Below are 72,089 nucleotides of genomic sequence, written 5' to 3'. Positions count from 1 at the left end.
GTGTGTGTGTGTTAGATTTTAGTTATGCCTCTTTATTAATAAGGTGTTACCTGAGGGACTACATATATACCTATCATAAAGTAGACTCTACTTTATGTTAAGTAACTTTTACTACTTCCCAAATAATACATGAAATTTACAATAGTTTAACTCCACTTAGTCCCTTCAACCTTTATGTTTATTGTATAATTTATTTGTAACATGGGTTTCAAATCTAATTAGACATTATCATTGAGTTTCAAATGGATTTCCACTTCAAAACGTATTCATATTTTCTGGTGCTCTTCATTCATTTTTATAGTACCTTGTTCACTTAGGACTATTTTTCTTCATACTGAATTTTTTTTGAAATGTAGATGTGCATGTGATGAATAAATTCAGCTTTAAAATATGCAAATTACTTTATTTCATCCTTGTTGAATATTTTACTAATTTTAAAATCATTTTTAATATTTTTTGAGCTCACTATCCTATTCATTACTTGCTGATTTTTGAATCTACAGGTTGGATGTTTTTATTTTTTCTTCAAGTTTACAAATCTTTGTTCCATCTGATGTTATAACAATCTAATAAGTTATGAGATTTAGATATTGTATTTTGAAGTTAATGTCTATTTGATACATTTTATAGAGTCTGATTTTCTGTTGAAATGCTACATCTCTTTTGATTATATCCACCTTTTCTTATATTTTCATTATCATGTTAATTATAGTTATTTTGAGGTCCTTCTAGCTTTAATATTTGGGTCATATCTGGGCCTTCTTTTATAGAGAATTGTACTTATTTATTATTTGTGTGTACATTTAAAATTTGTATTGGAGTATAGCTGCTTTAAAATACTGTGTTTCTCTTGTACAGAAAAATGAATCAAGTGTACATTTATATATATATTCCTTCTCTTTTGAAAGTCCTCTCCATTTAGGTCACCAGAGACACTGAGTAGAGTTCTCTGTACTCTACAGTAGGTTCTCATTGGTTTTCCATTGGCCAGAATACTGGAGCGGGTAGCCTTTCCTTTCTCCAGTGATCTTCCGAACCCAGAGATCGAACTCAGGTCACCTGCACTTCAGGCGGATTCTTTAACAGCTGAGCCACAGGGGAAGCAGTAGAATATTACTCAGCCATTAAAAGGAATAAAATTGTGTCGTTTGCAAAGGCGTGGATGGACCTAGAGACTGTCAGAATAGAGTAAGTCAGAGAGAGAAAAAAAAATCATATATTAATTCATATATGTGGAATCTACAAAAATAGTTGAGATACACCTATTTGCAAAACAGAAATAAAAATATAGATGTAGAGAAGTGGTGTATGGACACTAAGGTAGAAATACACTACAGTGTACTACTGTGTACTGTTAACATATATACACTACAAGACCTCTTAGAACTAACCCCCAAAAAAGGTGTCCTTTTCATTATAGGGGACTGGAATGCAAAAGTAGGAAGTCAAGAAACTTCTGGGGTAACAGGCAAATTTATCCTTGGAATATGGAATGAAGCAGGTCAAAGGCTAATAGAGTTTTGCCAGGAGAATGCACTGGTCATAGCAAATACTCTCTTCCAACAAAACAAGAGAAGACCCTACACATGGACATCACCAGATGGTCAACACTGAAATCAGACTGATTATATTCTTTGCAGCCAAAGATGGAGAAGCTCTATAAGGTCAGCAAAAACAAGACCAGGAGCTGACTGTGGATCAGATCATGAACTCCTTATTGCCAAATTCAGATTTAAATTGAAGAAAGTAGGAAAACCACTAAACCATTCAGATATGACCTAAATCAAATTCCTTATGATTATGCAATTGAAGTGACAAACAGATTTAAGGGACTAGATTTGATAAATAGAGTGCCTGATGAACTATGGACAAAGGTTTGTGATATTGTATAGGAGACAGGGATCAAGACAATCCCCATGGAAAAGAAATGCAAAAAAGCAAAATGGCTGTCTGGGGAGGCCTTACAAATAGCTGTGAAAAGAAGAGAGGCAAAAAGCAAAGGAGAAAAGGAAAGATATAAGCATCTGAATGCACAGTTCCAAACAATAGCAAGAGGAGATAAGAAAGCTTTCCTCAGTGATCAATGCAAAGAAATAGAGGAAAACAACAGAATGGGAAAGAGTAGAGATCTCTTCAAGAAAATGAGAGATACCAAGGGAATATTTCATGCAATGATGGGCTCGATAAAGGACAGAAATGGTATGGACCTAGCAGAAGCAGAAGATATTAAGAAGAGGTGGCAAGAATACACAGAAGAACTGTACAAAAAAGATCTTCACGACCCAGATAATCACGATGGTGTGATCAGTCATCTAGAGCCAGACATCCTGGAATATGAAATCAAGTGGGCCTTAGCAAGCATCACTACGAACAAAGCTAGTGGAGGTGATGGAATTCCAGTGGAGCTATTTCAAATCCTGAAAGATTATGCTGTGAAAGTGTTGCACTCAATATGCCAGCAAACTTGGAAAACTCAGCAGTGGCCACAGGACTAGAAAAGGTCAGTTTTCATTCCAATCCCAAAGAAAGGAAATGCCAAAAATGCTCAAACTACTGCACAATTGCACTCATCTCACATGCTAATAAAGTAATGCTCAAAATTCTCCAAGCCAGGCTTCAGCAATATGTAACCATGAACTTCCAGATGTTCAAGCTGGTTTTGAAAAAGGCAGAGAAACCAGAGATCAAATTGCCAACATCTGCTGGATCATGGAAAAAGCAAGAGAGTTCCAGAAAAACATCTATTTCTGCTTTATTGACTATGCCAAAGCCTTTGACTGTGTGGATCATAATAAACTGTGGAAAATCCTTCAAGAGATGGGAATAACAGATCACCTGACTTGCCTCTTGAGAAACCTGCATGAAGGTTAGGAAGCAACAGTTAGAACTGGACATGGAACAACTGACTGGCTCTAAATTAGGAAAGGAGTACGTCAAGGCTGTATATTGTCACCCTGCTTATTTAACTTATATGCCGAGTACATTATGAGAAATGCTGGGCTGGAAGAAGCACAAGCTGTAATCAAGATTTCTGGGAGAAATATCAATAACTTCAGATACGAAGATGACAGCACCCTTATGGCAGAAAGTGAAGAGGAACTAAAAAGCCTCTTGATGAAAGTGAAACAGGAGAGTGAAAAAGTTGGCTTAAAGCTCAACATTTAACTAAGATCATGGCAACTGGTCCCATCACTTCATGGGAAATAGATGGGGAAACAGTGGAAACAGTGTCAGACTTTATTTTTCTGGGCTCCAAAATCACTGTAGATGGTGACTGAAGCCATGAAATGAAAAGACGCTTACTCCTTGGAAGGAAAGTTATGACCAAACTAGATAGCATATTAAAAAGCGGAGACATTACTTTGCCAAAAAAGGTCCATCTAGTCAAGGCTATGATTTTTCCAGTGGTCATGTACTGATGTGAGAGTTGGATTGTGAAGAAAGCTGAGCACCAAAAAGTGATGCTTTTGAACTGTGGTGTTGGAGAAGACTCTTGAGAGTCCCTTGGACTGCAAGGAGATCCATCCAGTCCATTCTAAAGGAGATCAGTCCTGGGTGTTTGGAATGACTGATGCTAAAGCTGAAACTCCAATACTTTGGCCACCTGATGCGAAGAGTTGACTCATTGGAAAAGACCCTGATCCTGGGAGGGATTGGGGGCAGGAGGAGAAGGGGACGACAGAGGATGAGATGGCTGGATGGCATCACCGACTCGATGGACATGAGTCTGAGTGAACTCCGGGAATTGGTGATGGACAGAGAGGCTTGGCGTGCTGTGATTCATGGGGTTGCAAAGAGTCGGACATGACTGAGCGACTGAACTGAAGTGAGCTGTCTACTTATATATGTTCTTTGTAAAATACCTGTTTAAATATTTTCGTAATTACAAAAAAACCTTGTTATTTCTATTAAATTATTTTTGAACTTATATATATATATATATATATATATATATATATTTGAATGTTCTTTGACAGATATAGATAGATAGATAGATAGATTCAGATCTATAACCTCCCAGTCTTTGGTTTGAATTTTCATTTTCTTAACAATATACTTCAGAAACTTTTTTTTAACTTTGATTTTATCAAATGTATCATTTTTGTTAGCTTTTTAAATCCCTATACACAAAAAACTTGACTCCCTAAATGTTGCAATATTTTTCTCTTATGTTATCTTCTAGAAGTTTTGCAATTTTAGATTGTAAAACTTAATCTTTTGGTCCATTTTGAGAGATATTTTGTATATTATATAAGGAAAAAGTCATGGTTTACTTTTCCATAAAGATTTCCAATCATTCTAAATTTACTGAGAAGACTATCTTTTATTCACTTGGCATCTGTGTCAAATATCACTTGATCACATAAGTATGGGTGTATTTTGAGATTGTTCCTTTTATTCTATTGTCACATATGATTGCCTTTGTGTTGGCTTGATAAGGCTAACCACTCTTGCCTCTGGCAGTTTCCAATCTGTTTTCTGTATCTATGAATTGATTTTCTAAAAAAATAAATTTTATTGGAGTATAGTTGTTTTACAATGTTGTATAAGTTTCTGCTGTACAGCAAAGTGAATAGCTATATGTATACATAGATCTCTTCTTTTCTAGAATTCCTTCCCATTTAGACCACCACAGTGTATTGAGTAGAGTTCCCTGTCCTATACAGTATGTTCTCACAAGTTATCTATTTTTACACAGTCTCAATAGTGTATACGTGTCAATCTCATTCACTCAGTACCTTCTAGCCCCTACACTTTCCCCCTTGGAATCCATGCATTTGTTCTTTACATCTGTGTCTCTATGCCTGCTTTGCAAATAAGATCATATATCTAGATTCCACATGTAAGTGAGATCTAATTATTTGAATAACAACTAAAGATTCTTATTTATATTTATTATTTAATATGTATTGAGAAAAGAACTAGGGTTTTCATACTTTTAACTTTTTAGTTACTTTTCCAAATTAATATTACCAAAGTCACCTCTTTTCTTGATATTTTTCTGGCCACTTTGATTTTCTATTTGGGAAATACTTTGATTCTTTCCATATACCATTTTTGATGATGTACATTTTGTTGTAAGTTTGTAGAGCTCTTTATGGTTTATATTTTCTTATATTATGTCATTTTCCTCTTTTACCTATTCCACATTCTTTCGAATGTTACAGTTTTTCAAGGTATTTATATATAGTAAATAAATCCCTGTCCAATGCTCTAAGTTTAACCATTTCTGGTTATTCTCATATTTGTTTTCACAGAGTTATAGAATCATTTTGATTATTCTGTTAAGGTAAAAAATCATATTGCCAAAAATTTATGTTACAATATTGAATCTACTTATTTAACTCTATTCTTTTTAAAAATATAGGAACTGGATGTTAATATCTGTAGTTTGTACTAAGAACAGATGGAATGAGGTTTGGCTAGGGATTTTTTGTAAGTAAATTTAAGTGTGGTATTTTTAAAGAACAGTGGAAGATAACAGAGTGTGGGTGGAAGTGCAGCTGCATGATAATATACAAGAAGAAAATGAAATTAGAACCCATTAAGGCTGGGCACACCCAGGTGTTCACAGACCACACACATTTTGGAACAATAAATATCTGATGAAACCAGAATGCAAAGAAATCTTATTTATCTGTCACTAGCAGAAGAATATTTAATTATGTGGTATGTTTCTTTAGCATATTTTAAATGTGCTGGTGAATAAATGGGCTCTTCATTTTTTTGTTTAGAAATGTATGCCCATTCTTCAGCAACAATGATGTCACCTTTTCAGAACTGGTTAATTTTCAAGCAAGGAATTTGTTAATGTATTTGGGCATCCAAGAAAGAAAGAAAATGAATGATCTCTGATTATGACATATAAAAATTAAATACATAAAGTGTTTAGAGAAAAGATTATTCAGTATTAAAATAGAGGAGCATTTAAATTGCTTTGATGATATCTCAAAACATTACAATGCAAGTCTAAAATATAAATCACATGCTTAAGAAAGGAATATATATTTTGTTTGTAAATTCCACTAATTTCATAACAACGTTACTGATTTGGAATTTCTTTTTTTCTTTTTTTTTTTTTAATTTTAAAATCTTTAATTCTTACATGTGTTCCCAAACATGAAACCCCCTCCCACCTCCCTCCCCATAACATCTCTGTGGGTCATCCCCATGCACCAGTCCCAAGCATGCTGTATCCTGCGTCAGACATAGACTGGCGATTCAATTCTTACATGATAGTATACATGATAGAATGCCATTCTCCCAAATCATCCCACCCTCTCCCTCTCTCTCTGAGTCCAAAAGTCCATTATATACCGCTGTGTCTTTTTTCCTGTCTTGCATACAGGGTCGTCATTGCCATCTTTCTAAATTCCATATATATGTGTTAGTATACTGTATTGGTGTTTTTCTTTCTGGCTTACTTCACTCTGTATAATCGGCTCCAGTTTCATCCATCTCATCAGAACTGATTCAAATGAATTCTTTTTAACGGCTGAGTAATACTCCATTGTGTACATGTACCAAAGCTTTCTTATCCATTCATCTGCTGATGGACATCTAGGTTGTTTCCATGTCCTGGCTATTATAAACAGTGCTGCGATGAACATTGGGGTACATGTGTCTCTTTCAATTCTGGTTTCCTCGGTGTGTATGCCCAGCAGTGGGATTGCTGGGTCATAAGATAGTTCTATTTGCAATTTTTTAAGGAATCTCCACACTGTTCTCCATAGTGGCTGTACTAGTTTGCATTCCCACCAACAGTGTAGGAGGGTTCCCTTTTCTCCACACCCTCTCCAGCATTTATTGCTCGCAGATTTTTGGATCGCAGCCATTCTGACTGGTGTGAAGTGGTACCTCATTGTGGTTTTGATTTGCATTTCTCTGATAATGAGTGATGTTGAGCATCTTTTCATGTGTTTGTTAGCCATCCGTATGTCTTCTTTGGAGAAATATCTATTTAGTTCTTTGGCCCATTTTTTGATTGCGTCGTTTATTTTTCTGGAATTGAGCTGCATAAGTTGCTTGTATATTTTTGAGATTAGTTGTTTGTCAGTTGCTTCATTTGCTATTATTTTCTCCCATTCAGAAGGCTGTCTTTTCACCTTGCGTATATTTTCCTTTGTTGTGCAGAAGCTTTTAATTTTAATTAGATCCCATTTGTTTATTTTTGCTTTTATTTCCAGAATTCTGGGAGGTGGATCATAGAGGATCCTGCTGTGATTTATGTCTGAGAGTGTTTTGCCTATATTCTCCTCTAGGAGTTTTATAGTTTCTGGTCTTACATTTAGATCTTTAATCCATTTTGAGTTTATTTTTGTGTGCGGTGTTAGAAAGTGATCTAGTTTCATTCTTTTACAAGTGGTTGACCAGTTTTCCCAGCACCACTTGTTAAAGAGATTGTCTTTACTCCATTGTATATTCTTGCCTCCTTTGTCAAAGATAAGGTGTCCATATGTGTGTGGATTTATCTCTGGGCTTTCTATTTTGTTCCGTAGTTTTCTAAAAGCATGCCCTACAATGTTAAAATTGTATGCTTCTGGCACACCAAAATCTATATATATAGGCAAAGTAAATGAGGCTTGGTTAGAAATTTTATATTTATCTAAATCTATCTATCTATCAATATCTGGCCATGATCTACCTGTCTGTTCAGAGAAGCAATTATCCAACAGCTTCTACTCATTACTTGCCTGTTACATCCAAAGGTCAGCTGAAAGTGTCTAAGTTGCAGACATAGCCTTTGATTTTCCACTGCATATATTTTCTTTAGATTGTGTCTGATCAATCACTGGGACTGTGTTATTTTGGAGACAAAGCTCATTAACATACTGAAAATAATATGTAACAAGGCAAATGTGACAAGGGAATGTGACAAGGGAAAGGGAAATTTTATGAGCTTGAAGTAATAATAGGAAAAAAAAAGGTGTGTGTTGGCATTGCAATGATTGTTTTTAAAAAATATGAGACATACTATAAAGAAAAGGGAATGTAAAAAGTCTAAAGAGATGACTAAGAAGTGAAATTTTTTTAAAAATTGGAAATAAAAAGATTCCTCAATTTAAACTCTCTAAAACAGTTCTTTGCTATTTATATTACTAACTGAAAATATCTGGTGTTTGTGGGGGCAAACAAACATAATTTACTAACTTTAAGGAGAAAAAAAAAAATCTATTAATCCTATTCAAAATCTCTGAAATCCTTGTTCAAACAGCCATTCTTGTCATGGTTGACATAAAGTTGATTCATCTCCCATATCAAACCTGAATACCAGCCATGGATTTTTCTCCTGTAGTTGACCAAGTAAATCTATTTTGATATTTTTGCCTTGGTGACTTATACTACAAAAATGTGATGTGTTTGAGATGTTCATGGACATAGACATGAAGTAGATTCTCACCATCTGTTCTGAAACATATGGAATAGGATGAATCATTGATTTATTTTCTAATACTAAAGGGAATCTGTCAGTCAGTCATTTCAGTCTCTCAGTCGTGTCTGACTCTTTGAGACCCCATGAATCGCAGCACGCCAGGCCTCCCTGTCCATCACCAACTCCCGGAATTCACACAAATTCATGTCCATCGAGCTAGTGATGCCATCCAGCCATCTTATCCTCTTTCGTCCCCTTTTTCTCCTGCCCCCAATCCCTCCCAGCATCAGGGTCTTTTCCAATGAGTCAACTCTTTGCATCAGGTGGCCAAAGTACTGGAGTTTAGGCCTTAGCATCAGTCTTTCCAATGAATACCCAGGACTGAACTCCCTTGGGATGCACTGGATGGATCTCCTTGCAGTCCAAGGGACTCTCAAGAGTCTTCTCCAACACCACAGTTCAAAAGCATCAATTCTTTGGCACTGTTTCCTTTAGAGATTACTTCTGGCTTGTGAATGCTCCAGCTTCAGCTGGCCCACCAAACCTGCCAGGCACAAGCCATATACACATTGGATGCTCCCACACAAGGCTACTCAATCAATACCAGAAGTAGCTATTTCACTTAACTCTTAGAAACAAAAACTTAAAGTAAAACAAAATGAGGAGACAGAGGAATATGTTCCAAATGAAAGAATAGAAAAAATAAATAAATAAAAGCCTAATAAAATGGAGATAAGTAGTTTTCCTAATAAAGACTTCAAAGAAATGGTCATAACACAAAAAAAGAATGAAGGAACTCAGAAAAAAATCAGCAAAGACTTTAAAAAAAATAAGAACCAATCGGACTTGAATTATAACATAATTGAAATAAAAAATACATGAGAGGGGAAACATATATCATAGAGAGGTTTAAGATGGCAGAGGAGTAAGACGTGGAGATCATCTTCCTCCCCACAAATACATCAAAAATACATCTGCACATAGAACAACTCTTATAGAACACCTGTTAAATGCTGGCAGTAGACCTCAGACTTCCAAAAAGGCAAGCTAAACTCCACATAAAATGGTAGGGAAAAGGCAATAAGAAAATAAAGAGACAAAGAAAACAGAATGAGTCTTGCACGTCAGGGAGGGAGTTGTGAAGGATGAAAATTTTCCACACACTTGGAAACCCCATCACAAGTGGGGACGAAGTCCACTTCAGGATCTCAGAGGGGAGCACAGCAACAAGTGGATGGAAAACAAAGTGGAGAGAATTCTGCACAGAAATCAGTGTCAACCAGCACTTCCCGGCCAAGAAGCTGTTTGCATGCCTGTCACAGCAAGTGGTGACTGGGTGCTGAGGCTCAGGCTTCTGGGATCAGACCTCAGAGAGAGGACAGGAGTTGCTGGAGAGGACGTAGAGAAAAGAGAATCCTCCTACACTATTTGTGAGAATGTAAACTGATATGGCCACCATGGAAACAATATGGAGATTCCTTTAAAAGAAAACAGGGAATACATCTATCATATGACCCAGAAATCCCACTACTGGGCAGCTACTATGAGAAAACCTCAATTTTAAAAGACACATGTACCACAAAGTTCACTACAGCATTATTTACGATAGCCAGGACATGGAAGCAATTTAGATGTCCACTGAAAGATGAATGGATAAAGAAATTATGGTACATTTATTCAATGAGATATTACTTAGCCATAAAAAGGGATGGATATGAATCAGCTGCAGTGAGATGGATGAAACTTGAGCCTTTCATACACAGTGAAGTCAGAAAAAGAAAAACAATTATTGCATATTAATGCATATATACGGAATCTAAAAAGAAAAATGGTACTGATGAACCTAGTAGAGAATGGACTTGTGGACACAGCAGAGGAAGGTAAGGGTGGGATGAATTGAGAAAGTAGCATTGGCATGCTATCTAGGTTGGTCATAACTTTTCTTCCAAGGAGTAAGCGTCTTTTAATTTCATGGCTGCAGTCACCATCTGCAGTGATTCTGGAGACCCAAAAAATAAAGTCTGACACTGTTTCCACTGTTTCCCCATCTATTTCCCATGAAGTGATGGGACCGGATGCCATGATCTTCGTTTTCTGAATGTTTAGCTTTAGGCGAACTTTTTCGCTCTCCTCTTTAAATGTCATCAAGAGGCTTTATGTCTATATATATATATACACACACTATATATATATATATATATATATATATATACACACACACACACACACACAAGATTGTTTTAAGTTGTTGACTGCTTAATTTCAAACATATTTCCAATATTGTTTATTTGCACTCTCCTTTTTTTTTCCTTATTATCACTGATTTTTATATCATATTTCTGTGTAGATAATTTCCCACAGTTAATGTATATTTGCTTTACCAGTGAGCTTTTCCATTCATAATTTTCTTGTTTCTAGTTGTAGACTTTTCTGCATAGAGAAGTTCCTTTAACATTTGTTGTAAAGCTGGTTAGCTCTATAATATTTGTTGTAGAGCTAAGAGTTATCTTAGCTTTTGCTTGTCTATAAAGCTTTTATTTTTTACCAAATCTGAACAAGAACCTTGCTGGGTATAGTGTTCTTACTTGTAGGTATTTTCCTTTTATCACTTTAAATATAATTGCACCAGTCTCTTTGGGCCTGCTGAATTTCTTATGAAAAATCAGCTGATAACTATATGGGGATTCCCTTGTTTTTATTTGTTGCTTTTTAAAAATAATTTATCTTTAATTTTTGTGACTTTGATTAATGTGTGCCTTGTCATGAGCCTTCTTGAGTTTTTCCTTTATGGAACTCTGCTTTCTGGAATTGAGAGAAAGTGCTTCCTTTCTCATTTTAATGAAGTTTTAATCAAGTATTTTTTTAGACCGTTTCTCTTTCTTCTACTTCTGGAACCCCTATAACATAAATGTTGGTGCATTTAATGTTGTTCCAGAGGTCTCTTAGATTGTCTTTATTTCTTTATTTCATTTTCCTTTATTCTGTTCTGCAGTAGTGATTTCCACCACTCTGTCTTCAAGCTTGCTTATTCATTCTTCTGCTTATATTCATTCTTCTGCTTAAATTATTCTGCATTGATTTTTTTCCTACTGTGTCTTTCATTTCAGTTATTGCATTGTTCCATCTCTGTTCTTTAAATATCCTAGCTCTTTGCTAACATTTTTTGCATCTTCTTAGTCTGTCCCTCTATTATTTTCCTATGTTGGATCATCTTTACTATCATTACTCTGAATTCTTTTTCATATAGGTTGTCTGTCTCCACTTCACTTAGTTGTTCTTCTGGAGTTTTTTTCTTCTGGAGCATATTTCTTTCATCTTATTTTGTCTAAATTTCTGTGTTTGTGGTCTCTGCTTCTTGGAGTACACATTCCTAGTTTCTCTTGCTTCTGGTGTCTGTCTCCAGCGGGTGAGGTTGGTTCAGGGGCTTGTGCAGACTTTCTAGTGGGAAAGACTGGTTCCTGCTCACTGATGGGTAGAGCTAAGTCTTATTCCTCTGATGGGCAGGGGCGTGTCAAGAAGTGTGCTTAGAAATGGCTGTGCACACAGAATGACTTTAGATAGCTTGTCTGATGCGATAACTAGGAGCAGACTCATTCCTGAGTAATACTATTCACAAAGTTTTTATCTCCAGAAAAGCATCATAAGCCAATTATATCATCCATAATTTTATTTTTTAAGGAATTGTCTTGTTTCTCTTACCTCATTTTCTATTCCTGTGCCATGAGTGATGAAGTCCTTTGTCTCCTACCAAGGAGTGTCATGTCTTCTACCAGCATCTGATTGTAAGACCTTTCCTAATAGCACAGTAATACAGAAAGCATGAATAGTAGATGAAGACTCATGCAGCACTTGAGGCCACTCTTCCATGGTTTCTCTCTACTCCCCCAAAATTATTTTAGTCTTCCAAATATACCTCTCAAGCTTCACTCATGAGAAATTACCATATGCAAGAATTTCTCCTTTAAAGTTAAAATGAATTACCTCAGTATCCTTCTTCACAACTGGACAAAAGAAAGCTCAGTGGCTTTTTTTTTTTTTTGAAAACATACTTGTAAATATATACATCTTCAAAATATATGATGGATTAAAAAGGTATAGGAAGTTAAACACCACTTTTAAACTAAAATACTTATGAAAAGAAATTCTGAGCAGCTTGTATACATGTCTTTGATGATTTTACACAGTTCACCCTTGAGAGCATTAATATCAGGCTATATTTGAGACTAAGCTACCAATGTGCTTCTTCCCATAGCTGTTTACAATGGGCTTTACACTATGCTTCATCTTTACTTATCCACTTTTACTGCATTGATGTATTAATTCTCAGAAGTATACATGGAACCAGAAATGTATAGACCTTTCAATTTACTGAATTACTGTGCTTAGCCTCCCTGTATAAGTGAGGCTATTGATGCAAAGAAACTTATTAATGTAGCAGAAACATTTCCCCCCATATGTGCTGAGCATTTGCAAATACTCCAACTTAAAGTTAAATAGAAAAACAAACACACACTAAAATTATCAAGTCCCAATATTACATTATCATCAATGCTGAAACTCTGAGCCTAATTCCTATTATGCTGTCAAGTCTAAGAAGTTAATGGAAAGATTTATAGTTAAAAGTGGTGCTCTTAACCTAGCATTTTCTCCCTTTCTCCTCATGTGCTTAGTTTCTCAGTCATGTCTGATTCTTTGTGACACCATGGACTGTAGCCCGCCAGAATCCTCTGTCCATGGCGATTCTCCAGGCAAGAATACTAGAGAGGGTTGCCATGCCCTCCTCCAAGGGATATTCCCAACCCAGGGATCGAACTCAGGTCTCCCACATTGCAGCCGGATTCTTTACTGTCTGAGCCACCAGCAATTTATTTTTCCTCCTAAATCACTGTAAACAAGGAGAAGAGCGAAGGACAGAAAAACAAACTTTGTCTGCAATGATACTAAGAAGTATCTTTAACTCAAAATGATGAAACTAGGCAAAGACTGCCTGAGGATCTGTGGTCAAGTAGAACTGAGGGACGACAGAGTTTTTACCTGTGGCTGAGTAAAACCCAGCAATTAAATGGTATACCCTGAATTAAAAAATAAATAAATAAATAAATGATGACTTTTTTCCTATAACAGAAAAAAAAAAGTGCTTAGGGATAGTGGTTGAAGCTTTCTTGGACCCCACAAGACATAAAGTCCTGAGAAGCTGTAGAGGTGAGGCTGAATCAGAAATAATATAAACTTGTAACATTTACAGGAAGTTAACTATCAATGTGTCAGGGAAAATGTAAAGACTCCACATGCCCTGATTCTAGTTTCCTAAGTCTAAAGCAATCACAGTTTCATGATAGTCATCTGATATTAGGAGAATATTCAATAGTTTAGATCATCTTCTTCCTCCCTTCCTCACACAAGCTTCCTAAATAAAGCCATTCCAGAAAGAGTGCAACTATTAAAAAGTTAAATAAAGAACGTAGATTATGATCAACTATAGTGCCATGAATTATAAAAAGGAAACATTTAATGAAGAAAATACCTCTTTAAGTTAGGAGTATATACAAAAATAAAATAACACACTTAGTTTGCTTCCATATCTTAGTAACTGTAAATAATGCTACTATGAACATTACGATTCATGTATCTTTTCAAGTTAGTGTTTTTTCCCCAAGTTTCATGGTTTTGTTAACACAAACACAATGTTTACCTGAGCTGTCTCTGTGTTTTCTTCACTGCACAGACTGGCACTGCAATTGGTGACTCTGATAGCCAGCTGGGATTCTCTTTCTATAATGGCTTTGCAGTTCTTGGAAGAAATATTGTGATAAATTGAAACCAAGTTTGTTGTACATCAGCAACATTACAAGTTCTTCGGTGTTGTGGACCAGGAACTTCCAGAATATTCTGGGCATCATGTGTTTATTTTCTTGTTGCTCTCATAAATGATGTCGGACATCAAGATATGACCCATGAATCTCCTGCACACCCTGTTGTTGATGCCTCTGATTTTCTGGCAGTTCCACAAAATTTTGACATATCAATCTGCCTGGTGCCAGGTGAACTTCTTGGTCTTCTTTTTGATGACCTTGGGCTTTATGAGAGATCTGATGGTGGCCATGATGCCAAGTAGGAGATGACTGACACTGCATATGGAGGGACTCAAAGGAGTGTAATTGCTGGGTAATTTGGTGGCTCTATTTTTTAGTTTTTCAGAAACTTCCATACTGTTATCCACAGTGGCTACAAACATTTGCATTTCCACCAACAGTGTACAATGTTGCCTTTTCTCCACATCTTCTCCAACATTTGTTATTTGTGTTCCTTTTGATGATAGTCATTCTTGTAGGTGTGAGGTGATCTCCTTGTTGTGTTGATTTGCGTTTTCCTGATTATTGGACATGTTGAGCAAATTTTCACCTGCCTGCTGACCATCAGCATATCCTCTTTAGATAAATATTTATTTAGGTCTTCTGCCCATTTTTAAGCAGTTTGTTTTTTAATGTTGAGTTATATGAGCTGTTTGTATATTTTGGATATTAACCCCTTATCAATCATATCAATTGAAAATATTTTCTCCCATTCAACAATTTATCTTTATGCTTTGTCAGTAGTTTATTTTGCTGTGCAAAAGCTTTTGAGATTAGCTGGGATCCATTTGTTCATTTGTGTTTTGTTTCTTTTGTTTTAGGAGATAAATTAAAAAAAATATTGCTATGACTTATGTAAAAGACAGAAGAATATCTACTTCTGCTTCACTGACTATACTAAAGCCTTTGACTGTGTGGAGCACAATAAATAGTGGAAAATTCCTAAAAAGATGAGAATACCAGGCCACCTTACCTGCCTTTGAGAAACTTGTATGAAGAACAAGAAGCAACAGTCAGGACTGGACATGGAACAATGAACTGGTTCAAAATTGGGAAAGTGGTACATCAAGGCAGTATATTATCACCCTGCTTATTTAAATTATATGCATAGTACATCATGCAAAATGCCTGGCTGGATGAAGCACAAGCTGGAATCAAGACTGCCTGGACAAATATCAATAACCTCAGATATGCAGATGACATCACCCTTATGGCAGAAAGTGAAGAAGAACTAAAATTTCTTGATGAATGTGAAAGTGGAGATTGAGAAAACTGGCTTAAAACTCAACATTCAAAAAACTAAGATCATGGCATCCTGTCCCATCACTTCATGGTAAATAGATGAGGAAATACTGGAAACAGTGACAGACTATTTTCTTGGGTTCCGAAGTCACTGCAGATGGTGACTGCAGCCATGAAATTAAAAGACACTTGCTCCTTAGAATAAAAACTATGACAAACATAGACAATAGACCTTTTTCAACAAAGGTCTGTATAGTCAAAGCTATGGCTTTTCCAGTAGTCATGTATAGATGTGAGAGTTGAACCATAAAGAAGGCTGAGTACAGAAGAATTGATGCTTTTGGACTGTGGTGTTGAAGAAAACTCTTGAGAGTCCCTTGGACAGCAAAGAGATCAAGCCAGTCAATCATAAATGAAATCAACTCTGAATATTTATTGCAAGGACTAATATTGAAGCTGAATCTCTAATACTTCAGCCATCTGATATGAAGATCTAACTCAGTTTAAAAGGCCCTGATGCTGGGAATAACAGAGGACAGGAGGAGAGGGGGATGACAGAGAATGGGTTGGTTGGATGGCATCATTGACTCAATAAACATGGATTTGAACAATCTCTGAGAGATAGTGAGGGACAGGGAAGCCTGGTGTCCTGTAGTCCATTGGGTCTCAAAGATTCAGACACAGCTGAGTGACTGAACAGTAACAACAAAAGTGATTGTCAATAAAAAGATCATAAACCATGATCAAGTGGGATTTATCTAAGGGATGCAAGAATTTATTTCAGTATCCACAAATCAATCCATGTGATACACCACATTGATAAATTGAAGAATAACAACCACACAATAATCTTAATAGATGCTGGAAAATATTTTGACAAAATTCAATGTCCACTTATAATTTAAAAATCTCCAGAAAGTGATCATAGAGGGAACATAGTTCAACATAATAAAGGCCAGATATGACAAACCAACAGCTAGTATTATACTCAAAAGTGAACAGCTAAAATAATTTTCTCTAAGATCAGGAACAAGAAAACTATATCCACTCTCACATTTTTATTCAACATAGCTTTGGAAGTCCTAGTCACAGAAATCAGACAAGAAAATGAAATAAAAGGAATCTAAACTGGAAAGGAAGAAGTAAAACCGTCATTCTTTGCAAATGACACGATACTCTACATAGAAACTTCTAAAAATGCCACCAGAAAACTACTAGAACTCATCAATGAATTTGATAAGGTTGTAGGGTTCAAAATTAATATATAAAAATCTGTGATATTTATATGTTCCAACAGCAAACTATCTGAAAGAAAAATTAAGGAAACAGCCCCAATTAACATCACATCAAAGAGTAAACCATACCTAGGAATAAACTTACCTACGTACGTAAGAAACATGTACTTGGAAAGCAATGTGAGTGAAAGTCATTTTGTCGTTTCTGACTCTTTGTGACCCCATGGACTATACAGTCCATGGAATTCTCCATGCCAGAATACTGCAGTGGGTAACCATTCCCTTCTCTAGGGTATCTTCCCAACTCAGGGACTTAATCCACGTTTCCCACATTGCAGGCAGAGTTCTACCATCTGAGACACCAGGGAAGCCCAAGAATACTGGAGTGGGTAGCCTATCCCCTCTCCAGAAGATCTTCCCAACCCAGAATTTAACCAGCATCTCCTGCAATGCAAGCAGATTCTTTCCCAGCTGAACTGCCAGGAAAACTGTAAGACAATGATTAAAGAAAGTGAAGATGGCACAACTGGATGGATAAATATACTATGATTGAATTGGAAGACTTAATATTGTTAAAATAATCATACTACTCAAGGTAATCTACAGGTTCAATGCAATCCCTATCAAAATACCAATGCCATTTTTTAAAAAGTAGAGCAAATAATTTTTAAAACATAAAAGATCCCAAATCGTCATAACAATCTTAAGAAAAAAGAGTAAAGTTGGAAGAACAAGTCTTCCTAACTTCAAACTATACTTTAAAGCTACAATGATGAAAACAGTATGTTACTAGCACAGAAACAGACACATAGTTCAATAAAACAGAGTAGAGAGCTCAGAACTAAACACACACACCTATGGTCAATTATTCTGTGACAAAGGAGGCAAGGTTATACAATGGAGAAAATAGTCTTTTTAATAAGTGGTGCTAGGACATTTGGACAGCTTCATGTAAAAGAATGAAGTTAGAACATTCTCTGATGCCACATACAACAATAAACTCAATATGGATTAAAGATCTAAGTGTAGTACTTGAAACCATAAAACCCCTAGATGAAAACATAGGCAGAACATTTTTGGTGTCTTTAGACTTAGTGTTTAGAAAAGGCCTCTTTGAAGTGATATCTCAGCTGAGATATGAAAAACAAAGATCCAGGTTTAGTAGCATTGGAAATATAGAGGGGGAGGGTGTTTACTTTTAGACAGAAGTAAACAGCTAATGATAAGTCCTTCAATAACTCAAATAATAAAACAAGACTGGTGTGGCTGGATCATAGTGAATTAAAGTGAGAATAATATAAGATTACCACATGGAGTTGGGCAGATAAAAGATTATAGAGGACTTTGTAAATGAAAGGAAAGTCTTTGAATTTTATTCTATTTCATAGCTAGTCTTTAGAAACAGTTGAACTGGAGAGTGATGTGGATGTAGAACAGAGATGGGCATTCTTGTTTTAACTGACATTAGACAGTTTTGTGGAGAAGAGTTAAAATGCTGTAGCAAACTCTCATGTGGGAAAGAAGTTTAAAACTCAATACCATTCACAGAATAAAGTTTCAGGTAGACAAATGTGATCAGGACAGAATCCCTCCGTACAAGTAACCCTATTTATAACAATGCATTAAATCTATTGCCCACACTAAAATGCTCATTTGAACATGTTATTTCACTACTTCAGTCTTTTTCTTTACTTTGATGATTTTCAAGGTCCATAAAGATCTTTCTGGAGCATGCCATTCTAGCATTTGTTCTGAATCCCTACTCCCTTTTCACTCCAAGTGTACTGGCTTACTTGCAATTTCCTAAGTTTTCTTTGAATCTGGTGACCCTTAGCATATCACATCCTTTAATTGAAACAGTTTTCAGTACTCCCGCTCTTAAGTTAGCACAAATAAAAGCCCTTTCTGACCACTACTTTTACCAAGGATGACAGTCACTATAGTTAACAAGTAGTGTGACACAAGCACCAACTAATCAGAGTGGATGATGGCTACTGCTGGTTATACAGATCATATTTTTAAAGCTATTAGAATAGAGCATTACACTTGATAAATACTATATCACTATTTACTGTTATGTGAAGAAAAACCAAAAATATTTGGTTGTTATGAGTTTAAGGGCAATTTTATCATAAAATTTTGTTATATTAATATAATATTCATTTTACTATATAAATGAATAACTGAATCATATAAATGTCTCATGACTCTTGTGGGGAGTATGAATGAGTTGACAAGAAAAGTAATCTAACTAGAACTAAAGACCAGTATCAATAGCTAGGAAGTGGGAGTGTGGTATTAGATTATAGAGTTTGAATCGTCAAATGATGAGTTTCTATTTGAAATGCAGACATAAAGGATTACAAGTCGTAAGTGGTGCTTGCAAGAGATAAATATGACAGTGGTGTGAAGAGTGGGTTAGAGGGCAAAAATACTTGAGACAGGGAATTTAGTTTGCAGATAGTTGTGGTCTTACAAATCATCCAAGTAATGAAAGCCAGAATAGAGATAAAGGACTAAATCTGATTACTGTTACAAACCATGGTTCCAGACTAGAGAATGAGAACTGAGAAAAGTGAAAAAGTAAATAAGGGTGCAACCAACCAAATAAGATATGCAATTTTTATATGTTCACCATTATTAAAGAGTTAAATACTTAGAAGCCTCACTTCCTTTGCTCAGAGCCAAATAATAGTAGGGAATGAGGCAAAGATTGTGAGGAAGGAGCTGACATCAAAAGAAATCTAAACCATCTAAAGAAAGCTATAAGGTTCATCACTGGAAAGAAGTTTAGTTTCCATACACATAAACATGTATGTATGTATGTATGTGTATATGTATATATATATATATATATATATATGTAGAGAGAAAGACAGAGAGTTCAATTATTTTTTATCACATATATACGAAGCAGTAATGTCTACAAGATACATGCTGTGTTTTATGTTGCATTCTGAAGGCAAGAAGGCGAACCTGAGTGTTTCATGAAATATACCATTTTTGGATAAATACTGTACACTCTTCAGTATGTTAGAAGCCAATCTTTAAAAATGTTATGTGCTGGTTGTAAACCCTAAGTGCCTTGGGTTAATAGCTCCAATCAGGTTTTCAGCTTTATAAGTTGATAGTTTCTTGGGGAAAACAGGTGCTGGAATTTCTCACTGCCAAATGAAATTGTCTGAGCCAGTATATATGCATTGCCTAGATTAGATGGTAGAGAAGACATACACATAACTATATTTGGATTTTCTAAATGAAGCTTAATCAGCCACCAAGCAGGAGAAGTCACCTTAAAATGTTGGGATGTTCAGATAATGTCACCAAATAAATACGTAAAATGGTCTATTTGGACAGAGTTAAAAAAAGGAGTGAACAAAATTAGTGAACCAATTCTTCAAAATCTGTCAAGGCTAAAGATAGATTGACAAGTGATGATTTTTTTTTCCCCAAAGTTAACAGCATTTATTTTTTCAGCTTTCTTTAGATTTGAAGTAGCTGAAGTTTAATCTCAATTGCAAATAAATAAAAGGCAACTTGAGGAGGATCTGGTTTCTCCATGAGTTTATCAAATACTAGATGGTTACTGTTTATTCCTGTTTATTTTATTTTAAAAGTTGATTTCCTTCCTAGGAAACATTCCTAGTTAGCACTTCTGGCCAGTTGGTGGTGATATGATGCCAACATGTATGTGTTTCTTTGGGGAACAACTTGGGAATGAAGCAAGATAATTATTAACCACTGTAACCTGATGAATATTCTATTTCTAAGCAGTTTGTGTTTCTTTTGAGGCTCCCTGTGTTTAACAGTGAACACTGGCAGTAGCCATGAAACAGTGCTCTTTGATACATTTAAACATTCTGAATGAAGCTTTTTTTTTTTTTCCTTTTTCTGATTTGTAAGGTCTGGAAAGATATTTGCTTATGATAGAACTAAAAATCTGAAATAACTGTCTGGGTTTAGCATTGGTATTTCAGTTTTACTCCCATTGTAGGCACTTCTCTGCTTCTGGGAAGGATTCCAGAATCACTAATTATGTCAAAATATGTTTTACTAAGATACAGTGTGGTATAAAGTGTAGAATTCCATGGTGTGTATTAAGTCCTTGCCCTCTTTCCTTCTAAGTGCTTCTTCAAATAAATCAACTTTAATGTCTAAAAACTGGAAAGTGAGAAAAGAGATTTCCCAGGTTTGGGATGGTGAAATGGCCTCCTTGCTTATGATAGCAAGGCATAAAGATGGTGAAGTATTGTCTCTATGAGGTTTGATTACCAGTCAAACTAGAAAGCTCAAGAGATTCTTCTTCCACAGGAATAAACAAAACAAAAACTAAAAATTAACACATAAACTCATTATATTAGAAATGTTTGACAGAAAGCAACAAATGATTGTCACTTACATGCTGAAGTAGATCTTTAGAAAATAAATGAGAGGAGATATGAGCAGTGAATATTCATATGAAAAAGAAAAGCATCTGAAATTTAAATGAAAAGTCAAATGTCATTTTGAGTGTAATTGTTAAATCTGTTAATATTCTGAAGATATTTCTTGAGCTGATGGTAAAATTTAAGTAAAGTAGAATGAGAAGTCATTTATAATAAGTGGGTGTCTAAGGACTGTCTTTTTATGCAACTAAATTTGTTCCAAGGCAGATAAAACAAAGAGAGAAGTTCAAGCTAAAATCAAATAATAAAAAGAACATGGCCATTGATCTATCCTTCCAAACAGACAAAAGCAATACAAAGCATCACATTTCAATGCCAAGAACTCCAGGGTACTAATATCTTATAAAAGCTGAAAATTTATATTCTACTGCAAGAGGAAATATTCTAGATTTTCCCCTTGGAATTTGCATTCCATTTTAAATGATGTAAAATAATCTATATAAAAAGAAATTAATAAGAAACAATTGTCTTGGTTTCAGCTTTTGATTTAGGAAAATAATTTTCCAATCATGGGAAGAAAGCAAAGTACAAAATGAAATATAAAATTCAAGTTTGCTTTGAATCAGAAAGTCACCTTTTCCTTTTGATTTGATTTTTATCAACATTTTACTCAAAAGGGGTGGCAAAAAAATGGTAAAAGTGATAATAAGCTGCAATTCAATATTGTAGCCAGTACGATGATTATTATTCTAAAATTCTTATATTATTTTCTCAAGCTGAATGTTTGTTGAATTTAGATAGAGATGTATAAACAAATACTGAAGTAGAAAAATAAAATGTATGTTAATTAGTGATGTTTGAAATTTAATTTAGACTTGATCTGAAAGCACTGGGGATTTTAGCCATTGTTGCCTACACTTAGAGTTTAACTAACACCATTGAGATATTATTGCATGTATAAATTTAAACACAGTGAATTCAAAAGGAACTCTAAATTTGTGATATTCCACTCTTCTCCATAGTTCTCCATTTGTGAACATTATTGTGCCCAATAGGTGGGATATGCACCCCCCCAAAATATAAAATTTTTAACATGTGTTTCTATGATGCTGACCCTGAGGCATCTAACCACAGGCACACTACTTGATAATCCCTCTTTACAAAAATTTTATTGGAGGAGAAGAGGAATAAACTCCATATCCAGGTTACCCATAATTGAACTTTCATTAGGTATGGGACATAAAAGGTGCTGGCTCAGAGACTTCATTTTCTACTGCAAAGGCAGCACTAGTGGAAAAGAACCTGCCGGCCAATGCCAGAGACGTAGAGGTAGGTTCAATCCTTGGCTCAGGAAGATGCACTGGAAGAGGGCATGGTAACCTACTCCAGTATTCTCGCCTGAAGAAACCCATGCACAGAGGAGACTGGTGGGCTATAGTCCATAGAGTCACAGAGTCAGACATGACTGTCAGTTCAGTTCAGTTCAGTTGCTCAGTCGTATCTGACTCTTTATGATCCCATGGACTGCAGCATGCCAGGCCTCTCTGTCCATGACTAATTCCCAGAGTTTACCCAAACTCATGTCTATCAAGTAGGTGATGCCATCCAACCATCTCATCTTCTGTCGTCCTCTTCTCCTCCTGCCTTCAAACTTTCCCAGCATCAGGGTCTTTTCAAATGAGTCAGCTCTTCACATCAGGTGGCCAAAGTATTGGAGTTTCACCTTCAGTATCAATCCTTCCAATGAACACTCAGGACTGATCTCATTTAAGATGGACAGGTTGGATTTCCTTGCAGTCCAAGGGACTCTCTAGAGTCTTCTCAAACACCACAATTCAAAAGCATCAATTCTTCAGTGCTCAGCTTTCTTTATAGTCCAACTCTCACATCCATACATGACTACTGAAAAAATCATAGCCCTGTCTAGGTTGGTCATGAAGCTTATCAAATGGCTCAGAGGTTAAAGGTCATAACTTTCTTTCCAAGGAGTATGGATCTTTTAATTTAATGGCTGGAGTAACCATCTGCAGTGATTGTGGAGCCCCCCAAAATAAAGTCAGCCACTGTTTCACTGTTTTCCCATATACTTGCCATGAAATGATGGGGCTGGATGCCATGATCTTAGTTATCTGAATGTTGAGCTTTAAGCCAACTTTTCGTCTCTCCTCTTTCACCTTCACCAAGAGGCTCTTTAGTTCTTCTTCCTTTTCTGCCATAAGGGTGGTGCCATCTGCATATCTGAGGTTATTGATATTTCTCCCGGCAATCTTGATTCCAGCTTCTGCTTCTTCCAGCCCAGCGTTTCTCATGATGTACTCTGCATAGAAGTTAAATAAGCAGGGTGACAATATACAGCCTTGATGTACTCCTTTCCCTGTTAGAACCATCTGCTCTTCCATGTTCATTTCTAACTGTTGATTCCTGACCTGCATACATATTTCTCAAGACACAGGTCAGGTGGTCTGGTATTCTCATCTCTTTAAGAATTTCCTTCAGTTTACTGTGATCCACACAGTCAAAGGCTTTGGCATAGTCAATAAAGCAGAAATGAATGTTTTCTGGAACTCTTTTGCTTTTTTGATGATTCAGGGGATGTTGGTAATTTGATATCTGGTTTCTGTGCCTTTTCCAAATCCAGCTTGAACATCTGCAAGTTCATGGTTCATGTATTGCTGAAGCCTGCCTTGGAGAATATTGAGCATTAGTTTACTAGCATGTGAGATGAGTGCATTTGTGTGGTAGTTTGAGCATCTTGGGTATTGCCTTTCTTTGGGATTGGAATGAAAACTGACCTTTTCCAGTCCTGTGGCCACTGTTGAGTTCTCCAAATTTGATGGCATATTGAGTGCAGCATTTTAAGAGCACTCAACATTTTAGGATTTGAAACATTTTATCATTTTAGGATTTGAAATACTGCAACTGGAATTCCATCACCTCCACTAGCTTTGTTCCTAGTGATGTTTCTTAAGGCCCACTTGACTTCACATTCCGGGATATCTGGCTCTAGGTGACTGATCACACCACTGTGGTTATCTGGATCATAAGGATCTTTTTTTGTACAGTTCTGTGTATTCTTGCCACCTCTTCTTAATATCTTCTGCTTCTGTTAAATCCATACCATTTCTGTACTTTGAGTCCATCTTTGCATGAAATGTTCCCTTGTTATCACTAATATTCTTGAAGAGATCTCTAGTCTTTCCCATTCTATTGTTTTCCTCTATTTCTATGCATTGATCACTGAGGAAGGCTTTCTTATCTCTTCTTGCTATTCTTTGGAACTCTGCATTCAAATGGGTTTAATCTTTCCTTTTCTCCTTTGCTTTTTGCTTCGCTTCTTTTTACAACTATTTGTAAGGCCTCCTCAGACAGTCATTTTGCTTTTTTGCATTTTTTTTCCCCTTGGGGATGGTCTTGATCCCTGTCTCCTGTACAATGTCACGAACCTCTGTCCATAGTTCATCAGGCACTCTGTCTATCAGATCTAGTCCCTTAAATCTATTTCTCACTTCCACTGTATAATCGTTAGGGATTTGATTTAGGTCATACCTGAATTCTATAGTGGTTTTCCCTACTTTCTTCAGTGTGAGTATAAATTTGGCAATAAGGAGTTCATGATCTGAGCCACAGTGAGCTCCTGGTTTTGTTTTTGGTGACTGTATAGAGCTTCTCCATCTTTGGCTGCAAATAATATAATCAGTCTCATTTTGGTGTGTCCATGTGCAGAGTCTTCTCTTGTGTTGTTAGAAAAGGGTGTTTGCTATTACCATTGCATTCTCTTGGCAAAATTCTATTAGCCTTTGCCCTGCTTCATTTTGTACACCAAGGCCAAATTTGCCTGTTACCCCAGGTGTTTCTTGACTTCCTACTTTTCATCCCAGTCCCCTATAATGAAAAGGACATCTTTTTTGGGTGTTAGTTCTAGAAGATCTTGTAGGTCTTCATTTAATCATTCAACTTCAGCTTCTTCAGCATTTCTGATCGGGGCATAGACTTGGATGATCATGATATTGAATGGTTTTCCTTAGAAACGAACAAAGATCATTCTTTCATTTTTGAGATTGCATCCAGTACTGCACTTTGGACTCTTTTGTTGACTATGATGGCTACTCCATTTTTTCTAAGGTATTTTTGCCCACAGTAGTAGATAGAATGGTCATCTGAGTTAAATTCACGCATTCCAGTCCATTTTAGTACACTGGTTCCTAAAATGTTGATGTTCACTCTTGCCATCTTCTGTTTGACCATTTCCACTTTGCCTTGATTCATGGACCTAACATTCCAGGTTCCTATGCAATATTGCTCTTCACAGCATTGAAGCTGCTTCTATCACCAGTTACATCCACAACTCTGTGATGTGTTTTCTTTGGCTCCATCTCTTCATTCTTTCTGGAGTTATTTCTCCAGTGATTTCCAGTAGCGAATTGGGCACCTACCAACTTGGGAATTCATCTTTCAGTGTTCTATCTTTTTCCTTTTCATACTGCTCATGTGGTTCTCAAGGCAAGAATATTGAAGTGGTTTGCCATTCCCTTCTCCAGTGGACCACGTTTTGTCAGAACTCTCCAACATGACCTTTACATCTTGGGTGGCCCTGCACGGCATGGCTTAGTTTCATTGAGTTAGACAAGTCTTTGGTCCCTGTGACTAGATTGGATAGTTGTCTGTGATTGTGGTTTCAGTGTCTGCCCTCCGATGCCCTCTCTTAGTACTGGGGTTTCTCTTATCTTGGGCGTGGGGTATGTCTTCACAGCTGCTCCAGTAAAGCACAGCCACTGTTCCTTACCTTAGATGTAGGGTATCTCCTCTTGACCACTCACCACTCCAGTGCTGAGCAAACATGACTGTAGTGATTAGCATCTGTACAGGTTTTCCTGTAACCAAGAGTTTTCTCTGGGAATGTGGGACTTTCAATGATAAATCAAGGTCAGATATTGGAAAAAGAGATGGTTGGTGTGGCAGGCTGAGTTCTAAGATGATCCTTATGACTTTGATGTACACATCTTATATAATTCCCACTCTTGAGTATGGGCAGGACTTGTGAATGGGATATCATTCTCACAATTAGATTACTAAGTAGTTGATTTGTACTTAATCACAAGAATGATCATTGTAGGTGGTAATGGCATAATTGGGCTGGCCATTAAAAAAGGGTCTGAATCATTAAGTAAAGAGAGTCTTTCTGCTGACCTTGATGAAGCCAATCACCATGAGTTCTATAGCTATAGCCTCTAAAAACTGACCTCTGCCAAATTCCAGTGAGATTGGAGAAGGAACTTAAGGCCTAGAGGAGATCACAGCTGCAGTCAACACCTTTATTTCATTCTTGTGAGACCCTAGGCAGATAATCTAATTAACCTTTTACTCCATACTTGACCAGAGAAGGCAATGGCACCCCACTCCAGTACTCTTGCATGGAAAGTCCCATGGACAGAGGAGCCTGGTGGGCTGCAGTCCATGTGATCGCTGAGTCAGACATGACTGAGAGACTTCACTTTCACTTTTCACTTTCATGCCTTGGAGAAGGAAATGGCAAATCACTCCAGTGTTCCTGCCTGGAGAATCCCAGGGACGGGGAGCCTGGTGGGCTGCCGTCTATGGGGTCGCACAGAGTGGAACACAACTGAAGCGACTTAGCAGCAGCAGTAGCCATACATGACCCATGGAATCTGTGCTGTTTTAAGCCACTAAATTTGTGGTAATTGTTACACTGCAATAGAAAACTAATAGTATTGCTGTTGTTGTTGTTTTTCTTTCTTTTTTTTTTTTTCCTGCTCCATAATGAAATAAAATTTATGAACTTGTTGCCAGTTCCTGGACCTAAAAATTGTCATTTATTCTTGAGTCGCAACATTATTTACTCTTAAGAATCATATGCTTGAGGAACATGTGACAGAGTCAATTGCCATTCACTAGGCAACCAGCTGTGAGCAGGAGATGCCATTAAGGAAAGGAGTAAGTGGATTCCTCAAGGAATGAGTGGATTTCTATGTGGAGAGTGAGGTTCAACCAGAATATCCATTAGGGAGGAGCAAACTAAGGTATATTTTTATTAAGCAACGTAAAGAACAATGATTTTCAAGCTGATTTTCAATTGTAAAATCAATTGTTGTTCAGTTGCTCAGTTATTCCTTTCTCTTCACACCATCTTCAGCATTTATTGCTTGTGGATTTTTGACAATAGCCATTTTGTAAGGTGTAAAGTTTTGTAAATCATTGTACTTTTGATTTGCATTGCTCTAATAATTAGCATTGTTGAATATCTTTTCATATGTTTCTTGGCCATTTGTATGTATTATTTGGAGAAATGTCTGTTTAGGTCTTATGCTCATTTTTTATTGGGTTTTTTATTTTAATGATATAAGCCACATGAGTTGTTTATAAATTTTGGAGTCTAATCTTTGTCAGGCGCATCATTTACAAATATTTTCTAACATTCTCTGGGTTGTCTTGTTTCCCTTATGATATCTTTGCTGTGTGAAAGCTTTTAATTAGGTCCCATTTATTTACTTTTGTTTTCCTTGCCATTCTTCTGGGAGATAAAGCAAAAAAGATATGGTGCAATTTATGTCAAAGAGTGTTCTGCTTATGTTCTCCTCTAAGAGATTTATAGTGTTCAGTCTCACAATCAGGTCATTAATCCATTTTGTATTTATTTTTGTGTGTGGTGTTAAACAATGTTCTGATTTCATTCTTTTACATGTGGCTGTCCAGTTTTCCCAGCATCACTTATTGAAGAGACTAACTTTCCTCTATTGGAAAGTCTTGATTCCTTTGTCATAGATTATTTGACAACAGGTGCCTAGGCTTATTTCTGGACTTTCTATACTGTTACTTTGATTTTTATTTCAATTTTTGTGCCAATACTATAATGTTTTGATGACTATAGCAGTGTAGTATAATCTGAAGTCAGGAAACCTAATTCTTCCAGCTCCATTTTTCTTTCTCAATATTGCTTTCACTACTTGGTGTCTTTTGTGTCTCCATATGAATTTTAAGATTCTGTGTTATATTTCTGTGAAAAGTGCCATTGGTCATTTGATAGTGATTGCATTGAATCTGTAGATTGCTTTGGGTAGTACAGTAATTTTGTCAATATCGATTCTTTCAATCCAAGAACATGTGTATCTTTCAATCTGTTTGCTTTTGTCTTTGATTTCTTTCATCAGGTTCTTACAGTTTTTGGAGTATAGGTCTTTGGTCTCCTTAAGTAAATATTGTTAGTGTATAGAAATGCAATGGATTTCTGTGCATTAATTTTGTAACCTGCAATTTTACCAAATTGATTGATGAGCTCTAGTAGTTTTCTGGTAGCATCTTTAGGAGTTTCTTTGTATACTATCATATCATCTGCAAACAGTGACAGTTTCACTACTTCTTTAGCAATTCAGATCCCTCTTATTTACTTTTCTTCTCTTATTGCTACAACTAGGACTTCAAAAATTAGTTAAAATAAAGTTGTGAGAATGAGGAAATGCTTTTACCTTTTCACCATTAAGTATGATGTTAGCTATAGGTTTGTCATCCATGGCCTTTATTATGTTGAGGTATATACATACTTTCCGGTGAGCTGTTTTGTTTTGTTTTTAACATGAATGAGTATGAAATTTTGTCAAAAGCCTTTTCTGCATTTATTGAGAAGATCATATGGTTTTTATTTTTCAATTTGTTGATGTGGTGTATCACAGTGATTGATCTGAAAACATTGAAAAATCTTTTTATCATTTGGATAAATCCCACTTGATCATGGTGTATGAACCATGTATTGTTGTATTTGAATGTTTAGTATTTGTTGATGATTTTTGCCATCTATATTCATCAGTGATATTGGCCTCTACTTTTCACTTTTGTAGTATCTTTATCTGGTTTTGGTATCAGGGTAATGGTGACCTCATAGAATGAAAATGGGAGTTTTCCTTCCTCTGCAATTTTTGGAAGAGTTTCATAAGAATAGCTGTTAGATCTTCTGTAAATCTTTGATAGAAATTGTCTGTGAATCCATCAGGTTTTGGACTTTTGTTTCCTGTGCATTTTAAAATCACAGTTTAATTTCAGTGCATGTGATCTGTCTGTTCATGTTTATGTTTCCTCCTGGCTCAATCTTGGGAGATGTACCTTTCTAAGAATTTTCCACACTGTCCATTTTATTGCCATACAGTTAACTGTAGTCTCTTATGATCTTTTGTATTTCTGTGGTGTCAGCTGTAATTTATCCTTTTTCATTTCCAATTTTATTGATTTGAATCCTTTCCTTTTATTCTTGATGAATCGGGCTGAAGATTTATCAGTTTTATCTTCTTGAAAAAATTTAATTTCATTAATCATTGTTATTCTTTTCTATTTTTTTCATTTACATCTGCTCTGATTTTTATGATTTCTTTAATTCTAACTTTAATTTTTATAGTAAAAGATAATATTTATTAAACACTTGTCAAAAGTCATCACCATTATGAAGCATTGTCTTACAATATTAACTCATACCTAATATCTGATAACAAATATAGAAACTCTTATAAGGCAGTAATAATTAACTGCCATCATTACTATTTTTAAATTAATTTGTCTATTTTAATTGGAGGATAACTACTTTACAACATTGTGATGGTTTTTGCCGTACATAAACATGAATCAGCCACAGGTATACATGTCCCCTCCCCCATCCTGAAACCTCTCCCACCTTTCTCCCCACCCTATCTCTATGGGTCCACTCAGAGGACTGGTTTTGGGTGCCCTGCTTCATGCACTGAACTTGCACTGGTCATCTGTTTTGCAAGTGGCAATGTACATGTTTAAAGGCTATTCTCTCAAATCTTCCCACTTTTGCCTTTTCCCACAGAGTCCAAATGTCTATTCTTTACATCTGCGTCTTCTTTACTTCCCTACATGTAGAATCACCAGTCAGTTCAGTTCAGTTCAGTCGTTCAGTCATGTCCAACTCTTTGTGACCCCATGGATGCCAGGCTTCCCTGTCCATTACCAACTCCCGGAGCTTGCTCAAACCCATGTCCATTAAGTCAGTGATGCCATCCAACCATCTCATCCCCTGTCGTCCCTTCTCCTCCCACCTTCAGTCTTTCCCAGCATCAGGGTCTTTTCCAATGTGTCAGTTCTTCACATCAGGTGGCCAAAGTATTAGAGTTTGACTTCAACATCAATCCTTCCAATGGATATTCAGGACTGATTTCTTTGAGGATGGACTATTCAGATCTCCTTGAAGTCCAAGGGACTCTCAAGTGTCTTCTCCAAAAACACAGTTGAAAAGCATCGATTCTTCAGTGTTCAGCTTTCTTTATGGTCCAACTCTCACATGTATACATGACTACTGGAAAAACCATGGCTTTGACTAGATGGACCTTTTTGGGCAAAATAATGTCTCTACTTTTTAATATGGTGTCTAGGTTGGTCATAACTTTTCTTCTAAGGACCAAGTGCCTTTTAATTTCATAGCTTCAGTCACCATCTGCAGTGATTTTGAAACCCAAGAAAATAAATCTGTCATTGTTTCCGCTGTTTCCCCATCTATTTGCTATGAAGTGATGAGACTGGATGCCATGATCTTAGTTTTCTGAATGCTGAGCTTTAAGCCAAGTTTTTCACTCTCCTCTTTCACTTTCATCAAGAGGCTCTTTAGTTCTTCACTTTCTGCCATAAGGCTGGTCTCATTTTCATATCTGAGGTTATTGATATTTCTCCCAGCAATCTTGATTCCAGCTTATGCTTCCTCCAGCCCAGCATTTTGTGTGATGTACTCTGCATATGAGTTAAGTAAGTAGGGTGGCAATATACAGCCTTGACGTATTCCTTTCTCAAATTGGAACCAGTCTATTTTTCCATATCCAGTTCTAACTTTTGCTCCTTGACCTGCATACAGATTTCTTAGGAGGCAGGTCAGGTGGTCTGGTACTCCCATATCTTTCAGAATTTTCCACAGTTTCCCCCCCTGTCCTGAAACTCCTCTTCCTTCTTTCCCCACCCTATCCCTCTGGAATGACCCAAAGCACTGACTTTCATGCCCTGCTTCATGCATTGAATTTGCACTGGTCATCTATTTTGCATATGGTAATGTACCATTTGGAAAGATGGCACTGATAATCCTCTCTATGTGGAAAATTCTTAAAGAGGATCATCAGCACCATCTTTCTAAATTCCATATATATGTGTTAATATACAATATTTGTCTTCCACTTTCAGACTTAACCTCACCCTGTGCAAGAGGCTCCAGATTCATCCACCTCATTAAAACTGTTTCAAATGCGTTCATTTTAATACCTGTACAATATTCTTTTGTGTATATGTACTGTAACTTCCTTGTCCATTCATCTGCCAATGGACATCTAGGTTGCTTCCATGTCCTAGCTATTGTAAATAGTGCTTCAATGAACATTGGGGTACATGAGCGCCTTTCGATTCTGGTTTCCTCAGGGTGTACGCCCAGCATTGGGATTGTTGGGTCACATGGGTTGTCTATTCCCAGTTTTTTTAGGCATCTCCACATTGTTCTCCATAGTGACAGTACCAGTTTGCGTTCTCACCAACAGTGTAAAAGGGTTCCCATTTCTCCTAACTCTCTCCAGCATTTATTGTTTGTAGGCATCTTGATGATGGCCATTCTGAGCAATGCAAGATGGCACATCTTTGTGGTTTTGATTTGAATTTCTCTAATAATGAGTGATGTTTAGCATCTTTTCATGTGTCTATTAGCCATTTTTATGTCTTCTTTGGAGAAATATCTGTTTAGGTTTTTGCCAATTTTTGACTGGGTTGTTTGTTTTTCTGGTATTGATTTGCATATGCTGCTTGTATACATTGGAGATTAATTCACTGTCAGTTGTTTCATTTGCTATCATTTTCTCCCTTTCTGAGGGCTGTCTTTTCACCTTGACTGTAGTTTCCTTTGTCATGCAAACGTTTTTAAGTTTAATTAGGTTCCATTTGTTTGTTTTTGTTTTTATTTCCATTACTTAGAGAGATGGGCCATAGAGGATCTTGCTGTGGCTTATGTCAGACAGTGTTCTGCCTGTTTTCCCCTAAGAGCTTGATAGTTTCTGGTCTTACATTTAGGTCTTTAATCCATTTTGTGTTTATTTTTGTGTATGGTGTTAGAAAGTGTTCTAGTTTCATCCTTTATGCATATTTGGCCAGTTTTCCCAGCACCACTTGTTGAAGAGATCGCCTTTTCTCCATTGTGTATTTTTGCCTCCTTTGTCAAAATAAGGTGCCCATAGGTGAATGGATTTATCTCTGGACTTTCTATTTTGTTCCATTGATCTATGTTTTTGTCTTTGTGCCAGTATCATGCTGTCTTGATGACTGTAGTTTTGCAGTATAGTTTGAAATCAAGAAGTTTGATTCCTCCAGTTCCATTCTTCTTTCTCAAGATTGCTTTGGCTGTTTAGGGTCTTTTGTTTTTCCATACAAATTGTAAAATTATTTGTTCTAGTTCTAAGAAAAATACCTAACTTTAGATTTTGTTAATTCTTCTTTCACTATTAGCTTTAAGTTAAGTTTAAGTTGTTCATTTGAGATTTTCCTCATTTCTTTAAGTAAGTTTGTATTGCTATAAACTCCCCTTTCATAACTGCTTTTGTTGCATCCCATAGGTTTCGGATCATTGTGCTTTAATTTTCATTTGTCTCTACGTATTTTTTATTTCTTTTTTTTTTCAGTTATTCATTTGTTATTTAATAGTATGTTGTTTCGGAGAAGGCAATGGCACCCCACTCCAGTACTCTTGCCTGGAAAATCCCATGAGCAGAGGAGCCTGGTAGACTGCAGTCCATGGGGTCACGAAGAGTCAGACACGACTGAGTGACTTCCCTTTCACTTTTCACTTTCATGCATTGGAGAAGGAAATGGAAACCCACTCCAGTGTTCTTGCTTGGAAAACCCCAGGGATGGGAGAGCCTGGTGGGCTGCCGTCTATGGGGTGGCACAGAGTCAGACATGACTGAAGCGACTTAGCAACAGCAGCAGCAGCAGTATATTGTTTAGCCTCCAATTTTCTGTCTTTTTATGTTTTTTTTCCTGTAATTTGTATCTAATCTTAAATCACAGCATTGTGATCTGAAAAAAAAAATTCTTTATATGATATCACCTAGCTTTATATGATATCAGCTAGCTTTTGTGGCCAAGCATGTTGGCAATCCTGGAGAATGTCCATTGTGCACTTGAGAAAATTTGCATTAGGCTGCTTTAGGATGGAATACTTATGTCATTCAGGATTGATGTATCATTTAATATCTATGTTTCCTTATTGATTTTCTGCCTGAATGATCTGTCCATTAGTGAAAGTGGTATGTTCAAGGTCCCCCACTATTATTGTGTTACTGTCTCTTTCTCACTTTATGGCTCTTTGTATTTGCCTTATATATTTAAGGTCTCCTAAGTTTGATTCCTATATATTTACAATTATTATATCTTCTTGGATTAATCCCTTGATTTTTTTTTTCAGGTTTGAAAAACATTTATTGAATCAAAATCAAATGCTTTCTTTTTATTATCTACCAGCCAACACTGAACTTAATTTATTCAAAATGAACACAGTGTACAAAAAAAAGTATGCTTAAACTATAAAAATATGTCAATTTTATTTCCTGGGTGCTGAGCAGAAGTCATTTAAAAAAATCAAGGCAAACTTGCTCTCTATAATAGAACTGCTATAATTTAATAACAAAAGTGAAAGCTAATATATACTCACAAAGTATCTGTAAAGGCCCACTGATAATGCTGCATCAGAAATGCTGAACCCAATCACCATGGTTCACATTTCCGCTCTATGCTCATTGGCACCACTTCATGCCTATATCATGGGAAAGCACCTCTTTTACAGAATGCATGTCATTAGTTAACAGTTGTTAGCACATGTTTTTGCAAAATATTAACAGTCAATTCTATTTAATTAGATTCATTTTTCAAATCAGACACAATGTTCTTGGGAGCAAATGACATAAAAAGGTTTAAAAGCCCACTTATCAATGGGGAAGTGGACTCCCTAAAAAAAAAAAAAAAAAAAAAAAAAACTGTGTCCAGGGTTAAACCATGAAGTAGAGAAAAGGGACCAGGGCCCCCTGTATTGTTCTAGGAGTTATACAATTATAAACTCTGTAATTGTTAAAGTCAAAATAGAAGTAGACTAACTAGCATTATCACTGACTATGCCTAAACAATCCATCTTTAAAGAGAATGCACACTGCAGTGTCCCCGGCAGGACCCTGGCTGCTGAACAGAATGACACTGGTGCTCAAGCAAAATCCAGAATACAGTGACATCAAATGAATTCAAGTTTAGAAGCTATTAAAATGCAAAATGCTTATTCTGATTGTTAAGCATAAATGTTATTTCTTGACAAATTCTCTGCGATTAAGAACTATGAAGACTCAAAACTGCAGAAATACAAGGACTGAATAATCTAGTGCCTGCTGTATGGGGTAACTTAAAAAAAAAAAACTGGGGGAAGAAATCCTTCCATGTTTTGCCTATATAAACCAAATATTTATTCACTTACCTATTTTACAAGAACTTGTGACTAAGGTGAAGATAACATTATCTTTCTCTCTTTATGCAGTTACTTAATTCCTTACTGTTTTCTTCCAGTTAAGCCCATTTCCTGAAGGAAATAGTACTCCTATCAAATATAACTGTTAGATAGGGCTAAACTGGAAATAGGATTTAAAATTTCTAATGGAAATCAAACCACTCCTGGGCTTAGTACTACACCCTTATGTAGGAGGAGCATTTATATAAACACAGTTTGTAGAAAACAAACATTTTGGATCCCAAGCCCAAGGATTCTTGGCAATACCTTAAGTCACCATCCAGGTTGTTCTCACAGGCAACAACACAGCCAGGTCAGCCACTGCTCCTGGCAACTTCTACTGTCCCAAAATGTGGACATGGAGAGACCAATGACTCAAGAGCCTGCACTTAAAAGTAGAGGCTAGAAGCTCAACAAACTACTGCTGGAGGCCAACTGGATACCACAGTATTTAACAAGTGAAAACCAAGACCAAGCAAACAAAGAAATGAACAGCTACTAAGAACAGGATGCTCAGAGTCAGACTGGGTGAGGATATTACCACACACTCGATATATAACCACACTTTTTTACAATCCCAGGTTCTTGCTCTCAAATAAATAGATCAAACACTTACAGCAAAATGAATGCCTTATGGATGCAAGCTTTTCTTTTACTACAATTCTAACTAAATAAAAGTCATACTTCTAAAATAAGTTACAAGTTGTCTTTTTTCTGTGAAATTGATGTGACTTGGTGCCACAATTCACCTTTCTCTAATAGCAGCAGTATCATCCACCCACGACAGCCAGGAGCTGTCCATTTCTGGCATCCCTTGGGCTCCCACACAAGCAACTTCATAAAGCACTCAGACACTACTCTGCTGCAGTTTTATATGAATAGAAACTATCATTGTGTTTATGGGTTGCATACCTTCCAAAATAGACATAAGTGGTGACAAATTAATCAATAATAGAAGGTCTTTGCTTACCAATAAAATCAATAAGGCAGAGGGATTGAAGGTGGAAAGAGAAAGTGTGAGGGAAGAATGCAAAACAGTGCTAGCATTCACAAAAAAGATCATGCTAAAATCAGATCCATATTCATAAAAATCAAGAATTAAGCCACAATCCAAAGAATTCTGTGCAGGAGTTCAAAAGCATGCATGCCAGCTGAAGGAAATAGAGGATTCTTCTGACATGTTTCTTCAGAGCAGAACAGTAAGATGTCACTGGAGCAATCACAACAGGATGAACAAGATGTCATCACACTTTGAGGAAAAGTCTGGGACTATCCTGCCTTCATGTCCACCAGGAGCATCTGCACATCTTTGGCCATGCCACCCCCCATAGCCTCCCTTGGACTATATGTAGTTCTGCATGGAACTGACAGAATTCATCCCACTGAATAGGTCACTATGTGAGCCATATATGCACGAACTTTGTGGGCTCTCCAATCATACTTTGGTCAATCTGCTGGTGCCTTTTTGGCTGAGGCTGTTCTGCAATAAAGCAGTTGAAATACAACCAGAATTCACTCATGCTGATAGTCCAAGTTATAAATGAGCACCATATATAACTGTTATTATGTTGAGGTATGTTCCTTCTATTCCTGCTTTCTGGACAGTTTTTATCATAAATGGATGTTGAATTTTGTCACAGGCTTTTCTGCATCTATTGAGATAACCATATGGTTTTTATCTTTCAATTTGTTAATGTGGTGTATTACATTGATTGATTTCAAGATATTAAAGAATTCCTGCATTCCTGGGATAAAGCCCACTTGGTCATGATATATGATCATTTTAATGTGTTGTTGGATTCTGTTTGCTAGAATTTTGATAAGGATTTTTGCATCTATGTTCATCAGTGATAACCCAGAGCAAACATTATCCTCAATGGTGAAAAACTGAAAGCAGTTCCCCTAAAGTCAGGAACAAGGCAAGGGTGCCCACACTCACCACTATGAATCAACATAGTTTTGGAAGTTTTGGCCACAGCAATCAGAGCAGAAAAATAAAAGGAATACATATGGAAAAGAAGTTAAACTCTCACTGTTTGCATATGACATGATCCTCTACATAGAAAACCGTAAAGACTCTACCAGAAAGTTACTAGAGCTCATCAATGAATATAGTGAAGTTGCTGGGGTCACACAGAGTCGGACACAACTGAAGCGACTTAGCAGCAGCAGGAGGATATAAAAGTAACACACAGAAATCCCTTGCATTCCTATACACTAACAATGAGAAAACAGAAAGATAAATTAAGGAAAAAAATTCCATTCACCATTGCAATGGAAAGAATAAAATACTTAGGAATATATCTACCTAAAGAAACAAAAGACCTATATATAGAAAACTGTAAAACACTGATGAAAGAAATTAAAGAGGATACAAATAGATGGAGAAATAGACCATGTTCATGGATTGTAAGAATCAACATAGTGAAAATGAGTAAGCTACCCATAGCAATCTATAGATTCAATGCAATCCGTATCAAACTACCAACAGTATTTTTCACAGAACTAGAAAAAATAATTTAACAATTTGTATGAAAATACAAAAAACCTCAAATAGCCACGACAATCTTGAGAAAGAAGAATGAAACAGGAGGAATCAACCTGCCTGACTGAAGGATCTACTGCAAAGCCACAGTCATCAAGACAGTATGGTACTGGCATAAAGACAGAAATATAGACCAATGGAACAAAATGGAAAGTCCAGAGATAAATCCATGCACCTATGGACACCTTATCTTTGACAAAAGAGGCAAGAATATACAATGGAGAAAAGATAATCTCTTTAATAAGTGGTGCTGGGAAAACTGATCAATCACTTGTAAAAAAAAAAATGAAATTAGGAAACTTTTTAACACCATACACAAAAATAAAGTAAAAATGGATTAAGATCTAAATGTAAGACTAGAAACTATAAAACTCCTAGAGGAAAACATAAGCAAAGCACTCTCTGACAAAAATCACAGAAGGATCCACTATGACCCATCTCCCAGAGTAATGGAAATAAAAGCAAAAATAAACAAATGGGACCTAATTAAACTTAAAATCTATTGCACAAAGAAGGAAACTATAAACAAAGTGAAAAGACAGCTTTCAGAATGGGAGAAAATAATAGCAAATGAAGCAACTGACAAAGAATTAATCTCAAAAATATATAAGCAACTCCAGAAGCTCAATTCAAGAAAAATAAAAGACCCAATGAAAAAATGGGCCAAAGAACTAAACAGACAGTTCTCCAAAGAAGACATGCAGATAGCTAACAAACACATGAAAAGATGCTCAAAATCACTCATTATCAGAAAAATTCAAATCAAAACCAAAATGAGGTATCATCTCACACTGGTCAGAAGGATTGCTACCCAAAAATCTACAAAGAATAAGTGCTGGAGAGGGTGGGGAGAAAAGGCAAGCCTCTTACACTGTTGGTGGGAATGCAAACTAAGGAGAACAGTGAAGAACAGTGTGGAGATTCCTTAAAAGAACTGGAAATGGAACTGCCATATAACCCTGTGATCCCATTGCTGGGCATATATACTGAGGAAACCAGAATTGAAAGAGACACGTGTACCCCAATGTTCATTGCAGCACTGTTTATAATAGCTAGGACATGGAAGCAACTTAGATGTCCATCAGCAGATGAATGGATAAGAAAGCTGTGGTACATAAACACAATGGAATATTACTCAGCCATTAAAAAGAATACATTTGAACCAGTTCTAATGAGGTGGATGAAACTGGAGCCTCTTATATAGAGTGAAGTAAGCCAGAAAATAACACACCAATACAGTATACTAACACATATATATGGCATTTAGAAAGATGGTAATGATAACCCTATATGTGAGGCAAAAAAAGAGATACAAATGTATAGAACAGTGTTTCAACTCTGTGGAGAAGGCAAGGGTGGGATGATCTGAGAGAACAGCACTGAAACATGTATATTATCATATATGAAACATATCACCAGTCCAGGTTCGATGCATGAGACAGGGTGCTCGGGGCTGATGCAATGGGATGAACCAGAGGGATGGGATGGGGAGGGCGGTGGGAGGGAGGTTCAGGATGAGGAACACATGTAAACCCATGGCTGATTCATATCAATGTATGGCAAAAACCACTGCAATATTTTAAAGTAATTAGCCTCAAACTAAATTAATTAAAAAAAATGAACCACACAAGTATCTTGGGTATATTTTCATGGTTTTAAAATAATATCATCTCAGAAAACAATTACACACAAAATTAAGATAAAGACACTTGTCAGAATCAGGGGACCAGACAAGTCAGAACAAAAAGTAGTATATCCTGGTATAGCTTTCTCATGTTTTCAATTCCCTACAGCAATATTGTTCCCTATGATTGTATTGTTCACACATGATGGGTCCCTGCAAGATCTGGAAAAAAACTGAAACATTTCCCATAAGACAATTTTTTATCTTTGGGACCTACCTTACTTTTCTAGAAGAATTTATGCTATCAACATATTTTGCTTTTTTAACTCTTAAACAAAATAAGGAACTGAAAATATCTATATTCTCATGTGGAGAAAAAGTGACTTCTGTTTCCAGGTACTTCATGAAACTCATATCGTAGTTCTCAAGTTATCTACAAGGCACTTTATAGACTTTAACTTAGTTGATTCTTGCAACAATCAAGTGAGGTAGGCATTGTTATTTCCATTTTCTATATGAAGAAAAGAGGCTCCAAGAAATTTGTATAAAACCACAGAGGTAGTGAGTTGCAAAGCTGAGTAACTGTGTTCATAAGGGTTCTTTAGAGAAACAGAACCAACAGGATGTGCTTATTAATAAAGATTTATAATAAAGAATTAGTAAAAAATAATTATTATGTCTGGGTAGTCCAAATCTGCATCGTGGGTCAGCAGGCTTGAGAGTAAGGAGAGCCAATGGTGAAGAAGTCCAATGACATACTGCTGAAGGTTTGTCTCTTGCTCAGGGAGGGTTTATTTCTATTTGCTCTATTCAAGCCTTCAGCTGATTAAATGAGGCCCATCCATATTATGAAGTGTGATGTACTTACTCAAAATCCACTAATTTCAATGTTACTGTCATTCAAAAACACCCTCCAAACTCACATATAAAATTAACCATCACAGATATAAACCTAGGAAGTCTGATTACAGAGCTTTTTATAATTTTGAACATTTAACATGTAAATGTCTATAATTAAGTATTTCTAATGTGCTATTTAAGCCTCACAACACTCTCATGAGGTCAATACTCTTATGATCCTTATTTTACAAATGAAGACAGTGATGCTTGAGAAACGAAGAAACTAGCATATAGTTACACAGCAAGTAAACATTAAAGTGAGAATTAGAGTGCAAGTTTTTTAAATAAAAATTTTAAATTTTATTTTTAAAATAAAAATCTTATTGTATATATAATAACTTATTTCCTTTGCAAAACAAAACCCCATGATCTTCATTGCACTGTGGAGATAATAAGAATTTAATTGACAAATGGCCATACATGTATTAAGTCGTCTCTAAAGATTTTACAGTATGTGCTATAATCATCCTCATTTTACAGATGAGAAAATCGAGACATAGAGAAGTGAGTGGCAGAGTGGGAACTCAAACCAAGGCAGTCTGATTGTGGAGCCTGGGCCTTTTACCTCTGTTAATAGCATTTTTGCAGAATTACTACTAATAGTAAGCATAAAAAATCAGGACACAGTATTTCCAGTACATTGGTGAAAGCTATAGAGACATAAAGGAAGACAAAATAAAAGTAGTTAGGGAGTCTTCAAAAATATAACTAAAGTCCAACATACCAATCATTATGGAAATGCAAATCAAAACCACAATGAGATAGCACCTCATGCCTATCAGAAGTGGCTATTGCCAAAAAGACAACAAATAACAAGTGTTGGAGAGGATGTGGAGAAAAGGGAACTCTTATACATTGTTGCTGAGAATTTATATAGGTGTAGACACTATAGAAAAGGCTATGAAGGTTTCTCAAAAAGTTGAAAATAAAACTACCATATGATTCAGAAGTTCATTACTGGGTCTTTAGTCAATGAAAACAAAACACTAAGTCAAAGTGTTATATGTGCTCTTATGTCCATTTCAACATCATTTACAATAGCCAAAATATGGAAGCAACCAAAGTGCCTAAAAATATACAGATATAATGGAATATTACCTGTCCATAAAAATGAAATCTTGCCATTTTCAACAACATACATGGACCAAGGGGCTCCTGGGTGTGGCATAGTTGGTAAACAATCTGCTTGCTAATACGGGAGATACTTCTTCGATCTGCTTGCTAATGCAGGAGAACACTGGTTTGATCCTTGGGTCAGGAAGATCCCCTGGAGGAGGAAGTGACAACCTATTCCAGTACTCTTGCCTGGAAAATTCTATGGACAGAGGAGCCTAGCAGGCTAGAAAATATGCTATGTGAAATAATCATATTTAATATATATTTCTTTCATTCAAAGAAAAGCAAATGCCATATGATTTCATTTGTAGGTGGAATCTGAAAAACAAAGCAAACTTAACAAAACAGTCATAGCTACTAAAAACAAGTAGATTAAGTAAAAACTATCAGTAACAAAATAAATTAACCATGAGTATAAATTGTGTATCTTGAGAAATATAGTTAATAATAATGCAATGTCCTTGTATGGTAACAAAGCTTATTATAGTATTTATTTTGAAATGTATACAAGTATCAAGTCACTATCTTGTAGAACACAAATAAAGGTAGTGTTATAGACCAATTATACTTCCAGACAAACAAACTCAAAAAAAAAAAAAAAGAGAGAGAGAGAGATCATATTTGTCATTACCAGAGGTGGGGTTTGATGGGGGAGGTGGAATTACATGAAGGCAGTCAAAAAGTACAAACATCCAATTACAAGATAATTAAATACTATATATTTAATATATAACATGATAAATATAATTAACTCTTCTATATGTGAAAGTTGTTAGAGAGTAAAACATAAGTGTTCTAATAAAAGGAAATTAAATACTTTCTTTTTCTTTTATTTTGTGTTTATATGAGATGATGGATGTTCACCAAATTTACTGTAGTAATCATTTTATGATGCATGTAACTCAAAATAGTATACTGTACATCTTAAACTTACACAATTGTATGTCAATTATATGTCAATAAAACTGTATATGTCCCCTGGAGAAAAATGGCAACCCACTCCAGTATTCTTGCTTGGGAAATCCCATGGACAGAGGAACCTGGTGAGTTCATGGTGTCGAGAAAGAGTCAGACATGACTTAGCAATAAACAACAACATTGTGTGTGTGTGTGTGTGTGTGTGTGTGTGTGTGTGTGTGTGTAGTCATATTTAATTTTCTTCCCAGGTGGTGCTAGTAGTAAAGAACCCACCTGCAAATGCAGGAGCCATAAGATACATGAGACATGGGTTTGATCCCTGGGTTGGGATGATCACCTGGAGGAGGGCATGGCAACCCACTCCAGTATTCTTGCTTGGAGAATCTCATGGAAGAGGAGCCTGGTGGGTTACAGTCCATAGGGTCACAAAGAGTCAGACAAGACTAAAGCTACTTAGCACACGTGTGCACACACACACACACACACACACACATAAAGCTTGTAGAGAGGATATAATTTAATAACATTTCCATATTTCTGATGATGAAAAAAAGAATGTTTCCTCTCTGGAAACATTTAAAATTTCATAGTGCATTAGAAAGTAGACCTTAAGAAAAAGTCCTCAAGTGTAAAGACATAAGAAAGAAATCTATTTATGAAACTGAAAGATCTGAGTTCTGTTTTATAATTTGTATTTTATTTGGACGATTATATGATTTAAAGAATTATATGATTTGGGAGAATGGCATTCTATCATGTATACTATCATGTAAGAATTGAATCGCCAGTCTATGTCTGACGCAGGATACAGCATGATTGGGGCTGGTGCATGGGGATCACCCACAGAGATGTTATGGGGAGGGAGGTGGGAGGGGGTTTCATGTTTGGGTACACATGTAAGAATTAAAGATTTTAAAATTTAATAAAAAAAAAAAATTTAAAAAAAAAAAAAAAAAAAAAAAAAAAAAAAAAAAGAATTAGTGATTCTTTTATGTAGTCTCATGTTTTGAAACCTTATGACAGAAAGTTATGTAAGTCCTTTTAATTTAATGCACTTCTGAACATCATTATTTATATTGCTATTTTAATTTATGTTAGAAATTTAGTTAAATACAAGATAATTTTGTTCAAGAAAATTGGTAAAAAGAACAGATGGAACCTATGACGTCCTTCACAGTCAAATTCTATGTCTTCATGTACTTCTTGACTTCTGTGATCTTTAATGATAGTATTACAGTATTGACAGTCAACACTATTCCTATCTTTTTATATGTTCTGTGAATTTTGACGTAATTTAGAAACATGGAGAACAGCTTATTCCCCTGTTTTGATATATCAATGCAACAGATTTCTCCCTCACATATTATTTGCATATTTATTTTAATCTGTGCATACTTGTTTCTCTCTCACACAAACATATGCATGCACACACACACATACACACACACACAAGGAAAATAATCAATCGAGAATCTAGAATGGTAAACAGAGGTATTAATGGGATGGGAAAGAAAATGTTTGCACTGAAAGTTTTCTTTCTTTCTTTTTTAAAATATAGTCTACCTTCTTTTTCTTTTTCCAGTATAGGCTACTTTGCTTGTAAGGAATTGGCTTCAGATATTTGTGTGCCTCAGAATACAATTGGACTTTCACAGGCTCTCCTTTCAGTAATTCTTATAACATGTCAGGATTAAAATGGTTAAATATCATTGTGCCCATAATAAACATCAATAATAAAATTTCACTGAGAAAAGAGAAATATTGAGCTACAAAACAAAATGAACACTTAAATCGGATGATAGAGCATACACTGGACCATGCAGAAAACAAGAGAGTTCCAGAAAAACATCTACTTCTGTTTTATTGGGTATGCTAAAGCCTTTGACTGTGTGAATCACAAAAAACTGTGGAAAATTCTTAAAGAAATTAGGGTACCAGACCACCTAACCTGTCTCCTGAGACACCTTTATTCAGGTCAAGAAGAAACACAACCAGAAAAGGAACAATTGACTGATTACAAACTGGGGAAGGAGTACGAAAGATTGTATGTTGTCACTGTGCTTATTTAACTTATATGCAGAGTACATCAGGTGAAATGCCAGGCTGGATGAAGCACAAGCTGGAATCAAGATTGCTGGGAGAAATATGAGCAACCTCAGATATGCAGATGATACCATTTTAATGGCAGAAAGTAAAAAGGAACTAAAGAGCCTCTTGATGAGGGTGAAAGAGGAATGCTGGAAACAATATTAAAAAATAAATAAACTAAAATCATGGCATCTGGTCCCATCACTTCTTGGTAAATAAAAAGGGAAAATGTGGAAACAGTGACATATTTTATTTTCTTTGGCTCCAAAATCACTGCAGACGATGACTATAGCCATGAAATTAAAAGACGCTTGCTTCTTGGAAGAAAAAACTATGACAAACCTAGAAATGTCTTGGCTGACAAATCCTTCTAGTCAATGCTATGATTTTTCCAATAGGCATGTGCATGTACTTATGTAAGAGTTGGACCATAGCAAAGGCTGAGCAACAAAGAATTGCTCCTTTTGAACTGTGGTGTTGGAGCAGACTCTTGAGAGTCCCTTGGACTACAAGGAGATCAAACCAGTCAATCCTAAAGAAAATCAATCCTGAATATGCATTGCAAGGACTGATGCTGAGGCTGAAGCGCCAATACTTTGGCCAACTGATGCGAACAACTGACTCACTGGGAAAGACCCTGATGTTGGGAAAGATTGAAGGCAGGAAGAAAAGGGGATGACAGAAGTTGAGATGGTTGGATTGCATCACTGACTCAATGGACATGAATATGAGTCAGCTCTGGGAGGTAGTGAAGGACAGGGAAGCCTGCCATGCTGCAGTTCAAGAGGTCACAAAGAGTTGGACATGAATGAGAGACTGAGCAACAGCAACTCCAGTAGAGATCTATGCTAAAGAAGAATCATTATTTCTTTTCTGCTATACTGAGCAGTTAGCTCTCTTCATGCGTTATTGGTACCCTTTCTTTTTCTATGGCAATACAGAGAGTATCTGGTAATAAACAGCTGCCCACCGTCTGGATTCATGGCCTCACCTTGTTTCCAACTCTCTCTGCGAATTTCTGAGTAAGGAGTTTCTCATATCAAGCACTATTGCCTCACATATTTGTAACACACTAATGGAGTTTCCTAATCCCTTTTAAGACTTTACCCTTGAAGACTGAGAGGAAGGGGACAGGTAATTGAATTCCTCCCTTTTTTCCAAGTCTAGTGCAAAGTTTTCATGCATTATTTTAAGAAAAATCCTGTTTAGTTTGGCCAACCAATACAACACCAACTACTACTAATATCGTCCACATCATTTTAAGAACTATATATTATTAATGATACAAAACAAGACTGGTTGCAAGCCCAAGGACATAATTAAATTTACTGATGTCTAAATAATAGACATGCCTAGTACAAAGGGAAACTTTAGTCCATATTCTCATTCTCTTTGTCTGTATACTGTGTACTCTTACAAACTGTATACCATTTATTGTTTTTTTTCTCCTTTATTTATTTATTTAAAAAAAAATTTAAAATCTTTAATTCTTACATGTGTTCCCAAACATGAACCCCCCTCCCACCTCCCTCCCCATAACATCTCAGTGGGTCATACCATTTAAAAATATATGAACAGTTACAGAAGATTTGGCTAGCTCCTAGATAGGAATGTATATATTAAGGAAATAATCTGTGAAAGAGACATAGTGATACAAGCAGAACTCCGGTGTGCTATACTGCAGGTTCCCACTAGCTATCTATTTTACGCATGGTAGTGTGTGTATGTCAATCCTAATCTTTAAAATTGACACAGCCTTCCCTTCCCTCTCTGTGTCCACATGACCATTCTCTACATCTGTATCTCTATTTCTGCCTTGCAAATAGGTACATCTGAGCTATTTTCTTCTAGATTCCACTTATATATGTTAATATACATATTTGTTTTTCTCTTTCTGACTTATTTCACTCCATATCCATTCACATCACATCGATTCACATCTCTACAAATGACTCAATTTTGTTCCTTTTATGGCTGAGTAATAGTCCATTGTATATGTATATACCACATCTTTATCCTTTCACCTGTCAATGGACATTTAGATTGCTTCCATGTCCTGGCTATTGTAAATAGTGCTGCAATGAACATTGGGATGCATGTGTCTTTTTGCATTATGGTTTCCTCAGGGTATATGCCCAGTACTGGAATTTCTGGGTCATATGGTAGTTATATTTTTAGTTTTTTTATTTTTTAACAAAATTTGGTTCTTTCAGAATATAAACAAAACTGATGAGCCATTAGCCAGAGTCTTTAAGAAAAAAAAGGGAAGGATTCTAATCAATAAAATTAGAAATGAAAATGTAGACGTTAAAACAGACAAGGCAGGAATGAGACATAAGAGATCATAAGAGACAACTATGAGCAACTATATGCCAAAAAACAGACAACTTGGAAGACGTGGACAAATTCTTAGAAAAGTACAACCTTCCAAGATTGAACCAGGAAGAAGTAGAAAATAAAAACAGATTAATCACAAGTAATGAAATTGAAACCGTAATTGAAAATCTTCCAACAAGCAAAAGTCCAGGGCCAGATGGTTTCACAAGCAAATTCAAAGATTTAGAGAAGTAACACATATTCTGCTCAAACTCTTCCAAAAAATTGCAGAGAGAGGAACACTCCCAAACTTGTTCTAAAAGGCTATCACACCCTGTTACCAAAACCATAAAAGGATACCAAAAAATTACAGACCAATATCATTGATGAACTTAGGGGAAAGAATCCTCAACAAAATACTAGCAAATAGAATCCAACAACACATTAAACAAATTATACACCATGATCAAGTTGGATTTATCCCAGAATGCAAAGATTCTTTCATATACACAAATCAATCAACATGATATATCTTATTAACAAATTAAAAAGTAATAACCATATGGTCATCTCAATAGATGCAGAAAAAGCTTTTGACATAATTCAATACCCATTTATGATAAAAAAAAAAAAAAACTCTCCACAAAGTGAGTACAGAAGGGACCTACCTCAGCATAATAAAGGCCACATACAACAACAGACCAAGAGTAAATATCATTCTCAATGGTGAAACAGTTCCTCTAAGATCAGGAACACTGTTATATTTTTTAAAAAGAGAAAATGAAAGTGGGAACAATTAAGAAGTTTCTAAGAGCTTCCAACATTCTTTTAAAAGTAAAGTTTATATTTCTGATGCAACCAGAATCCAAAACACTGCAGTATTCTATACAGTTAGATGAAGGAGAAACATGGTGATTTCCTTATATACACCCTGCTTAAAAAATATACCACTAATTAAGACATTAGATAAATTTTTGAGAGCCTTTGTGGAGCCACATATTGCAGTGTTGTCAAAAATTATGCCTTTTATTCTTTTATCCAAAGGGATATTGGTTAAATTTAAAATAAAATTGAAAGTTTATGTTTGTTGAAAAAAAATCTATTTCTGAAAATGTCCATTGAGCTCTGATGAACGCAGGAAACACTCTTTTCTGTACAGTATTTCCTGGGCTGGGGAATGAAAGGCTGGAATCTGGGCTAGACTACAAAAGTGAACACCTGAGACTCCACTTCAGGCAAACTTTAATCTTCTTGAAATTTCAGGGAGATAGAGATATCATTAAGTGGCCAAATGCTGATATTTAAAACCAGATTGCCTTTGCTATCCAAGTAATCTATCTTTATTTGAATAGCTGGCAAATACATTCCTGACAACTATCAGGGCACTTCTGGAAGAGTTTATGAGTGACACGTTTTATTCATCAAGAAATTAGTAGATGATATCGTGATTGCCAAAGTAAGGTTACGTACAGATAGCCACAATAAAGGAGAGGGAATTTTTTCCTCTGTAAACATGTTCTTTGTTCTTCTTCTTCTTCTTCTTTTTTTTTTTTTCTCTCATATGGCTTTCTTTTGTTGTGGTAATGCAAAACTCAACATGCCTTGTAAAAAGAGTTGTGAGGGAAGTGGGGATTAATTCTTATAAAGAAAAAAAAAAATAATGTAGAGAATCCAACGGGTGACCAAATAATTCAGGAGACAAGCTAGGCAATATTATTACTCCTTTTTAAAAATCCTTAAACTGTACACCATGCACACAATTGTAAATCTATTTTAGATGACACAGTCCCTTATGTGGGAAAAAAATAACTTGTGAATGGTACATGTATACTTTGCTGATTAGAGACTTATATGTTTCTGGAGTTTTATTTTTTAATATAAATTTATTTATTTTAATTGGAGGTTAATTACTTTACAATATTGTATTGGTTTTGCCATATATCAACATGTATCCGCCACAGGTATGCACATGTTCCCCATCCTGAACCCTCCTCCCTCCTCCCTCCCTGTACCATCCCTCTGGGTCGTCTCAGTGCACCAACCCCAAGCATCTAGTATCATGCATTGAACCTGGACTGGCGACTCGTTTCTTATATGATATCATACATGTTTCAATGCCATTCTCCCAAATCATCCCACCCTCTCCCTCTCCCACAGAGTCCAAAAGACTGTTCTATACATCTGTGTCTCTTTTGCTGTCTCGCATAGAGGGTTATCATTACCATCTTTCTAAATTCCATATATATGCGTTGAGTGAGTGAAGTCACTCAGTCATGTCCAACTCTTTGTGACCCCGTCAACTGTAGCCTACCAGGCTCCTCCGTCCTTGGGATTCTCCAGGCAAGAATATTGGAGTGGGTTGCCATTTTCTTCTCCGGGGGAACTTCCCGACCCAGGGATCAAACCCAGGTCTCCCGCATTGCAGGCAGATGCTTTAACCTTTGGTGTTTTTGTTTCTGGCTTACTTCACTCTGTATAATAGGTTCCAGTTTCATCCATCTCATTAGAACTGATTCAAAGTTTTAGAACAAGAAAAATGATGATTGACAAAATTAGTCCAAAGTAATTGGGTCATGTAATATTAATTAAAATTCTGTTCTAATGAACAGGGAATGTCTGAAAAATAGAAGAATAATAAGAATTGCTAAATAACTGGTCATTTTGCCAAAGTCCTCTATATATTAGTTGTTACAGGGATGAGTGGGCCTTTCTTTTCTGATAGTAGTAATAGATGTCTTAGATTTTAAATAACATTCTTCACTACAAGGAAACAGGGCTCCTTAGAGAAATGGCTGATTCCAGGATTGGGTCACTATAACTACTAATGAGGACATTTTGCTCTGTAAGAAAGTAAAGAAATGCTGAAAAACTAATGGGAACTTGTCTAGGGGAAACAGAAGCCAACTTGAAGGATATTCCTCTGCCCAATATTGAAATAATTAAAGCAATTGTAAAGTAAAATAAAGTAAAAAAAAAAAGAGTAATCATAGCAATGGGTTATAACTTGTGAATAAAAGAAACATTATGCAGTCCATATTGATAAATGTGAATAACTGAATAAAAATAAATGGGAAAGAAACTAAAGCATTTTCTTAATATAGTATTCTAATTTTTAAGTGCAAAATGAATAATGAAACTAGGAAACTATCATTTGTTATGTGATAATTGCCATAGGCAATAATAACCAATGGATGCTGAAAACAGTAGACAAAATATGTGCACTCTAGGGATGTATATAAAAGATAGTTACCAATTAAAGGGAAAAGTAGTAACTTTATAGTGAAGAAATCCTAAAGACACTGTCTTAACCAAGCAATCAAATTAAAATTACTATAACATGACATATCAGTATCATAATCATCCTGGCATGATGCCCTGAAAAAGGCACAGTTACCACTTCTAGGGTACTGATCTTGTGTGGCCTCAGCCTGCAATGGCTTGGAGCAGGGCTTGGATTCCCAGCCATAGATTGGTGCTGGGTCATGGCAGTGAAAGCACCAGATCTTAGGCACTAGACCAGTGGTCAGTGACAAGACCCCTGGCCCTTCAGCTTTGCAGAAAATAATTTCCACAAATATGGAAAGTAGTGAAACAAGTTAAGTGTTTATTAGGAGGGAAAAGGGTACAGTACATGTGGATAGACACATGGGAAGACTCAGAGGGAGAGTCCCAATCATTTTGATTTACCTTGCTCACAGTCCATATTTGATATATTTTAGGATCCTGCCAACTGTGCTCATTCATCTCTTAGCCAAGATGGATTTACCGAAAAGGTATCCTTTGACTTCATTCTTCCTTTGACCTTAAAGGAGGTTTTTCTGCACATGTGTGGTCAAGGAGATCTCCTGACTTTGAGAGGCCTAGGCAGGGCCCAAATTCCTCCTTTAACTGTCCTGCTATTCTTGTCTTGGAGTTTCAGTCGAGAATGAATCTCCAATTGGTGTACCCTGGGGGGAACCATCTGCCTCCTGCCTTGATATTACTGTCAAAACATGCAACCTAACTATAAACATAAGGCAACATCAGACAAACAGAAATTAAAGAACATTTTATAAAAGTTACTCAGTATTCTTCCCAAAATGTTAAAGTCATTGTTATGGGCTGAATTGTGACTACACCCACTCCCCCACAAAGTTTATTGTTGAAGTTCTAACCCCCAGTACCTTAGAATGTGACTATGTTTGGAGGTCAGACCTTTACAGAGATAATTAAGGCAAAATCAAATTTTATGAGGGGACTTTAATTTAGTATTGATTGATGTTCTTAAAATAAGAGATTAGGACACAGAGAGCGCACAGAGGGAAGACTATGTGAAGACACTGGAGGAGGATGGTCATCTACAAGTGTAGGAGAGATATCTCAAAAGAAAGCAACCCTGCAAATACCTTGATTTCAGACTTCTCGTCTCTAGAACTATGAGAAAATGTTTCTCTTATACAACCTAGCCAATCTTGTACCTTTTTATGGACAACCCTAGCAAATTAATATAGTCATGAAACACAAAATGAGATTGGGAAGTTGTCCTATATTAGAAAATACTAAAAGCACATGAGAATTAAGTGTAATATGAAATACTGGATTGGATCCTGGAAAGTCAAAAGGACATTAGTGGCTCAATTGGTGATATTTCAATGAGGTCTATAGATTAATTAAAATGATTATATCTTGATTTTGATAGCTGCATTATGATTATATAAGATGGTAAAATCTGGGAAAGCCGGGTGGAGAGTATACAAGGACCCTTGTACTGTTTTGCAAATTTTTTAAATCTGAAAATATTATGAAATTAAAAGTTAAAATTGTTTAATAAGAAGAATATTCTACAAATAGGACATTACTTTCAAATATTGCTTTAAAGATATTTGTTGGAGCAACTTATTTTTGTGTTTTTGGACAGTTGATTTTTGTCATAATCCTGAGAAAGAAATAATTTCCCGTCTTCCTTGTTTACCTCTTCCTTGAAGTCTCTTTGCTTTCCAGAACTGGATGAGTATTTTGTAATACCTCTGCAGAAGAAGAATCTTCATATCTCACATTACAATGTGTTTTAATTAAATTCATTTAAGCTGCTCTAGTTGGTGTCCAGGGAGTAACATCACACGTGTACCAAGTTTACTATAATGTAATTTATGATTGATGAGTATTAGGTATGTCTTTGCACAATTTAACTGAGTAAACATTTATTGAGCATATAATATGTACAAGACCTTGTGGATAGAGAAGCAAACAAAAGCTAATTTTTGCCCTACAGGAATTTACAACGTAGAAAGAGAGAGAAGGGAATGGAGGGAAGATAAATTAACTTCCTTTGCATATCTACTAAAGGCACCTATTTTGGATAGACACTATTAACTTCAATTTTAAAGCGTGGAAACTAAAACACAGGGAAATTTTCCTGGCTGTAAAAACATATTAATTGACACCTAAAGAAAGTGTTGGAGACATGGATAAGAAAGAAATCCTGTTTTAAGAAAAGCATTTACAATGATTTGGGGGCATTGAGACCAATCTGTATTTAAATACTTAAGAATTTCAGTATGACTTCAGTATGGCGTGTTTGTAAGATAGTAGCAGGAGACAAAACTTCAGAAGGCAGTATATTGGAGCAGGGCACTGCATGCTATCCTAAGAATTAAACTTTGCTCTAATATAACTGAAAGAAATCTAAGGATTATAAGCTGTGAAATAAATGATGGTGGGTTCACAAAGATGAGCACTTTTTGAATTCAGATTCTCAATATTTCCTTTTTCTTAAGAATTACCAAAAAAAAAAAGCACACAAAAAAACTCCTTTTTAAAAATATTACTAAAGCCCTCTACATATAACTTCAAATTGGCATTCTCGCAAACTGAATCTTGATTGGAGCCACTTCCCAAGTTTCAATTAGAGATCCACAGACAGACACTTGAAAAAGAGATCATTTCAAAATAAGAAAGTGCTCTACTGTGTCAATCCCCTTGAGGCAGTCTAGGAACAAACTCATTCTTGCCTGCTCCCTGGCATCCACAGATTCATCAAGAAGACTTAAACACAACAACTTCTAAAGAAACACACACAAGTTAGTAGAGAGGAGGTGGTGGGATGAATTTGGAGAGTGGGATTGACACATTCACTACAATATATAAAATAGATAACTAATGAGAACCTCGGACAGTCAGTCCAGTCGGTCAGCCGTGCCCGACTCTTTGAGACCCCATGAATCGCAGCACACCAGGCCTCCCTGTCCATCACCAACACCTGGAGTTCACTCAGACTCACGTCCATCGAGTCACTGATGCCATCCAGCCATCTGATCCTCTGTCGTCCCCTTCTCCTCCTGCCCCCAATCCCACCCAGCATCAGAGTCTTTTCCAATGAGTCAACTACATGACCATAGTTGGCTTACAATGTGTTTACATGTTGTGAAAGTTTCTACTGTACAGTAAAGTGAATCAGTTATATGTAAACATATATTCCCTCTTTTTCAGATTTCTTTCCTATTTAAGTCACCACAAAGCAATGAATACAGTTCTTTTTGCTATATAGTAGGTTCTGGGAAAGACTAGAGATTTCTTCAAGAAAATTAGAGATACCAAGGGAACATTTCATGCAAAGATGGGGTTGATAAAGGACAGAAATGGTATGGCCCTAACGAAGCAGAAGATATTAAGAAGACGTGGCAAGAATATGCAGAAGAATTGTACAAAAAAGATCTTCACAACCCAGATAATCACAATGGTATGATCATTCATCTAGAGCCAGACATCCTGGAATGTGAAGTCAAGTGGACCTTAGAAGCATCACTACGAACAAAGTTAGTGGAGGTGATGGAATTCTGGTGGAGCTATTTCAAATCCTGAAAGATGATGCTGCAAAATTGCTGCACTCAATACGCCAGCAAATTTGGAAAACTCAGCAGTGGCCACAGGACTGGAAACGGTCAGTTTCATTCCAATACCAAAGAAAAGCAATGCCAAAAAATGCTCTAACTACCGCACAGTTGCACTCATGTTACATGCTAGTAAAGTAATGCTCACAGTTCTCCAAGCCAGGCTTCAGCAATACGTGAACCGTGAACTCCCTGATGTTCAAGCTGGTTTTAGAAAAGGCAGAGGAACCACAGATCAAATTGCCAACATCCACTGGATCATGGAAAAAGCAAGAGAGTTCCAGAAAAACAACTATTTCTGCTTTATTGACTATGCCAAAGCCTTTGACTGTGTGAATCACAATAAACTGTGGAAAATTCTGAGAGAGATGGGAATACCAGACCACCTAACCTGCCTCTTGAGAAATCTGTATGCAGGTCAGGAAGCAACAGTTAGAACTGGACATGGAACAACAGACTGGTTCCAAATAGGAAAAGGAGTACATCAAGGCTGTATATTGTTACCCTGCTTATTTAACTTCTACACAGAGTACATCATGAGAAACGCTGGACTGGAAGAAACACAAGCTGGAATCAAGATTGCCAGGAGAATTATCGATAAACTCAGATATGCAGATGACACCATCCTTATGGCAGAAAGTGAAGAGGAACTAAAAAGCCTCTTGATGAAAGTGAAAGTGGAGAGCGAAAAAGTTGGCTGAAAGCTCAACATTCAGAAAACGAAGATCATGGCATCCAGTCCCATCACTTCATGGGAAATAGATGGGGAAACAGTAGAAACAGTGTCAGACTTTATTTTGGGGGGGCTCCAATATCACTGCAGATGGTGATTGCAGCTATGAAATTAAAAGACACTTACTCCTTGGAAGAAAAGTTATGACCAACCTAGATAGCATATTCAAAAGCAGAAACATTATTTTGCTGACTAAGGTCCGTCTAGTCAAGGGTATGGTTTTCCCTGTGGTCATGCAAGGATGCGAAAGTTGGACTGGGAAGAAGACTGAGTGCCAAAGAATTGATCTTTTGAACTGTGGTGTTGGAGAAGACTCTTGAGAGTTCCTTGGACTCAAGGAGATCCAACCATTCCATTCTGAAGGAAATCAACCCTGGGATTTCTTTGGAAGGAATGATGCTTAAGCTGAAACTCCAGTACTTTGGCCACCTCATGCAAAGAGTTGACTCATTGGAAAAGACTCTGATGCTGGGAGGGATTGGGGGCAGGAGGAGAAGGGGACGACAGAGGATCAGATGGCTCGATGGCATCACTAACTTGATGGACGTGGGTCTGAGTGAACTCCAGGAGTTGGTGATGGACAGGGAGGCCTGGAGTGCTGCAATTCATGGGGTCGCAAAGAGTCAGACACAACTGAGCGACTGTACTGAACTGATTCAATATTGCTCTTTATAGCATCAGACCTTGCTTCTATCACCAGTCACATCCACAGCTTGGTATTGTTTTTGCTTTGGCTCCATCCCTTCATTCTTTCTGGAGTTATTTCTCCATTGATCTCCAGTGGCATATTGGGTAGCTACCGACCTGGGGAGTTCCTTTTTCAGTATCCTATTATTTTGCCTTTTCATACTGTTCATGGGGTTCTCAAGGCAAGAATACTGAAGTGGTTTGCCATTCCCTTGTCCAGTGGACCACATTCTGTCAGACCTCTCCACCATGTCCCATCTCTCTTGGGTGGCACCACACACCATGGCTTAGTTTCATTGGGTTAGACAAGGCTGTGGTCCATATGATCAGATTGACTATTTTTCTGTGATTATGGTTTCAGTGTCTGCCCTCTGATGCCCTCTCGCCACACCTACCGTCTTGGGTTTCTCTTACCTTGGATGTTGGGTATCTCTTCATGGCTGCTCCAGCAAAGCACAGCCACTGTTCCTTACCTTGAATGAGGGGTATCTCCTCATGGCTGCCCCTCCTGACCTTGAACGTGGAGTAGCTCCTCTCGGCCCTCCTGGGCCTGCGCAGCCACTGCTCCTTGGACTTATGGTTGCTCCTCTCTAAATAAGAAAGGAAAATCTTGCCTAAATCTGACTTTTCCACTCTTTCCTTTGACATTATCATAGGTACCAATATAAACAGTTAAACAATGTGCTTAACCTCATCTTATAATGAGTACCAAAGATAAATCTAAATATTATGTCATGCTGATTATAATCACTAATATAGCTTACAGAAAGCTTATAAAAGAGTAGGCTAAAAATTTCTTTGTGTATAATACGCTACTTTCATAGGAAAAAAGGTGAAATTGAAAGCATGTATATATCTTCAAAAGGTAACAGATGGATAAGTCAGAATCTGTTAAATCAGTTACCTACAAGTAATGTATGTGGAGGTTAGACAATATGGAAAGAATGGGGAGGAAGTAATAATTGCGATGATCTATTTGTACAAAGAATTAAATAAGCTAGAATGGGGAAAAAATCCTTAAAACTAATGCAAGTAGGAACAAATATACACAGTTGTATTTCAAACAAGGGGAAAAAACTAACACTTGCAACAGTAATTTGATTGTATACTTTTAATTGAAGTGGATAAAGGAACTTCAAATGGAATGTAGACAACTCTTGAAAACCTTCTGATAGGTAGATAGATGATAGATTAGATAGATAAATCTTAGACTGACATTCTGAAAGGTTTTTAAAGTGCATTATAGGGTTAAGCAAATATGTAAATGTGTATTTTATTCTGGAAGGGGAGCTTGAGTCTTTACTGTGGAAGAAAGGATATATAATTATAAAATAGAGAAAGGCAAGAACTTTGTGTGGGTAGACTGAAGTTGCTCTGTCACCTGAAAGGGCCTAAAAGTAATGATATGCCACATAGCACACAGATCTTGTTTTCCGAATATAAGTCTTCACTAATAGAAATGCAGCTCTTTGAAAAGGTGTCTGATGCTTGGATAAGGTAGGTAAAGCATGAGATGGGTCTGGAATATCTTATGCTAGAAAATAAATTAAATATTCAAATAATAATGTTGGCATATGCAAAATATAGCTTGAGGGGGTTTACAGTGGTGAAGTTGAAGACAAATGGAGCATCAAAATAAATAAGAAGGGCGATGTAATGTAACCTATTGACTTTTTAAAAAAGAGGAATCCGTGAGTTCATGGTGATCATAAAGAGATAGGTGATCAATAAATACATATTATGAAGTGTGATTAAGTACTTCTTAGAAAATAATGCTTACTAACAAATGTGAAGGAAGTTGTAGTGCTTGAAGGCATGGATCACCATCACATAATCACCATTATAAAGATTGATTCAGGCAAGAATTATCAGTGGTTGTGAAATCTGTGTAGAGGAGGTGAGAGATTGATGAGGAACAGTGTAATGGCATGACTTCAAAGCATCATTACAAAGATACATTATTAGTTACAAGGGAAAAGCTAGTAACTATAAAAAGGAGAAACCTGACAACACCTTGACCTGGTTACCAAAACTAGCATCATCAATAAATCACAGACTGTCATTGCATGCCTCAAACCATGACAAACTGAGATGATACAGACTGAGAATTATGTATTATTCTGCCAACATTCAAAAAACTAAGATCATGGCATCTGGTCCCATCACTTCATGGTAAATAGATAGGGAAACAATGGAAACAGTGACAGACTATTTTCTTGGGCTCCAAAATCACTGCAGATGGTGACTGCAGCCATAAAATTAAAAGACACTTGGTCCTTGGAAGAAAAGCCATGACAAAGCTAGACAGCATATTAAAAGGCAGAGACATTACTTTGCTGGCAAAGATCTGTCTAGTCAAAGCTATGGTTTTCCCAGTAGTCATGTATGGATGTGAGAGTTGCATACCCGTGGTGGATTCATGTCAATGTATGGCAAAACCAATACAGTATTGTAAATTAAAATAAAGTAAAAAAAAAAAAAAAAAGAAAAGTAAATACAATGAAATATATATATATATATAAAAAGAAAGCTGACTGCTGAAGAATTGATGCTTTTGAACTGTGGTGTTGGAGAAGGCTCTTGAGAGTCCCTTGGACTGCAAGGAGATCTAACCAGTCAATCCTAAAGGAAATCAATCCTGAATATTCATTGGAAGGACTGATGCTGCAGCTGAAGCTCCAATACATTGGCCACCTGATATGAAGAACTGACTCATTGGAAAAGACCCTGATGTTTGGAAACATTGAAGGAAGGAGAAGGGGATGACAGAGGATGAGATGGTTGAATGGCATCACTGACTCAATGGGCATGAGTTTGAGTAAAGTCCGGGAGTTGGTGACAGACAAGGAGGCCTGACATGCTGCAGTCCATGGGATCACAAAGAGTCAGACATGACTGAGCAACTGAACTGAACTCAACTGGCTGTGAATGTAGAAGATGGATGATTGACAGATGTTAGATAGATAATGGAAGGAGGAAGAGAGGGTACACATAAAGCAAAAAAATTTACTTTGCAAATTATAGTTATCTGTACTATCCTTGATACTTTTTTTGGTAATTTGGAGATTATTTCAATTTTTAAAAAAGCGTATAAGAGAGTAAATCATAAATGTTCTCACCACACACGCAAAAAAATGAAATTGTAATTATGCACCATGATGGAAGTATTTGCTGATACTGTGGTGGTAATCATTTGCAATATATGTGTATTAAATCAACAGGTTGTGCACCTTACACTTATACAATGTTATATATCAATTATATCTCGATAAAACTAAAACAAACTTTGCACATGGGAGAGACCTAACTAACCCTAAATTATAGCTCCCGAAATAAAGAACTGTTTTATATTTTAAAATAAATATAGATATCATATGATAGCTCTTGTACACGGAACCTTAAAAATATGATACAAATGAACTTATTTACAAAAGAGAAACAGATTCACAGACCTAGAGAGCACGTTGTGGTTACTGGGGGCAAGGGTAGGGGAGAGGGATAGTTAGGGAGTTTACGATTGACATGTGCACACTGCTATATTTAAAATGGATAAGGACCTACTGTATAGCAGAAGATTTACTATATAGCCCAGGAAATACAGCTCAATGTTATTTGTAACAAGTTAATCAGGAAAAGAATTTGAAAAAGAATAAATACGTGTGTGTGTGTGTGTGTGTGTGTGTATATATATATATATATATATATATAACTGAATCAATTCACTTTATACCTGAAACTAAAAAAATTTAATCATCTGTACTCTAATATAAAATAAAATGTTTAAAAAATAAAAATTATTAAAAATGGGAAAATTAATAAGGCACAGAAATGACATTTTCCCTTCTCTCTTTAATTCTTTTTTTCTCTCTCTAATTCTATTAGTTAAAAGCAATCTGTAATATAAGTAACTTATTAATATCATTGACTTTCTTTATCAGTAATATTTTTGTGAATAATGCTTAGCTTTTTATATAAAATTTGTACCATTTTTATTTTTCCTTATAACACACATGATAGAGACATGTTTCTTCACCTTGCTGTTGACAGAAATCCAGCTGCAAAATAAAGGTTTTCTTGGCTCTTCAAATGTAAAATTAATGTTCCTGTTAATTTCATATTTCCTCATAATTAGTCATGTTTTTGACACCCTGATTTTGCAGGAGTGAAATGAATACAGTTCTTTATTTTAATATTTTGTCATGTATTTAGGTTTGGAATCATTTATGATATCATCCTATAAGTTAACTGTCACCTTTCATTTTAATCATGGACTGGTCTAGAATCTAGCAGGGATACTTGGCTTTATTTTAAATATGGTTTATATATGAAATTCTAAACCTGCTTTTTCATTGTGTATTATTGGCTTTTCTCCAGTTAGTTCATTGAACCACTCATCTATCTCTATTTTTAGAATATCAATTTAAAATGAGAGAGTGATTAATATTATATATTGGGGAACAAGACAGAATTAAGAAGGGAAAAATATAAGCAACAAGAATGTTGAACAAATGGCTACATAGGAAGGCATATGAACTTGAACCTTAGACACACTACTATAATTTGCTTTGTATTCTTGGCATTTGTAACATTTTAACATAACCTGCCAAATCTTGAGACCACCAGCTGCTATTGTAACAGATTCCTCTGGATCAGAATAGAACTATAAAAAGTGTTGAGTGCTTCTATTCACTCTCTGTACTGACAATCCTCTCTAGCCATTTTTTTTTTTTCAAATAATTCATTCTGCCTGAAACTTTGGGAAATATATGATCCTCTTTTACATATCTAGAGAGTTGGTTTCACCTTGGCCTGCTTCGTCCTAAAATACCTTTGCTTCTAGCATGAATCTAAAAACTTCTATCTGAGTGGCCTTTTTGAATATTCATTTTCTACTTTGGTGAGTTCCTAGTTTCCTGATACTTCTCTAATTCTGTCCTTATTAATATCTCTGGGATTTTTTCTGCCACCTATAGGCAGAAGTGGTACATAATTTTAATTTCCTGAGTCTTTCTTTTCATCTTCCCTTTTGCTTAAATTTGCCTGGTATGGCAATAAATGCTTCCCCTTTCTCCAAGGAGTAGTAAGAAACTCCAGGTTTCCATGATTAAAATAATCCTTCCCACCATCTCTCTTAAGATTGTAGGTGGCTATAACACATTCAGTCAGAGCATATTATTCACTGTTGTTTTTACTGATTCTAGCCACCTGCATGACCCTCCTGCTTGGTTTTGTTTTCTCATGCCATTGTTCTAACAATCTCCTTTTTTTCTCTTTGCATACTTTGTTTTAAATGCCACAGATAGGAGATTGTATCAAGATTGAAAAGCTCTTTCCTTACCCTGAAAATATTTGGAGAGTTTCTAGTTTTTCCTTTTGAGAATCTTTCTGGTCTTACTTGGCAGGCAGATTAACCTGTCAATTTACCTAATTGCTATGAAGACCTGATGGAGTCTTAAATGCCAATCCACTTCAGGCAGTGACTTTAAGTCAGGTATTTTCATCATGCAATACAGCTTTATTTTGTATAGTACTTGTCATACAAGGCAAATCATGAGGCACTGTGAAGAATGATATAATACAATACAGCACACCATTCCGAACTAGCTCTGCTGGAACTATGGACTTGTCACCTCTCATAACCTAGATGGATTAGGGACATGAATGAAAGACATTAAATGAAAACAGCAGGATTTTAGTAGCTTCCCTCGTGGCTCAGAGGTTAAAGCGTCTGCCTCCCATACGGGAGACCCGGGCTCAATCCCTGGATCAGGAAGATCCCCTGGAGAAGGAAATGGTAACCCACTTCAGTATTCTTCCCTGGAGAATCTCATGGACAGAAAAGGCTGGTAGGCTACAGTCCATGGGGTCGCAAAGAGTCGGACACGACTGAGCGACTTCACCCTCACCCCACCCTCAAAGATATTTACTGTGGCAGGAAGCGAAGAAGTCTGTTCTTTGGCATGTTTATTGCCCAAATAGACCATCATGCTCTTGGATGCCCTGAGTTAAAGAACAGGCTTGCGGATGAAATGTGAAGTTATTGAATACAGTCACCCACCATAGCACTTGAGGTAAAGGTGGTAAAATTTGTGCCAGTGGCTTGGCAATTGTAATATTCAACTCTCAGAGAGGACTACCACAGTTTCACTTGCATATATTTTCCCTGCCTCATTTGAATATCCAGAGTCTCAGTTTTTTCACAAAGCAGTGTGGGATTTTTCAGCATGAAGTATCTGTGGCTCAGCAACTTGGCCTTAACTTGCAGCTCAACAGACCGGCCTGTGATAGGAGCAACTGAGAGCTTGCCAAATCTGCTGCTGTGTATGCACGCTGCAGTTGATTGGGTCGACCCAAATTTCTGTGCATGTAATATTGACATTGAGTGTATAGGCACAGTCCAAATGTCTATGATACATACTGATATCTAAAATCCAGAGAAGTCTTATCCCTTCAACATTAAAAGGCAACAGCCAATGCATTTAAATCAGGAAGAAAAAAAAAAAAAAAACATACATGGTAGTTTTAGTACCTAGATTGAAGCCTTCAGTAATTTGTGACTTTGCCATGGTGCAGTTGTCTTAATATCCCGGGGAAAACTGCCATAAAGAAATTTTGTAAATTTACATGGTTAAGCTGAATACCAACAGAGAAAAGTATATTATTACAAGAGGAAAAAAAAGTTTTTTCTTAACAATTTTACTGGGGGGGGGGGGTGAGATTTTGATGGCACTGCAGTAACTAATTTGTTATCTTTACTGTACAAGGGGTGAACAGGTTAAACAAGCTAGCTCACCATCTACCAGATAACAGAGAAATGTATTTTCAGTTTTCTTGATTATTATCTATGCAGGTAATTATACTTCTTTACACATAATTGAAGTAAAGGCTGATTTCAGTTCACTCTTCTCAGTGGTAAAATTATCAAGTTAGTTTTCAACTAATTATTTTCTATAGTATAGCACTCTTTCAGATCCCTGTCACATTCCATTTAGCAAATACAAAATAGCTCTGAATTAGAGCTATCACAGCCTGAGATTTTTATACTATTAATTTTAGGGCAAAAAAATCTTTAAATGAATTTTATCCAAGTTGAAAATGAATTCTTTTGAAAGAATCCAATTGGTTCTTGTTTTTTCTTCATCTAGTTCTAAAAGCTCTTGCTCATTCACAATCTATTTTATTGGTAGTTTTTCTTCTATTTAATTTAAGATTGTTTAATTTGTTGAAATCCAACACAGCCTTTCTCACCAAACAGTGAAGTTAAAAAATTTATCGTTACTCTGGGTGTGTGCTGAAGTTTATGTGTTAGATGGTTATTTTTTTTTTTTTTTTAGTTTTAATCATGGAGAATTAGTGAACTCTGTTTGAAGAGAAGCTCTACACTCTAATTATGTCCACTCTAATTAAGTCAGGGGACCCATTATAAAGAATCTTTGCTTTACGAAAGGAGTCAGTCCCATTGAAGTTCACCTAAGAGATACATTTCAATGGTGCACTATGAATACTATGTTGATGGAAAATTTTATCATACGTATGTTTTTTAGCACTAGGTCACCTTGCAATACTAGATACCACTGCACTTCTATGAAACTGCAAGATTAGACTATAAGAGGAATTTAAAGACAGTTCACTTTGGAAATACAACTGCTATATCCTGATTCTAGTGGACAACCCTCATATGAACTATTTACTCCAATTTTTAACAATAATAAAATCATTATTATTTTATTTGTTTTGCATGTTTAGACCATGGCCCTATTTAACTGCAATGAAAGATATAGGGTGAAGTGATCCTAACTTTCTTCAGAATCCTGCCATTCACAGTAGCCAATATCTGTTTCCATTCGATTCTCATTTTCTAAATTTCTTTTAAAGTCTGATCAGCCACACTCTCTCTCTCTACCTTCTTACTACTGTTAGAGATAGTCTTTTGCTTTTTTACCTCTGTTTCCTTTATCCAAGACAAAGTTTATTAACACATGTTGTTACTATGACTTCTAGAGTACTTTGATCTTATTTTTAAAAAAAATGTTATTGTTTTATTATAAATATAACGTAAGAACACAGTAAAGAATTCAAGCAGTACAAAGGACATACAGTATCCATATACCTCCCTTCCTCTTCTGACTCACAGTAATTTGACCCTGAGAGCCAAACGTTGATTCCAGCCCTTTATATACTATCCCAGAGATACTCCACCATGAGTGACTATATATGAATAACAGTATTTCATATTTTATTGAGGCAAAATTCATGTAACATAAACATAACCATCTTAAAGTGAACCATTCAGTGGCATCTAATATACTCACAATGTTATGCAACAACTTTATCTAATTCAATATCACTTTCACTATCCTAAAAGAAAACCCCATAATTTAATAGTTACTTCCATTCTCCTCTCCCTCAAGTCCCTGGCAGCTTCCTATCTGTTTTGTCTCTATAAATTTACCTCTTCTGGATATTTCCATATAAATGGAATCACTCAATGTGTATACTTCTGTGCCTGGTTTTTTTCAATTAGCATAATGTTTTTGAAGTTTGTCCACATTGTAGCATGTGTCAGTAATTCATTGCTCTTTACAATTAAATATTATTCCATGTATCCATATGCTCAGTTCAGTTCAGTTCAGTTGCTCAGTCGTGTCCGACACTTTGCAACACCATGAATTGCAGCAGGCCAGGCCTCCCTGTCCATCACCAACTCCCGAAGTTCACTCAAACTCACGTCCATCGAGTCAGTGGTGCCATCCAGCCATCTCATCCTCTGTCGTCCCCTTCTCCTCCTGCCCCCAATCCCTCCCAGCATCAGAGTCTTTCCCAATGAGTCAACACTTCACATGAGGTGGCCAAAGTACTGGAGTTTCAGCTTTAGCATCATTCCCTCCAAAGAAATCCCAGGGCTGATCCCCTTTAGAATGGACTGGTTGGATCTCCTTGCAGTCCAAGGGACTCTCAAGAGTCTTCTCCAACACCACAGTTCAAAAGCATCAATTCTTCAGTGCTCAGCTTTCTTCATAGTCCAACTCTCACATCCATACATGACCACAGGAAAAACCATAGCCTTGACTAGAAGGGCCTTTGTTGGCAAAGTAATGTCTCTGCTTTTCAATATGCTATCTAGGTTGGTCATAACTTTTCTTCCAAGGAGTAAGCATCTTTTAATTTCATGGCTGCAGTCACCATCGGTAGTGATTTTGGAGCCCCAAAAAATAAAGTCTGACACTGTTTCCACTGTTTCCCCATCTATTTCCCATGAAGTGATGGGACCAGATGCCATGATCTTCATTTTCTGAATGTTGACCTTTAAGCCAACTTTTTACAATGTGCTTATCCATTCATCTGTTGATGAAAAGGTTGTCTTCACTATTTTGCTCTTGTGTGTAGTACTATTATGAATATTTGTGTTCAGGTATTTGGTTGAGTGTGTGCATGCTAAGTTGCTTCAGTCATGTCTGATTCTTTGCAGCCCCATAGACTTCAGCCTGCCAGGATTCCCTGTCCATGGGATTCTCCAGGAAGAATACTGAAGTAGTATACTATTTCCTCCTTTGGGAGATCTTCCTGATCCAGGGATTGAACCTGGGTTTCGTGTCTCCTGCATTGGTAGGCGGGTCCTTTACCACTAGCACCACCTGGGAAGCCAGGTTCTGATTTCTCACTAGTGTTTTTTATTTTTCTTAATTAAAAAAAAATTCAGCCATCCTTGTAGATTTGAAGAGGTATCTCACTGTGGTTTGGATTTACATTTCCTAATGATTAATGATTAATGATGTTGCATATCTTTCCATGTTCTTATTGCCCATTTGCATATCTTTTTTGAAGAAAATTCTATTCTAGTACTTTTCCCATTTTTAAAGTAGTTATTTGTTTTTTATTGTTGCTGAGTTATAATTATCTTCTATATATTTTTGATTACTAGATTCTTATCATGCATACGATTTGGAAATATTTTCCAGACTTTACAGATTGTCTTTTTACTTTTTTATGAATATGCTTTCATGAATAAATGCGTTTAATTTTAGTGAAATCAAATCTTTCTCTATTTTTAATAATTCTGGTGTTATATCTAAGAAGCCACTAACAAATCCAAGGTCCTAAAGATTGACCCTTTCATTATCTTCTAAGAGTATTATAATTTTAGTCTGATATTTATGTCCTTGATCTACTGTGAGTTAATTTTTGTATAATTCTGTATAAATTTTGTCATTTTCGAGATATGTGTCCAAATTCATTCCTTTGTACATTAGTATGCATTTGTCCTTAGCACTATTTGTTGAAGAGACCATTCTTTCCTCATTGAATCGTCCTAGCACCTTTGACAAGAAACAATATACCAGAGATGCATGATTTCATTTCTGGATCCTCACTTCTGTTCCATTGACCTATACCTCTATCCTTACACCTGTACTACAATCTTGATGATGTTGTCTCTATAGTATGTTTTGTAATCAGAAAGTACAAGTTCTCCAAATTTGTTTTTCTTTTGTAATATCGCTTTGGCTATTTAGGGATCTTGCAACTCCATATGAGTTTGAGGATTTTTTTTTCCCATTTCTGCTAAAATGGTCAATGAAATTTTGATAGAGATTGCATTGAATCTGAATATTATATTTGGTAGTATTGATGTCTTAACAATATCTAGTTTTCTAATTTATGATATGCGATGCCCCCCTCATTTATTTAGTTCTTTGATTTATTTCAACAATGTTTTATAATTTTCAATGAATATGGCTTTGGCCTCTTTGGTTAAATTTATTTCTAAGTATTAATTCTTTTGAATACTACTGTAAGTAGAAATATTTTATTAATTTCCTTTTTAAAAATTCACTGCAAGTGTATAGAAATAAAATGGATTTTTATGTATTGATCTTGTAGCTTGTAACTGCATAATTTATGATGTCTAGTAGTTTGCGTGTGTTCTTTGGGATTTTCTCTCTATAGGAGTATGCCTTCTATGAGTAAAGATAGTTTTACTTTATCCTTTTCCCATTTTCCTTTCTTGCCTAATTGCTCTAGCTAGAATTTTACCATGTTGAATAGAAGTGCTAAAAATGATCATTCTTGTTTTGTTCCTTATCTTAGTGGAAGAAAATATCTTTTTCATCTTTGACCATTGAGCATAATGTTACCTGTAAATTTTTCATAAATGTCTTTTATTATGTTCAGGAAGTTCCATTATCTTCCTATGATAGCACTTGTTTTTATCATAAAAGGGTGGTGGTTTCAAAATATTCTTTGGAAATCAATTGAAATGTCATGTATTTTTTTCTTTCTTGATTTTATTGATGTGGCATATAATACTGATTGGTTTTCTTAAGTTGAATCACTCATATGTTCCTAAGATAAATGCCCGGTGATCATCATCTGTAATCCTTTAATATGCTAAGGATATTAGCATATTTGGTAGTATTTTGTCAAGAATTTTTACATCTATGTTCTTAAGGGAAAATAGTGTGTACATCTCTTTCCTTATGTTATCTTTGTCTGTCTTTGATAGTAGAGTAATACTGACCTCATCAGTTCAGTTCAGTTCAGTCACTCAGTAGTGTCTGACTCTTCGTGACCCATGGACTGCAGCATGCCAGACCTCCCTGTCCATTAACAACTCCAGGAGTTTACTCAATCTCATGCCCATTGAGTTGGTGGTGCCATCCAAATACTTCATCCTCTGTCGTCCCCTTCTCCTCCCACCTTCAATCTTTCTCAGCTTCAGGGTCCTTTCAAATCAGTCAGCTCTTCTCATGAGGTGGCCAAATTATTGGAGTTGCAGCTTCATCATTAGTCCTTCCAGTGAATATTCAGGACTTATTTCCTCCAGATTGGACTGGTTGGATCTCTTTGCTGTTCAAGGGACTCTCAAGAGTCTTCTCCAACACCACAGTTCAAAAGCATCGATTCTTTGGTGCTCAGCTTTCTTTATGGTGCAACTCTCACATTCATGCATGACGACTGGAAATACCATAGCTTTGACTAGACAGACCTTTGTTGGCAAAGTAATGTCTCTACTTTTTAATATGCTGTCTAGGTTGGTCATAACTTTTCTTCCAAGAGCAAGCGTCTTTTAATTTCATGGTTGCAGTCACCATCTCCAGTGATTTTTGAACCCCCCAAAAATAAAGTCTATTACCGTTTCCACTTTTTCACCATCTATTTGCCATGAAGTGATGAGAACAGATGCCTGACCTGACCACATAGAATGTATTGAAAAGTATCTCCTCCTCTCCTATTGTTTGGAAGGCTTTGAGAAAAGTGGTATTAATTCCTTTCTAAAAGTTTGGTAAAATTCATCAGTAAAGCCATGTGGTCCTGGACTTTTTTCTTTGTTGTCATTTTGAAAAAATTACTGAATTATTTTATTTACTAGATATAGAATGGATCAGATATTTTATCTTTTTGAGTTAGTTTCAGTAATTTGTATGCTTCTAGAAGTTTACTTATTTTATCTATATTGTCTAGTTTTATTTCTGTAAGGTTAGTAGTAACTTTATTTTTATTTATTTGTTAAACTTTAGTTATTTGCATATTGTCTCTGTTTCTCTTTTAGTCAATTTGGCCAAAACACTTTGCATCATGTATATTATTAACCCCTTATCAGATAAATAGGTTGGAAGTATTTTCTCCCATTCCTTAGGCTTCCTTTTCAGTTTTGTTGATGGTATCTTTTGCTGTGCATAAGCTTTTTAGTTTGATGGGGTCCCACTTGTTTATTTTTGCTTTTAGTTGTGCTTTGTTTTCATATTGAGGAAATTGCTGGTAATACAAAGAACAAGAGGTGTTTTTTTTTTTTTTTTCCCTGTTCCTTCTAAGAATTTGAAGGTTTCAGATCCATTTTAGGTTAATTTCCATGAATGGTGTAAGATAGGGGCTCAATTTCATCTTTTTGCACATGGTTATTCAATTTTCCCAACACCATTTATTGAAAAGACTATCCTTTCCCCCACTGAGAATGTGTGTCTTTCTTGGCAAATATTAATTGACCAAATGTGTGGGGATTTATTCCTGGGCTGTCATTTCTGTTCCATTAGTCTATGTGTCTCCATTTCAAAAAGTATCATATTGTTTTGATTACTTTAACTTTATAGTTTATTTTGAAGTCAGAAAGTGTAATGTCCCTGGCTGTATTCTTTCTCGGGATCACTTTGCTTATTTCAGGTATTTTTATGGCTCTATGCAAATTTTAGGATATGTTTCTTTCTTTGAGAAATTCCACTGGAATTTTGATTGGCATTGTGTTGAATCTATATACGGATTTGGGTAGTGTGGATATGTTAGCAGTCTTCTTCTGATTCATTAATGTGTTTTCTGTGTCTTCTTCATGTTATTTTATCTACAGCATGTATCAATAATTTTCATCTCACAAAATTTCATGTCTTAAGTTAAATTGTTAAATTGATTCCTAAGTATTTTATTCTATCTGATGCTTTTGTGAACGGGATTATCTTTCTTTCTTTTTCAAAAGTTTTATTGTTATTACATAATAAGACAACTATTTTTTTTTCTATGTTGATTGTTTTGTACTGCAGTATTATTTATTTTGTTGCTTGATGTTAGAAGTTTTTTTTAAAAGAGTCTTAAATTTTTCCATATATAAGATCATCTCATCTGCAAACAAAGAGAATGTTGCTTTTAAAAAAAATTCTTTGTTCTTTCTTATGCCTTCCATTTCCTTGTTTTGCCTGGTTGCTTTGCTTAGGGCTTTCAGTAATATTCTGAACAGAAATGGTGAGAGTGAGCTTTATTGTCATGTTTCTAATTTTGGTGGAAATTCTCAACCTTAACCATTGAGTATGATGTTAGCTGTGTGTTTGTCATATTTGGTTATCTTTGTGCTTAAGTATTTTTCTTCTATATACAATTTGTTGAACATTTTTAACATGAAAGAACATTTTATATTGTCAAATTATTTTCTGAATATATTGAGATAATATGTTTTTTTATCTTTCATCTTATTAATGTACTGACTCACATTTGCATCCGTTGAAACATCCTTGCATTCAAGGGATAAACCTCACCATTATCATGGTGAATGATCCCTTTATTGCATGCTGAAATTTTTTGCTACTATTTTGTCAATAATATTTGCATCTATATTCATCAGGGATATTGATCTCATATCTGGGTTGGGGTAGAGAGTAATGCTGCAACATAAAATGAGTTTGGGCATGTTTCCTCTTCTTTAATATTTTTCAGAGTTGGGGAAGGATTAGCATTACTTCCCTTTAAATATTTGGTAGAATTAAGCAATAAAATTATCTGGTCATGTACTTTTTTTTTGGTTACTGATTGAATCATCTTGTTCTTTATTAATCTGATTTTCTATTTCTTCATGATTCAGTCTTTGTAGGTTGCATATTAATAGGGAAATTATCTTATTTTCAAGATTATCCAACTCACTAGCATATGATCATTTATAGTACTCTCTCATGATCCTTTGTGTTTCTGTGGTATCTGTTGCAATGTCTCATTTTTGACTTCTGATTTTATATATTTGAGTCATCTCTGTTTTATTCTGAACTAATCTAGCTAATGTTTGTCAATTTTGCTTATCTTTCCAGAGAAAAACTCAGTTTCAATGATCATTTTTATTGTTTTTCCAGTCTCTATTTTATAAATTTCTCCTCTTAACTTTGTTATTGTTTATAAATAACTTTGTTATTTCTTTCTGCTAACTTTGGGCTCACTTTTTCCCCCCCTGGGGAATAGAGGTAAGAGATTGATGAGGAGCAGGATACTAAATGTTAGTGAGGATATAAAAAAATCTGAAAATTTCATTCATTGTTTGTGGGAATTAAAATGGCACAGAAAATTTGGAAAATAACTTGGCCATTTCTTAAAATGTTAAACATGGACCTACCATATGATCCATCAGTTACACACCTAGGCATTTATTCAACCAATATGAAAGTGTATGCTTATAGAAAGACTTGGACACAAATGTTCTATCAGCTTTATTTATATTAATTCAAAACTGTATACAACTCAAATGCCCATCACCAAATGAATGGTTAAACACATTTTGAAACAATGTAACATGAACCAGCAATGAAAAATATGAATTATACCACAAGCCACAATGTGAATGAATCTCAAAATAATTATGCTGCATGAAATAAGCCAAATAAAATAGAGCACATATTATATGATTCCACTTATGTGAAATCATTATATGTTTATTATTTTCACTCTGGTGATTTCTTTTTCACACATGTCAAAACTTATCTAAGTGTATAATTTAAATATGTGTTGTTGATTTGTGTGTCAAATATACCTTTATTAAACTGTTACTAATTTCAAAAGAAAGCTAAGCAACAATTATAATTTATAAATGTATTAGTGCAATTATTAATATTTAATGGGAAAAGTAGAATATGTAAACTTTATTTAATGAGGTACAGGAATGAGATAGACACATGATGCAAAAAAAAAAAAAAATCAAAATCCAGTATTGAAAGTAGTAAGAAAATATCAACAGGCTCACAGTCATATAGGAATGGGGTGTACACATAGAAACGTGCTACTTTAAAAAAATGTTTTAGCTAAGTAGTGATTCTCATGTTATTATATTCACCATCAAGAATATTTTCTTATAAACAAGAAATCTTTAAAAGAAAGAATGGTCAAGCATAATTGGATCCTGCAAATGATGATAAATCATTGCATCCTTACAGAGAATTCAAAATAGTATGTGAGAAAATATGAGCTTCAATTCAAAGCTTATAGTTTTAAGAAGGGATGATATAACTACATTAAATGATTTCAATAAAGCTAAATATATATTTGTTACTTAATAATTTATTATAAAGATTTTTTCTGTATTTTTATTCAAATATTTTTCCTTGTTTTTTTAATCTATTTGTTTATTTATTGTCACTATAGAACATTGAATTCTTATTTTATTCAGTGAATTATAGTATCACATTGTACGAGGTTTAATTGTTTTTTACCAGGCAACAAATGACATGGTTCATTTTTTCCTGTGCTCATTGACAACTTGGATATTTTCCTTTATGAAGTGCCTGTTAATCCTTTGTGTCATTTTTACATGTTTGTGATTTGTCTTTTTGCATTTTTATGTGTAGGAGTTTTTATATTTACATATATACAGCTTATATAGATATGCAGTTTTATATACATGCATATTCTGTATACATTCTCTAGACATTCCATCAGATATATGCATCATTATGAGGAAGAAATATAGTGCTATATAATGATTCAGAAAATGAAAGAAATTACTCCAAGCTAAGACAACATTTAGAGCAATAAATTGGAACCAAAGAAAAGCTGATAAAGAGGATTAATGGGTCCTACTACTTATCCTACTGCAGATGATCACTGCAGATGGTGACTTCAGCCATGAAATTAAAAGAGGCTTGCTCCTTGAAAGAAAAGCTATGACAAACCTAGAGAGCATATTAAAAAAGCAGAGACATTACTTTGCTGACAAAGGTCCACCTAGTCAAAGCTTTGGTTTTTCTACTAGTAATGTATAGACCTAAGAGTTGAACCATAAAGAAAGCTAGGCATCAAAGAATTGATGCTTTTGAACTGCAGTGTTGGAGAAGATTCTTGAGAGTCCCTTGCACTGCAAGAAGACCAAACCAGTCAATCCTAAAGGAAATCGCTTCCAAAATTCCATTGGAAAGACAGATGCTGAAGATGAAATTCCAATGTACTGGCCATCTGATGCAAAGAACTGACTCACTGGAAAAGACCCTGATACTGGGAAAGATTGAAGGCAGGAGGAGAAGGGGAGGACAGAGGATAAGACGGTTGAATGACATCACTAACTCAATGGACATGAGTTTGAGCAGGCTCTGGGAGTTGGTGAAAGACAGGGAAGCCTGGTGTGCTGCAGTCCATGGGGATGAAAAAAGTCAGACACTACCTACTGAACTGAATTGAACTGAACTGAACTGCTTATCCAATTGAGAAAGTGGATCATCTTAATAAATTGTCATTTTGAATCTTTTCAGCTTTCTCTAACTAAAGTCAGATTCTTGAATACCTACTTGCTATTCCCAATGCAAAGAATGCTCAAAATATCACACAACTGCACTCATCTCACATGCTAGCAAAGTAATGCTCAAAATTCTCCAAGCCAGGCCTCAACATTATGTGAACTGTGAACTTCCAGATGTTCAAAATGAATTTATAAAAGGCAGAGGAACCAGAGATCAAATTGCCAACATCTGTTGGATCACTGAAAAAGTGAGAGAGCTCCAGAAAATCATCTATTTATGTTTTATTGACTTTGCCAAAGTATTTGACTGTGTGGATCACAACAAACTGTGGAAAATTCTTAAATAAAGAAATGGGAATACCAGATCACCTGACCTGCCTCCTGAGAAATCTGTATGCAGGTCAAGAAGCAACAGACTGGACATGGAACAAGAGACTGGTTCTAAATTGGGAGCAATAAATACTGGAGAGGTTGTGGAGAAAAGGGAACCCTCTTACACTGTTGGTGGGAATGCAAACTAGTACAGCCACTATGGAGAACAGTGTGGATATCTCTTTAAAAAAAATGGAAATAGAACTGCCATATGACCCAGCAATCCCACTGCTGGGCATACACACCAAGGAAACCAGAATTGAAAGAGACATGACACGTGTACCCCAATGTTCATCACAGCACTGTTTATAATAGCCAGTACATGGAAGCAACCTA

General features: G+C 35.9%; 2 pseudogenes; both read right to left on the bottom strand.

The window, feature by feature from the left end:
- Window positions 1-14,033: 14,033 nt before the first annotated feature.
- On the bottom strand, window positions 14,034-14,477 carry LOC138071060 (large ribosomal subunit protein eL32-like; annotated as a pseudogene).
- A 21,411-nt stretch (window positions 14,478-35,888) lies between these two features.
- Window positions 35,889-36,139, bottom strand: LOC138071480 (CDC42 small effector protein 2-like; annotated as a pseudogene).
- Window positions 36,140-72,089: the final 35,950 nt, after the last annotated feature.

The sequence above is a fragment of the Capricornis sumatraensis genome, chromosome X (genome assembly GCF_032405125.1).
Source record: "Capricornis sumatraensis isolate serow.1 chromosome X, serow.2, whole genome shotgun sequence".
NCBI lineage: Eukaryota > Metazoa > Chordata > Mammalia > Artiodactyla > Bovidae > Capricornis > Capricornis sumatraensis.
This window is presented reverse-complemented; position numbering and strand designations above follow the sequence as displayed.